This window comes from Dipteris shenzhenensis, chromosome 13 (genome assembly GCF_047967505.1).
Source record: "Dipteris shenzhenensis isolate YYH24624 ecotype China chromosome 13, Dip_SZ_1.0, whole genome shotgun sequence".
In the NCBI taxonomy this organism is placed as follows: Eukaryota; Viridiplantae; Streptophyta; class Polypodiopsida; order Gleicheniales; family Dipteridaceae; genus Dipteris; species Dipteris shenzhenensis.
Window position 1 is genome coordinate 33,206,546 of NC_141608.1, and position 72,089 is coordinate 33,278,634.

The 72,089-nt window shown below is 41.1% G+C and overlaps 1 protein-coding gene and 1 pseudogene across 1 annotated transcript; both read right to left on the reverse strand.

The window, feature by feature from the left end:
* Nucleotides 1-2,521: 2,521 nt before the first annotated feature.
* LOC147895315 (citrate synthase, mitochondrial pseudogene) lies at nt 2,522-4,460 on the reverse strand (annotated as a pseudogene).
* Nucleotides 4,461-21,685: 17,225 nt separating this feature from the next.
* Nucleotides 21,686-31,543, reverse strand: LOC147895316 (Polynucleotidyl transferase, ribonuclease H-like superfamily protein). Its single transcript, XM_087383628.1, has 8 exons — nt 31,279-31,543; nt 31,115-31,186; nt 30,626-30,749; nt 30,407-30,494; nt 23,661-23,798; nt 23,473-23,560; nt 22,333-22,456; nt 21,686-22,233 (listed from the first exon to the last, which is right to left on the reverse strand). The coding sequence occupies exons 1-8, from the start codon at nt 31,355-31,357 to the stop codon at nt 22,095-22,097; spliced, it is 852 nt and encodes a 283-aa protein (XP_087239754.1). The 5' UTR covers nt 31,358-31,543; the 3' UTR covers nt 21,686-22,094.
* Between the last annotated feature and the right edge of the window lie 40,546 nt (nt 31,544-72,089).

The window sequence follows — 72,089 nt, forward strand, 5'->3', positions numbered from 1 at the left end:
GCTCCTTAAGCCATTGCCCGCCCTAAACTTAATAGACAGCTCTTGGATGAGCTACATGGCTGCTGGCCTAAGTACAACGCTGAAGCTGCCCCCATTGAAACCACCACAATAGTGCCTTGGAACCATTGGCCAACCCCTCCTCCAATGCTTTCCACTTTATCCAAAGCAACTTCAAATGATGTCCTTAAACCTTATTCATCCAATGCTCCAGGCTCCTGCTAGGGAAGCCAACGAAAAGCTTACAAAGCAGTTCACAGAAGAACATTAACCAGCAGCTGCAACCTGCACAGAATGCCAGGATGTCTTCATAGATGATGTTCATCAGTATGGCCTCAACACCTTGCAAACCAATTTACGGTTCCATATCCCCATAAGCCGTCAATCACATTGCACTTTCTATGGAACGCCCAAACTGCATCACATTTTGGACATTGGACTAGCATTAAAGAACAAAATACAAATACATCTAGGTCGATCGATCGAATGTACCATAACTCATGCCATAAGAAATAAACCAACAAAGCAGTTTACAATTTAGACCACAAGGTAAACCATGACTTCACCATTGTTACCGGGGAGAAGCCATCATGACATCCCACTAACATCAACAGTGGCTAATGGTGGATGTATACCCTTGTATGAGCACATGCACACATTCCACTCCCACACACAAGCATCCATTTCCAAAGAAGAAATTTGTGGAGTTTCTGTTCAAATTCCACAGGTGAATAGCAACCTCAGTCTCACTGTAGCGGTTAGCTAAAGTAGAAGTAGTCCACATTCTCTGAATCCAAGCTACAAAGGCATAATTCATTCTTATTAGTCTCTGCTAAGAAAGCTTTGGGAAAATCCCACCTTGCGTGGGCCACTTAGGACATTTAAGTTCATCATATAACACCATGTGAGAATTGTTTCTATAGCGGTCTATCCTCCTCAAGCTTGAACAAACATGAAAACAATCCACAAATGGATGCCCTCCATGGATTCCTTACGAGAGTACACCCACCACAACACAAATTCAAGTCATTGAAGATATCACACCCAAAGTGGTGTTCATGTACAATGTATCAAAAGTTCAACGCATAATTGACATGAGTACTCTGCCAATCTGAGAATTGTTCCAAACCTTCAAATGTTTGAAGAAGGCTGGCATCGAGGTATTGCCAAGTAGTACCCTCTTCCCACTAACACACTCCTACTGGTTGGCATACAGTACATAATGTTTACATTTACAGCCTATGGAAAGCACGATTGATAATTTTTTGTCCAAGAAATGAGGTGCAAGAATAACCATTGACACTATTTGTAATGCAAGAAATATTGGCATTTGAAAGGATTAGTCATGGCACTTTTGGGATCAATAGTTAGTACACAAACAGAAGTTGTCAGATTGATTTTTGCCATGTAAAGAGGCGAAGCAGACCATCTACTACATATAGCTTACGTCAAATTCCAAGTCACTATTTTGTAGCCCTCGTCTTCCACAGCTTTTGCTATACATTTCTGAACATTTTCTTACGACAAGAATTCACTGTCATCACTGAATTTTTGCGACCAAATATTTATTGACACAGAACTTGGCACAAGGGTGATACTTTTGGAACAGTAATTTTTTATAGATGCAATGTAGAATCTTAAGAATTTTAAAAGTGGCTTGACAGCTAGATAGACGTTATGAGCCCTTGTCAGCCCTTCTCTAGGGCTAACTGAACACATGTACATGTGTTTGCACTGCAAAACTGCTGCTTCAAGCCTCTGCGAGCTATCTTCTACTGCCCCCATCCCTTGGCAGCCAAGCTCCTTAAGCCATTGCCCACCCTAAGCTTAATAGACGAGCTACATGGCTGCTCGCCTAAGTACAATGCTCAAGCTGTCCCCATATTGAAGCCACCACAATAGTACCTCCTTCAATGCTTCCCACTTCATCCAAAGCACAATTTAGCCTTGCTCACAGAGCAGCATGAGAGTGAGATTCAACGGTTGAAAGAAACATTGAAGGCTAGAACACATGAGCTCTTGCTTACCAGAATGTAGAGAACATTCTAGAGAAGCTACAAGGAGAGCAAGACTATGTGGGAGGACCATGCATGAGAACAGTGTTTGAGCTAGTCCAGTCAAGCAGTGCTTCTGATCATCAAGCGCCAAGTCTCGCTTTGATCGTCTTTGACCTTCAAGCACCGCTTTTGATGCTGAATTGTTGCTTTTGCCTCTAGCAATTGCTGAGGCCTGAAGCGATTACAGAGACGCTGTTCATCTGGAAACATTGTGTCAGCAATCCCTGGACAGGGGCAGAACACTTGCACATCTCGGAGCTTGAAGACAATAGTAGTATCCATAAGCATGGGTACGGAAGCAAGCAATATTAGCTGCAACACCTCATCCTTGATCTTTTTCAACGACAACAATGAACAAACACTTTGAAAACAGGTCCTGCTACTACGACTATCGGCTGGAGCAAGTGTTGTAGCAATGGAGTACAAACACTATGGGCTGGAGCAACAACATACCAAGGGAAAAGACCCAACCGGATCATTATGGTACAAACCAGGCACGGTTAAACCATATGATCTCCTGCTACAGCTCTAAATAGCTGCGCCACTCCTCCTGGATTACATATTCTTTATGAGAGAGGGGGAGAGAGTGTCTGTGAATTTTTAAGCAGCTGCCTGCTGCCCTCCATCCGGTAACCAAGGTCGATTCTCGATTGCAGAAAAATAGAAAACGCAGAGTGACCAATATATCGACCAGGTTGAACAAAGGCGATTGTTGAAATCATACAGATTATAAAATCAAGACGATTCACAATTTCTTGTCCTCGCTCTCAGATTGCCTGTTGCAGAAATCCTCAATCCAATCAAGGGTTACACTCCTGGGCCTTTCCATCGGAAGGCACAAAGCTCTATCCCAAATGAGTTGGGAAAGCGCACCGATTGATCGAGCCACGCCCAGAACAACAGGGAAAAACCGCTCCTCTGCCAACCCAAAGTGGTTGAAGACGATCCCGATGATGGCATCTACATTAGGCCAAGGGTTCCTTACTTTGCCCTGCTGTTTCATTATACGAGGCACAATCTCTCCGAGCTTGACGAGCAGCTGAAATTTAGGATCGTCAGGAAAATTGTTGAGACAGAATTCGTATAAACAAGTGTACCTGGGGTCTGTCTTCTTCAGTGTCGCGTGTCCAAACCCCGGGATGATCTTCCCAGCCTTAAGAGTCTTGCACACATAATCTTCAAGCTCTTGAACCGTTGCATTTTGCCCAACGTCGGCGAAGACCTTGTTCATCCACCGAAACGAGTCCTGGATGGCAACTCCATGAAGGGGACCTGCGCATCCATTCATCCCAGCTGCAAATGCACGGTATGGATCAGCGAGCGCACTTCCCACAAGTCGCACGGCATGGGCACTCACTGCTCCCCCCTCGTGGTCGCTGTGAATCACTAGGTACATTCTCATCATCTCGTACATCTTGGGATCGTCATGTCCTAACATGTGGCAGAAATTAGCAGCATAATCGAGAGTGGGATCCGGCGGAATCATCCGGCCATCTTTGCAAACCCTTCTGTAAATGAAGGCTGCGACTACGGAAACTTTTGCGATCAAATCCAAGCAATCCTCGAAGGCAGGCCGCCAGAGCTCGCTAGCAGGGAGCCCAGATTCGAAGGCATGCGCGAATCGGCTGTGGACCTGCAATGCCATGATTCCGGTGACGAGCTGAGTCATGGGGTGAGCGGAGGGAGGGAGGGCGGAGATGGAATCGAAAGCGAAACCGGGGACGAGGGAACGGGATCTGAGGTCGAGGGAGAGGCGAAGGCATTGGGCAGGGGAAGGGATGTGGGAGGTGAGGAGGAGCCAGAGGGCGGCTTCAGGGAGGGGGGGGGGGAGGGAGGAGAGGCAGTGGGGGATGGAGAAGCCTCTGTAGAGGATGCCATGGTCGGGATCGAGGAGGGAGATGTCCCAGAGGAGGCTGATGATGCCGCGAGCTCCGGCGAGGGTGTTGAGCACGGTGAAAGGAGGCAAGGGGGTGCTACCATGGTCGAGCTTGATGCGAGCGAGGCGATCCTTGACGGCAGGGATGAGGGAGGCGAGCTTCTGCTGCAGATGAAGCTCGCCATCATCGTCCCCAGCTGCAGCGGGAGCAGCAGGGGCAAGCTCCTCCATAGCTTCAAACGATGCTTCTGCTGCTGCTGCTTCTTCTTCAAAAGCTTGCTTTTGAACCACCATCGCCAGCTTCAGCTTCTGCTGCTGCTGCTGCTTCTTCTTCGTCTTCTTCTGCCTAAGCTCGCTGAGCTTGCTGTTTCTTGCTTCTTCTGTTTCTGCTCCTGCTGCTGCTGCAGCAAGCTTATTAGGAAGAGCTGTAGCAGCTCCGCACCATCCTCCCTGGCTAATAAAGGTCGCTGTTTTCAATCAATCTCACGAGCAGCAAACCCCATTGTCAGCATGGAAGATCAAAGCTTAGCTCATTCCGTTGATCATTCCGTTGATGATAGCCCAACTAAAAACAATGGAAACAACGTGCGTGCAGTTGGCAGTTTACGCCTGCCACGTCAGCACTGTGCCACTTGACACGTGGCACAGTGCTCGTCAGTTGTGGGCTGGCGGCCACATCCGTAGCGCGCCACTTGTCAGAGGTATCGAATGCCATGTTAGCTACCAGCCGCATCCGCAGCACGAGCGGTACGAACATGGGACACGAGGCGGTGGCACCGAGGAAGGCGCCAAGAGCGTTTAGACCAAGCGGCTAAAACGTGTGGGTGTGTACGTGCCGGTCCTGAGTTTAAGCCTCCTTGGTCACCCCGTATGGGGGCATTGTTGGCACTTTCAATTTTAGTACAACGCAAAAAAAAAACAAGGTGAATGATTTTTACCATTCAAAAGGCCTGCACGAGAAGAGCGAAGAGGTGTGTGGGTCGCAGGATTGACAAGGTCGGTCCACTGGGAGCAAGCTACAAATTGCCTGCAAAAGAATATTGCAGAAGATTCAGCCCTTTTTCTCTTGAATTTGAAGACAGACAACAGAGCATGCTCAAAATTGATGGTAGTTGAATGTCACAAAAGTATAGCATCTTGTTATGCAAATTTCGGGGTGCATGAAGTGCAATCAATTGCTCATAATGATCCACAGCAGGTCCGCACCAAAGCCACGCTTTGAATTCAATGCATGCATGAAGAATCTGTACTAGAAGAAAATTGTAACAAGTTTTCCATGCTTGCATAACCAAGCCATGATTTAGAGGAAGAAAACACTGGAATAAACGTACAGACATAGCAAATCCGAAGAAAAGTTCTCAATGAACTGGCTATGGCAAAAACTACTTGTATCGTGAACCAGAGAAAATGCTTGGCACAGAAGCGGAACATTATGTCTCCTCTTTGAAGATCGTTGAGGTTTTCTTTTCAATTGTGTTTATTAGTATTTTCTGAAGGTAGGTTAATGAAAAAATTGTATCTTAGAGATGGTGGCATGTATAGGTTAGAATAAATTAGCCTCTCATCATTTATTGTCGTGCCGATTGTTGTGATTCGACCCCCTACGTTTTGACACTGCTCACCAATAACTCTTTTCGGATCAACATGCATTACCCGGAGTGAGAATAATTCTCAACCACATGAAATCCTGGCGCAATCTATTGGGGGGAATTTTGTGTTCTTGTTTCTTGTAGGCATATGATATGGGAATCCATTACTTGTGTTGTTTGGTTAATGTCACGGATGTATTTTGGGAGCGATCTTGTGTCCAAGGATGTAACCAGTAATTTCCAGTTTTCATTTCTTTTTAAATTCATTTGGGCCAATGTTGTGCAGCTTGCTTTTTCATTGAACTTGTTCATTTGGTTCTTCACGTTATTCTCAACTTGGAAATTCTCATTTTGAAGTGATTCTAATAAGTATAAATTTTTTATTTCCTTGACACATGATAAAGCCGTGTATGCCAAGCCGTGTGCATGTCCTCCTTTTGGGGAAAATGCAAGCTATTGCAATGTTAGGCCTTGTGCTCGATGTATTGTTCTTGCTACTATTGGTCGGATACGGAATTGTTCTCCAGTAAGAATGCTTGATATATTTTATGGTCCTATTTGCACCTCTTTCGAAATTCTAAATATGGGTGTCCATTCTGGTTTAACATATTCTTTATAAATATTGACATTATCTCTTCGAGTTGTAATCCAATGTCTTTCAAAGGAAAAAGTATCCAACTATCTCCTTCCCTATGTGCGTTGATGTTGTCATGATATCAGCTCCATTCACCAGTCCGCCTTGCTGGTTGATATTCCCTGAACTTAACTCCACTAGCATACCTTCTTGTATTTCAATTTTGGTGTGTAGGCCATATGTGTCTTTCGGATCATCTAGTATTTTGCCCTTGTTGTATTTTGTTTGAGAGAAGTGATCTATTGCTACGAGCACGTGCTTTCGTCCTGTGCAAAAATCCATGACTTTGTCATTGTGTCTTTTCATTTGAGAATTTGTATAGTACAAGTGGGGCAAGGTGTGATCAAGTGGCATGGGCTGAAAGCACATTTGGTTCATGTAGTCTATCTCGTGACTTGTGTGCATCCATTTCCTAAAGGTATTTAGGGCCTCAATGAATCTGTTGTTACCACCACTTACAGATCTTCTTAAGAAGCAATCATTGTATCATTGGGGTGATAGACATTCGACAAAGGTTAAGCAATAGACTATACGTTATGATCGACAGGGACCAGACATGCTAGCTATAAATATGAACAACACAAGGCAAACTTATTCTCCTATGCCAACTCACGTGGCACGTCGTTAGTTATGCTGGACTTGTTTGCCATGGTTTCCATGGCAACTCTTATGTATATGGTTATGATGCATTTCAAAGCACCTCACCTATCTTTTTCAGCCAAGACTTCAACGACAAACCAATGTACGTGAGGTATGGAATGTTCATGGAAACCGCCACACGACACAACAGTGAGAAAAGGATACAGGGCGCTTACCCTTAGCGTATGCCTGAGAAGCCATAGCTTGGAAGCCTCTCTTCAATTATCTCTTTGAGATTTTGTGTATTCCATTTTTCCTCACCAGCGTGCCATCCTTCTAAGCTCCCTTCGTTTCCAGAAGGGCCACCAAAATGGAAATTCTTGTAGCAGGAAGGGAGGATTCAATGTAGCAAGTTGTTGAGCATGACACCACACTGCCTATACACGTATAGGAAGGTCGAAAAAACAAAGAGTTATGATTTTTTCCTATGCACATCTATTTGTTAAAGAAGAAGCATTCGTGATCAAATAGCTACTATTGAGCAGCTCGTACAAAGAGGTAGATCCCGCATTTACACTTTAAGTGACGGGTTTGAAAGATCCTAGGGACAAAGCCATTACACAATCAAGTGTGTGATGAAACATAGTCCAATTGAGGCTTGAACAACATCAATATGTGATAAGGATTTGGCCTGTGATAGGAGCGAAGATTGCAAAGGCAGCAAGAGAGAAAATACAGCATCCAGATTTGTGGCAAGAAGAATGCAGAGCATCGATGAATATTGTGATCAAAGAAATGAAGGAATGGGACGAGTGAAGAGAATGAGGAAACGGAGCTTGACAATGGACATGATGCCTGGTGTGAAATGCAACAAGCTCAAGTCCTCATGCTTCACCCACGCTATATGAACTCCGAGGGCCTTACCTTGCTTGCTAGCCAATGCATTCACCATAGTTTCCTTCCCAGCATCCAGAGAGGTGGCATTGTCAGCATAAGCATCAAATCTACTCTTGCCAATCTTATCTAGCACTACAAGAAACCAACCCACCGAATGCGCTCTTCAATAGACAAATCAAGAAAACAGAAACAGAATGCTTGAAAGTGGGAATGAAGAGTTAAGAAATGATAGGAGGCCAGCCTCTAGCAGACCTCTCCCAAAGTTCCCATGCTCTATCCATAGACTCCGTAGTGCCCTTAAAGTCCGCCATCTCTAGTATAGGTCAACCCCACCACAAGACAAAGAGCACCTCGAATACAAACTATGGATTTTGCCGCAATGCCTCTTCTTTATGACTTTTGAAACATCTCCTAGAATTGGCAAACAGCTCTTCGAATTGGAAATTCTCTAATTCAAAAACTACTATTACACAAGGCATCCGGCTTCGCCACAAGAAGATGCATGTACATGTGCCCACTAGCGAATGAAACAACACAAAAAATGTACGCTTGATTTTTAAAAATGAAACATGAATTTCACTTCTATTAGCATGGCTTAGTCTCACTAAGACAGGTGACCCTTCCAAGAGGGCCAGCGAAAAAGTTTTTGACTTCAAAGGCCTCCTTTTTATGTTTCTCACATTTAGTTTATAGAGTAGGCATGATGAAGACTATCATCTTTTTGGCCCTACAAGGGTCCTTAGGGGTGAAGGGGGTGTGTTGCATTAATCAAGTCCCATCCAATTTTTATGTGTCTGATTGGTCAACTTGACCAAGATTAGGCTTTGGTTTAGGGGGTGGTTACTTGTTTGAGTGTGCTTAGCATTTAGGGTTGTTCTCTTGGTAGGATCTTAACTGTGTTTGTCTGTTTTGGAGGGCAGGCCAAAAAGTTTTTGACTTCAAAGGCCTCCTTTATATGTTTCTCACATTTCGTTTTTGACTTCAAGTGCCCTTCCAAGAGGGCAAGCCAAAAAAATTTTGACTTCAAAGGCCTCCTTTATATGTTTCTCACATTTAGTTTATAGAGTAGGCTTGATGAAGACTATTCATCTTTTTGGCCCTACAAGGGTCCTTAGGGGTGAAGGGGGTGTGTCTATTGAAGGGCCGGAAAGGGGGAAGAAGAGCAAGAGGGAGAGAGTGTGAGAGAGAGAGACTCAAATGTGCGGGTGTGAAGTGATGAGCCACACCACAAACTCTTATGTTTTATTAGGATTAGGTTTTACCCTATGACTGTCTTAAGACAGTCATAGGTGTCATATCTTTAATAAAGGGGTGGCAATGTGCCTTTACCCCAACAACCTCCCACCTAAAGGCCAATGTGCCTAAAGGGGAGAAAATAATAAAAATTACAGCAATATACAGTTACTGTATACAAGACCATAAAATAAGAATGGTCTCATCCTAATCCCATGATGTGGCGGCAATGTGCAAACCGCTCTGTAGGCAAGCTCTTAGTGAGCAAATCTGCAGGATTATCATCAGTGTGCACTTTCACAAGCTCAAGTCGCTTGTCTTCCAGTACCTCTCTGATGAAATGATATTTCACATCAATGTGCTTGGTCTTTTGATGAAAGACCGGATTCTTTGCCAACATGATAGCACTCTGACTATCACAATGCAAAACTGGCATATCTCCTGTAATGCCCAAATCTCCCACCAGCCGAGTAAGCCATATTGCTTCCTTGCAAGCCTCAGTGGCTGCAACATATTCAGCTTCAGTAGTTGACAGTGCAACGCATTTCTGCAACTGAGACACCCATGATATAGCACCTCCTACAAATGTGAAAATATAACCGGTAGTAGACTTCCGGTTATCTGCATTCCCTGCATAGTCTAAATCTGTAAAACCATGCACCAATGCATCCTGCCTACCATAGCATATGCACAAGTCTTTGGTACCCTTGAGATACCTCAAGACACCTTTCACTGCTTCCCAGTGCCGCTTGCCTGGATTTGCCATATACCTGCTGATGACTCCCACCGCAAAAGCAATATCCGGACGAGTGGCAACCATGGCATACATCAAAGAACCAACTGCAGATGCATACGAAACTTTGGCCATTTCAGCCTTATCATCATCTGATCTGGGGCTGTCCTTACTGCTGAGTTTTAAATGTGGAGGCAACGGGGTACTAATAGACTTCCCCCCTTCCATTTTAAACCGCTGCAGTACTTTGTCAATGTACTCCTTCTGTGACAGAAACAAAAGTCCCTTGGACCTGTCACGAGTAATCCGCATGCCAAGAATATGATTTGCATCACCCAAGTCTTTCATGTCAAAAGACTTATGCAGTTGTTTCTTCAAAGCACTAATCTCATGCTGAGATTTACTGGCAATTAGCATGTTATCCACATATAGAATGAGTAGCATCAAACTGCCATCCTTTGCCCGTTTGGTGTACAAGCAGTGATCGGTCTCACACCTATGATACCCTTGGGACTGCATAAAGGCATCAAACTTCTTGTACCATTCTCTTGGTGCCTGCTTGAGTCCATACAAGCTCCTCTTGAGCTTACACACAAGCTGCTCTTTCCCTTTAACAGCATATCCCTCTGGTTGACTCATGTAGATCTCATCATGGAGATCTCCGTGAAGAAAAGCAGTCTTCACATCCATCTGACATAAATCCATGTCCTCATGAGCAACAAGAGCTAACACTGCTCTCAAAGTAGTCATCTTGACTACAGGGGAAAAGATCTCATCAAAGTCAATGCCCTTCTCCTGCTTAAATCCCTTGGCAACCAATCTGGCCTTATACCTTGGTAAAGCATTTGAATCCACTTTGACTTTGTAAACCCACTTGCATGGCAAAACCTTTCTGCCTGCAGGTAGCTGCACCAAGTCCCATGTATCATTTTGAAGTAGGGAGTCCATTTCTGACTGCATGGCTTTCTCCCACTTCTTTTTCTATGTTCTTCCCATAGCTTCCCTAAAGCTGGAAGGCTCACCACAATCTGTCAGCATGATAAAATCAGCCACATTATTGGCTCCTGGAACAAACCTGGCAGGAGGCCATTGTACACGGGTGCTCCTAACAAAATGTTCCGGATTAGGCTGCTGTCCAGCCTGTTCGTCATGACGTCCGTACGGTACGGCTCCTGTACGGCGTCCGTACGGCCGGTACGGATGGCCGTACCTATCGCTACAGGCGGTCGATGGGCGCGCGCTGCGCGCTCTGGCTATGCGCGGCCCGGTGCTGTGCGATGCACGCACTGGCTGCGGCTGCGCAGCTAGCAGCAGCTAGCTGCTACTGCAGCTTGAGCTGCGTGAGCAGCTGCTCTGCTCGCGCTGCCCCGCTGTGCTAGTGCGCGCTGCCGCCCTTTCTGCTGCTGTGCTCGCGCGCGCTGCTGCCCTACTTGCAGTTGCTGCTCTGCTCGCTGCTACCGCTGTGTTGAGGGCACGAGGCCCGAGGGGGTAGGGAGAGGTAGGCTGTTAGGCAGGAGTGGAGAGGGAGGGATAGGCTCTGATACCAGTTGAAGGGCCGGAAAGGGGGAAGAAGAGCAAGAGGGAGAGAGTGTGAGAGAGAGAGACTCAAATGTGCGGGTGTGAAGTGATGAGCCACACCACAAACTCTTATGTTTTATTAGGATTAGGTTTTACCCTATGATTGTCTTAAGACAGTCATAGGTGTCATATCTTTAATAAAGGGGTGGCAATGTGCCTTTACCCCAACATCTATTTGGTCAACTTGACCAAGATTAGTAGGCTTTGGTCTAGGGGGTGGTTAATGGTTGTTTAAGTGTGCTTAGCGTTTAGGGTTGTTCTCTTGGTAGGATCTTAACTGTGTTTGTCTGTTTTGGAGCTCAGCAAGTTGATGTGTGTATTGTGCAAGTGTTGTGGTGGCCTATGAGTTTTTTGCTTGTGTTTGAGATAGATGGGCTTCGCGAAGGAGCAGTAGAGAGGATCTGAGGAAATTGCAACATGTTCGCAGGGGAGGATAGACGACCCCGTGATGGTTTCTATTTGTAGAAAACGGCCTCATCAATAGAGGAAAATTTTGTGACAAAGGAAGATTGGATCTTTGTTTAGGAGTGTAGATACATTTGATCGTTGAAGAGAGCATCTATTCTTGGCTTGCTCTCTTGAAACGATCATAGAGTGAAGGGGGATTGTCTAGTAGATCGATATCTGATGTGATATGACATAGTTGCATATGTGGATTTTGTTTCTCTTGTGTGCGCTGGTGATTATAAAAGGGAGTGAGTTGGGCTTTCTATGAGGCATCAATGTGTTAGTATGTTTGCATATGCACTCCGTGATCATTGTCATTTAAATCCTGATATTAAAATGGAACATTCTAAAGGTTGCTCCTTTTTTGCTATTGTTTGTGTTTTGTTGTTTGTTTGCATGTATGTGTGGTTGTGGAGGTGTGGCATGTGTGCTTGTGGAGGTGGTCTTGCCCTTCTATTTGGATGCACGACTCTCCCATTGGGGTTGTTATTCCATTGCTATGGTGGGTTTCTTGTTGCGGTCTCTATTCTATTAATGTTGTGAAATTGTCATTTTTTGTAGTCCGTTTTTGGGTAGTGATACGGTTTAATTTTCTTAGAGAATGTAGTGACTGTAGTGACAGTTTCATGGGTTTTGAGGTTCGTTGGGTTTATTTGGGCTTTCTTGTACGAATTCAATACTTCATTCAGCTTTTAGAGTACGCACAAGCTACCCGTTGTTTGGTCTGTTATTCTTGCATATCTTAGTTGCATTATCATTCACTTAAAAAATCACGAATCTAAGTGTCAAAACCTAAAAATTTTAGTTTGCATTCCTTCCGTTTGTCTAGTTTGGTAGATGAAGGATTGCCTTCAAGTCTACTCATTCTTGACCCTTCAACCGATAAATTCTGAAACGTAAATACAATTCAAACACATACAATAGCACCAGAAATCGAATATGCACGAAAACTCATGAAAGACAAGAGGCAATCACTGGGTACAATCTCCCCCCTCGAGGTGTGTGGCTCGTGATCCCACACCAAGAGTATTTATAATATTTCAATAAGCACATGAGCCATAGATACAAAGTCACGTATTCATCGCTTAATCATCCCTTTTCCCGGACTTTTCTCTTGAGCATCGTTTTACCTTACTTTTCTCTGTGTCACTCCTTTTCTCATGTACTCATCCAAATTTAGATGTCAAAAGTGGAAGGCTTTTAAGCACTCTCCCTTATCCAAAATATAATGACCCTTGGCCATTTAATACATCACATAGCACTAGCACAAAACCATGGCATTTAGCCTTTATTCCCTTGAGCGTGTTTACTCCCATCCATCCATGTCATCCCATGTACTCAATAAACCAATCCACCATTAGTAAAAAACTTAGCACAATGATATACATCATATGATTAGCCAATCATGCTAAGTAATGGTCTTTACAAACGACAATCCATTAATGTGAGTATTTCTAAATGGCATCACCCATGACACTTATTAATGGCACACGTTTAGTTAGGTGTCCCTGACTAAACCCAAGTATTAAATAGAACCCCCACCACATCCAGTAGATCCTATAAATACTTTATGTCATTTTTGAACAAGAGCTTTGAGAAATACTTTCTCGTAACATTCCCTCTTGCTTAAGGTGCAACTGACCTCAATTGTGATTCCATTTATATGAGTTAAGGATATCAGGATGGTCTCAGAAAAACTGCTTAGGGAACCACTGTGCATTCTCTTTTGGATGATTTTTTAACTTCAATAGATAGGAGTTATAAGTCTTTCCTTTGCACGTTGTTCTTTGCTGCTCATATAGAATACAATCACGCTCAAGAACTTCAACTTCATCCACAATCAAAGGTGTCTCTTCGTATACAGGATGCGTTGGTAATTCTCCTTTAAAAGGTTTCAAGAGACGAATGTGAAATCACGCTCAAGAACTTCAACTTCATCCACAATCAAAGGTGGCTCTTCGTATATAGGATGCATTGGTTATTCTCCTTTAAAAGGTTTCAAGAGACAAATGTGAAAGGCGTTATGAATCTTCCAATGATTTGGCAAGTCCAAACGATAAGTCAAATCATTTACTTTAGCGATAACCTTGAAAGGTCCATAAAACCTTGGTGCTAATTTCACTGCAGGGCATTTATCGACACTCTTTAAATGCCTCTTTTCAATTCATAAAAGGACAACATCTCCTTCCTTATACATCATATGTTGTCTTTTCTTATTTGCTTGCTTAGTATATTTCTCTTAAGCTCTTTTAATGGCTTCAGTCACTTCTCTCATGATCTGATCATAGTCTCTTGTAAAATCATCTGCCACTTCTATCTTTTGACTAATCCTTGTGATAGGAGATCGGCAATAACTTTCCATAAATTATTTCGAATGGAGCTCATCCTGTAGCAAAATGGATTGTATTGTTATAAGCAAATTGCAATAAATGCAAATACTTATCCCAATTTCTACCTTGAGCATCAGCATATATCCGCTGCATATCTAAGATAGTATTGTTGGTTACCTCCGTTTGCCCATTTGCTTCAGGATGGAAAGCTGAAGTAAAATCCACCTTGGTGCCAAGATTTTCAAATAGAGTCCTCCAAAAGGCACTACAAAACTTGGAGTCTCGATCTGAAACTATAATCTTTGGTAATCCATGATGTGGAAAAACGTACTTCAAAAACATGTGTGCTTGTGGTGCAAATAATGTCTTTTTGCAAGGCAAGAAATATGCTTGCTTGCTAAAGCAGTCCACGATAGTCCAAATCAAGTTATCCTGATTAAAAGTCAAAGGAAATCCAGTGATAAAATCCATAGATATTTGTTCCCAAGACTGTGAAGGAATAGGCAAAGGCATTAATAGTCCTGGCGTTTTTCCCTTGAAACTTTTAATCTTTTGGCAAATCAAACACTCAGCAACATACTTAGATATGTCTTTCTTCATTAAAGGCCAATGAAATTCTTTGACAATACTTTGATAAGTTGCAGTCACCCCTCGATGTCCCACATAAGGAGGTTGATGCATTTCCTCCATTACTTGTAATCTAAATGGACTAGTGACGCACAGCCTTTTGTCATAAAAGAGATATCCATCATTCATTGAATAGCTAGATATAGGACTCCAATTGTTTTGTTCAAGCTTAGTCCATATATCGGAGAAATCAGAGTCATCGTGATAAGAATTCTTCATTGCCTCAAATGGTTGTATTTCAATTACTGAGATGTTGTTGATTTTTGGTCTTCGACTTAATGCATCTGCAACCATATTTTCTTTTCCAAGCTGATATTGAATCATTGGCTGAAAACTTTGAATAAAAGAATCCCATTTGATATGTCTATCTGAAATCAATGGTTGCATCAAGATGTGTTTAATGCTTTGTTGATCAGTCTTGATCAAGAATTCTAAGCCCACTAAATAATGCTTCCAAATCCTTAGGGCATGTACAACTGCTATCAATTCTTTGTCATAGGTGCTATAATTGAACTCTGCCGGCTTAAGCTTTCTACACTCCCAAAAAAAAAAATTTTAACTTAGAGGAGCCACTAAGAAATTTCTCTTTTCTTTATATGGATCAATCGTGAGTTCCAAATCTTTCACTTCATTTAAGCAATTATATCTAGTTCTAGTAAAAGCAGCTTTAACCTTGTACTGTGTTGGTGAAACCTTAAGATTCATTGCTTTTACTAATTGTTTAGAAATGAAATCATGTGTACTTCCATCATCGTGTAAAATAACAATTTCTTTCTCATTTATTTTTCCCTTTATTTTAAGCAATGCATAAGGAGAAAACTTACCTGATTTACCTGAGTCAGAAGTGTTACCCTCTTGTTTGACTTCATTGATCACGTTAATCTTTGCGGTTGATGCCTTCTTCATTTCTGGACAATTATTTGCACAATGTCCCTCTTTGTGATAGTTGAAACAAGTTCCCTTCTTCAAGTCGATCTTCTTTTCTTCTTTTGATTTGTCGCGATCCTTTGAAGATGTAGTCGATGGCGTAAAGCGAGAATATGGCTTGAACTTAAACTTCTTGTCCCTCTTATGAAAAAGAACAAAAGGTTACTCTTTTCTCCGTCTTTGGGTATCCGGATCTTTATCTCACAACTTGTAGCAAGTGATATGGCCGAACTCAAGAATGACGATGAAACTTGTTGATCTCGGCTTTTATTTTAGCCCTAAGACCAGATACAAATTTTCTCTTTTGCTCTTTCTCAAAAAATCCTATCTATGGTTTGAAGTTGAATGAGAGATTGCCAAAATCTCTCAACATATAAAGCAACATTCTCTTTTTCAAGTTGATGCAGATTATCCCATTGTTGACGGACTTTTGACTTGAATTGTGTCGGAAGAAAGTCTTTCTTTAATCTTTTCTTCAATTCCTTCCAAGTAGTCGGTCGTCTTTTACTATTTTTGACCACATTCCACCATAGTGCCGCATTGTCAATAAGATGGTTAACAGCACATTTAATTTTGTCTTTTTCAGGAAACCGTTCACCCTGGAAATAATCATCATGCTGACTAATCCATGCTAAAACAATTTTTACATCTTTCTTCCCATCATATTTTTTAAAAGTAAAAGATTTCCCAGTAATTTTATTTTCCTTTTTCTCTCTCAATGCAGATTTAACAACTCTATGAATCACTCCCTCAGAATCAGATTCCAATGAACTCTCATCTCTTGCATCTCTTTCTTTTCTTGCTCTTAGATCTCTCAAGCTTTTTTTCTAACTTCTCTCGTTGATCTCTCTCTTGCAAAAGTTGAAGGTGAAGTGCATAAATTTGCTCTTGAATTGTAGGAGATGGTGGAAGATGCTGTGCCATTTTGTGGAAGCAAATAACTCTTACACTCAATAAAAAATGAAATTTTCTCAGTCATTATACTTATCTCTTGTGCACTCGCCACCCAAGTTGAGAGTGTCTGCACGCGTTGCCAATCGTCTTCACCAAGATCCGCAATACCAATTTTATGATGCTATCAGTATGTGAGAAAACCTTCTCGATGCTTAGTGACAAGAGCTTTACAACTTGTGGATGTTGCCGATGAATATGACGTTGCTGGAGTAGAAGAGCCTCCAAGAATCAGCTTGAGGAGAGCTACCCATATGCTCGAGATATGAGAGAAATAGCGCGGAAATAAGAGGGGTAGAAAAGGAGTAGAGGGCTCTAATAAGTTATGGAGAGATGTTGATAACTTATCAAGCAATTCCCTTCCTCTTATTATTCAAAAACTGTTCTTATCTTCTTCTTCAACGTTTTCACCTTGATGAGCATTTTCGAACCTGCTGATGTGCTCAGAATTAGCCCGAACGAACTGGGGGAATGGATACAATTTTTTTCTTCTCCCGAACCGCTGCTGCTTGGTGGGAGATGCTTGGAAGAGGCTTGGAAGGGCTTTTGTAATGGAGAAGAGGATGGAGAGGAATGGCGTTCTTACGAGGAGAGAGATTGCCCGTCCGTCGTGCGACAAAACAAAGATAGAGAAGAAGCTTTCTTCTTTTCTTTTTTCATAAAGAAGACTTTGATTAAATTCTTAAGGCCCCTCCTAAAAATTTACTCACAATTTTACCACTCTCTCCCAAGTACTTTTGGATCTCTCCTTTCAAAATCTCAGCCAACAGATCCTTCAGCTCTCTTCCCAACAATCCCTTGGGGAAGTACCTCTCAAACTCAGTCCTCGTGGAGCATAGCAAGAGCTCTCATACCACTGAAACGTAAATACAATATAAACACATACAATAGCACCAAAAATCAAATATGCACGGAAACTCATGAAAGACAAGAGGCAATCACTGGGTACAATCTCCCCCCTCGAGATGTGTGGCTTGTGATCCCACACCAAGAGTATTTATAATATTTCAATAAGCACATGAGCCATAGATACAAAGTCATGTATTCATCTCTTGATCATCCCTTTTCTCAGACTTTTCTCTTGAGCATCCTTTTACCTTACTTTTCTCTATGTCACTCCTTTTCTCACGTACTCATCCAAATTTACATGTCAAAAGTAGAAGGCTTTTAAGCACTCTCCTTTATCCAAAATATAATGACCCTTGGCTATTTAATATATCACATAGCACTAGCACAAAACCATAGCCTTTATTCCCTCGAGCGTGTTTACCCCCACCCATCCATGTCATCCCCTATACTCAATAAACCAATCCACCATTAGTAAAATACTTAGTGCAATAATATACATCATATGATTAGCCAATCATGCTAAGTAATGGTCTTTACAAACGACAATCCATTAATGTGAGTATTTCTAAATGGCATCACCCATGATACTTATTAATGGCACACGTTTAGTTAGGCGTCCCTGACTAAACCCAAGTATTAAATAGAACCCCCGCCACATCTGGTGCAATCCTATAAATACTTTGTCTTTTTTGAACAAGAGCTTTGAGAAATACTTTCTCGTAACAAATTATTTTGTCAGAGACAAAGGACGAGTCCTAGAACCTAGCACCCCTTTCTTAATAAGTAACCCTTCTTTTTTGTCAGCTCCATGGATTTTCGTGTAGGTTGTCACTCTTGCTAATATAGGTAGTCATTTAGATGACAATAGCTCCTCCTAATCAACGAAATGTGTCGTTATGTCCAATTATTTCATTCAAGTATAAAGGTGGGATTGAAGCACACAAAAGATGGAGCTTCAAACACCTAAGATGATTCCTTGGACTCTACCCCCCAAAGATCGCCATAGTAGGAATCCAGAGGTACAACAGAAATAGGCCATCGAAAATCCACCATTTCAGCATGTAGCAACGTTTCAAGGACCAACATCACCATTGTCATGCTAAGACCCCACATATTATCCATAGTGACCTATTCCAATACCAATTTCTTATTTAAAAGTGCATGTGTGTGATCACCAAAAATGTAGCGTGCTCTGCTTAAGTATTTTATACACAATTATTGCAAAGGAAATACAGAATCCATAGTCTCACTCGCGATGATTGAAATGTGTTTGTTTGTATCCAGTAAGCGCAAGTGTGCTAGCCAACTACAAAGAAGTTGTAGAAAACAACGAAGGAACGGAGAATATCCCTCGTGAAACTCTTCTCAACATGCAAGGCATTGGTACCAACAGATTACAAACCTGTCAACTCTAACGCATTGCAAACATGTCAATTCTAATGCACTCCCCATGTTGAATATAAAAGGCTCATCAGAATATATTGATCACCGCTTCACTTTCAAAGGCAAGGTTGTTGCCAAGTATGGTACATTCAAGGCCAGAGATGCAACTTGCGCAACATATATGCAACTTCATCTCCGATAGTGATTGCTATGAGGCCATAACTTTGCATGCCCTTCACACCTATGTTTTCTAGCTAAGGGACAGTTTCAAAGAAAGCCACCGACGAAGGAAAAACATCTTCTATATCTTTGTGTATGGATACAACCACTAGTGTTTTGAGAGGAGAGCCTTTCGACAACACTTCCAGATAAAGCAATAAGTGTGTATGTGCCATGGGTCACACAGCAAATGCAAACTGGGGGAGTACCTTTCACTTTCGTCATGGAACTATTGCCTTTGTGGTTGTCAAGGTTGACCTTGATGTCCCTTCATCTGAGCAAATCATCATAGCAAATGGCCCTAACCCCAAAGACCGTGCAATAGTAAGCCCCACCTCCCTTTTGAGTGTACCCTTGGAAGAGTCATATGTTTCTTGTAATCATAATTTGCTGCTTATAGCTCTCGTTTGTAGCAAATCGATGACACAATGTCTCACGTTTGATCTAAGAGTTCATTGATGAGGGTGTTATGATGTATGTGGCTAAAAATATCTCATACACGTGTGCCCGACATACGATGATACTCTGACTTTACTATTCTCACAATAGTTCCAAAGAGAGGCTCCGTGATACACTACAGGATGCTTTTGCATGTCAAGTATCTGATCTCAATTATGACCAGAAGGTGTGATGGTGTAAATCATGACTCTTATCAAGATCAATAGCACAACAGGACAACTCATCTTGTTCCATGACTTCAACTAAGTAGAGTGTTGTTATTCATCCATCCGAACTCCAAGTCCTTGGTTTCAAATATGGTCATGAATACTTAAACACCATGTGTTTGTTTCGCGTAGGTACATTGGATCCTGGACTGTGTCAAGAAGATAGGTCACCAATTGATTTCGTGGAACATGTGCACCAACAGTAGCAAGTTGATTGACTATATTCTTGAATGACTGAATGAGTTGTCATAGGAGCTCCAACTTTGTACAGAGTGCTCAAAAGATTACGAAGATAAAGAATCTCTATGATAGATTTTTTCTCAAAAGTAGCAACATTGAGTCTAAAGAGCAAATTGTTGCCTCTTGTTAAATAAAATATTTTAAATTAAGATCAAATTATTAACTCTTGTTAAATAATTAAAAAATAGTGTATTTTAAATTAAGATCAAATTATTGCCTCTTGTTAAATAATTAAAAAATAGTACATATTAAATTAAAGGCCTTAATTTGCTTGGAATAAATTATGCCATTTATCAAACCAAATAAAATAATCTCATTTTACTTCGCCTATATTAATAAGTATACTTAGAAAATGAAGATCAAGTGGTTATTATGTTGTATCACTACATTTTATTATGTAGGCCATTGTTACAATTGGATGCTATCAAAAGAGTAGTCTTTAGAAACTCTTTATAATTGGACGCTATCAAATAGTAGTCTTTAGAAACTCTTGAAAAGACATTGTTAGGCTCTAAAACAAATGATCAACATTCAAAACAATGAGAGTAATAAGGATAAGATTTATTTATAAAGGCAAAAAGCATGTCTCAAAATAACTTACAAGGGCATGTATTGATATACATACATACACACATACATACATACATATATACTTGATGGAACTACACAACTAGGAATGATATGGACCAATATGGCCTAAGAAGATGAAGTCACCCCGTAATTTTAATATGCATGATTCCCATAACCTGGTGAAGCAACTAGAGCAAGCAAGCTTTGAAGGAAAGCATGAAGGAGTAGCTACACGGGAGAAGCACTATACTGATCAGTCTAGCGTGAGCTTATGAGCAAACAAGGAGACTAACCTGGTGCGAATTGATTGCTTAGGTGGTAAGTTAAAGGAATACACGTTATACAAGTAATTGCATGAGCTACTTGAAAAACAGGGGGATGTACCCACAAACTGGAATGGGAGCCTAATCTTTTTGTAGACATCGTAGACGGGACAATCACAGCAACCTGAGTGCCCAGTGATGCTATAGCCTTGCCGACATACAAGATCTCCCTACTCCAATCGGACTTACTAAATTTGCTAGAAGAGGCCAACGGCATCGAATAGAAGAGGGCTGAGAACATGACAAGGTTCCACTCGTAACTTCTTTACATGGAGCGTTTGTTGACTACTTGAACTCCTTCAAGGACGGTCTAGTTGTATTATAGATGTAGCCACTCATCAACTCGGTCTTCCCGAGATCTGCTGCAAGAATGGACATCAAGCTATTCAAATGGACATATCACAAAGGTGGCATCAGATGCTGTGATATTTGGAACATGAAAACCAGTGCTAGCTGACTACACTGGTAGAACCCTGTATAATGAGGTGGTAGAAGGGATGTCTCAACATTGCTACCGATACTACACTCAACCCCACGGCCTAGACAAGATCATAGTTGAATCACCCTTCACCTGATTGCCAGGAGGCTCCCCCCTGAGTGATATCCTCATATTTGTGAAGACTTATGTTTATACACTCCTTGTAGCAGACTTGTGCATAACCAGAGAGTTTCTTAAATCTAAATCCTCAATGAATAATCCACCCATGTGCTAGCCTAGTCTCATAAAATATGCACTGATGCTTGCATTAAATATCAAGAGCTCCCAAATCCTTAACCTTAGTAAGTGCAAAGTCCTGAAACAAGAGACATCCACACAAAGTAATAATGTGCATGAAAATAAAGAACAAAAATAGCATCCATGGACCATACTATATACCAGACGAGGAAAACCAAAATCTATAAAGATAAAGTTAGATTTGCATTTCTAGGAAAACCATTTCTTGAGCATCATTTTCAATACTTGAACAGGATGCTGTAAAAAGAGTGCTGCTCAAAGAATTGACATTCTCCTTTTGGAAGAATCCTTGGTCTTAGTCAACGAACACACGATGTCAACAATAGATAAGCGATAGCATGATCACACAGACAAAAAGAAAGGCATGTGATTGTAAAATATGCACCAGTAATTCATAAGCGAGCTATATTGAGAGCTCTCTTCTGGGAATGCAAATCAGAAGGAGACCTTATTATCTACTGTAACTAAGCATCTTGGCAAAAAGTATGAATTCATCCTTTGAATGATCTTTCTCATGATCTGCTTTACAGCAGAGAATTGAACTAGCTTCCCTGCTAGCCTCTCTCTAAAACTGTAAGGTGCCCCAACTCTGGCTGACCAAAAAGCGCCTATCCTTATCTTTACAAGCACATCTATGAATCATCATAGACAACTTCATAGCCGGGTAGTAACCTGCTGAAGTTTCCTCGTACAGAAAAAAGAATGCCGACCAACAGCATTAGACTCAGTATGTACGGTCCGAGAATTAGATTTGGGCTTGCATTCATCATCCTTGTCATCTAGGTCTGTTTCCCTGCATGGCCAATTCAAGAAGTAAAATGACTAATCATAATAGGGCATTCATTTACCAGAATCAGTTTGGGCCACAATTCAGAACTGTAAAAAAGCTAACCAATGGACTTCTATTCCATCCTTCGCGATTATGGACTTGCAGGTTGCCCAGCTGAATCGCACAAGTGTTGGGAACCCAAAAATATTGTTTGTATGTTTTTGCAGCCATTCCTTTGTCACAGGATCTGAAAATCCAGTACACAAAACAAAAATTAGGACGTCCTCCAATGAACAATTATAATGCATTATTCTAGTGCTATACACTAGAGAGGTCCCGCTTGAAGTCCAGCTAGCTCCCTTCTGCCACCCTCAGCCTATACCTAGATGAGTCCTCCGCTCAGCCACCCTCAGCCTGGCCAACCTCCTCCCTTCTGCTTCTCTTCCTTCTGCCTGTGTCCCCAGCCCCTTCTGCTCACCCTCTCTCTTTGCCAGGGGCGAGAACAGCAGCCCATCAGCTGCTGTGGTTCCGCACATCTCTCTCTCTCTCTCTCTCTCTCTCTCTCTCTCAAAGTTCTTCTGTAGGGGCCTTTCCAGTCGCAGGCCAACCAAGGAAAGGGGTACTCAAGCAAACTTTGAGTCTGCAGGAACAAATCAAGAACCTCCAAAGGGAGAACTGAGAGCTAAAAACGCAGATGGACCGTGTACACTAGAGACCCAGCTAAAGAAGCAATCTAGCCAAGATCGCATTCAAGAAGCTGTACACCAGTGTATGAGTGATCCACCTTTGCATGCTATTTCCAAGCTTGATGATTTGATTTCGAATGAGGTCAAAACAAAACTCGATAAACATGCGGATTTAGCATTTAAGGAGGAAAAAGCTAGGGATACCTCGGGGCTCCTTGGGCTGCTTGAGAGCATATCTTAAATAACTGACCCCTGTATACAATTCAGTGTCTAGTTTGCATATGAAGTGAGAACCTACTTAATAAGGGACAGGCTGATTATTGTGCTTTTGCACAGTGGCCTGATCCGAATTTTGTACAGTGGCAATGATAGGCGCTCTGGATACCTGGTGCATGCTGGGTGACACACACACACCACAGATACAAATGTGATTTGTAAAGTTGCAATGATCGGCACTCTGGTTACCTGGCAAGCACCAGACCACATACAGCCTTCACAACATGCAAGCAAGCATTCGAGCGCATGTGCACACACATCCCCACCAGTAACACCATAAGAAGTCAGCCATTAACACTACCTGCTGGGTAGCCAGAACCAAAGTCCCTGCTGACCTCCCTGCCTGTCTCCTCAATAATCCAATGCCTTAATGCCTTATCCCTCGTAACCTGATGATTAAGAACCAGAAAAGCAGAAGTCGCTATCTGCAAAACTCCAAAGTTGCATGCCAAGCCTGCTCAAATACATAGCAACAAGATGAGCAATAACCTTAGCAACAATGCTTGCAGCACTAACTATTGGAAAGAGACTGTCCGCTTTCTTGGCCACTTTAAATGTAATCCCAGGAAATCGCTTTGTGAGTTCAGCTTCATATTTGTCAGCATCACCTACCGTGTCCACATACACCTGCATAAAGAAGGACGGTTCGGATCAGTCAGGTTCCCTTTGGAGCTTATATTCAAGTCCCAATTTGCTCCAAAGCAACAGTCAAAGTTCTCTTTCCTTCGAAAATACGAATACTATCACAACCCATAGACAAAGCCTTGAAATCTATGAAGCTAACATAAATCATTTTGTTCCCAAGGCAATCAGAGTCAGGCTGATGAAAGCACAAATACCAAAGCTCAATTATCATTTATTTTGCCCCTCCCACCTCATGTACAATTTTTATCGTTGCTGCTTCTTACAGTAAGAGATTGTGCATGCTGGATATTCTAGAAAATGTTACCAATGGCAAGGCACTGAACCAAGAGGACCTTATCAAAAGCCTTCTGAAAGTCCACAAAAGAGATAAAGTACAATCTGCCCAAGTGCCCAAGTGATAACTCCGAGAGCTAGAGTGGTCCTCAATACCCTGTCTACTCACTTCCAAGCTATGCACTCAGCTTCAGCCTCTGAATCTCCAGCCTCTCCTCCCGCTTCCCCCTCGCTTTCATCTCTCCTTGTTTGGGCTGTGAACAGAAACCCATAAGCTGCTGCTCATCCGTGCTTCGCCCTGCCTCTCCTTTTCTTCCACACTTCAGATCTTCCCGTTCCTTCCGCCCCTGTTTTCTTCCTTCTACCTGGATTCTCAGGCGGATCCTAGCCCCCCTCCCATTATCGTCTTCTTCTCTACTCCTTCCTAACTTGCTCAGTGTGCTGGCAGCCCATTTTTGGGTTTGCTGGGCACCACCCAGTTCACAGTCCCCCTGTGGGCTTTCTTCTACCTTCACCTCCCTTCCCTCCATTTCTGCCCGAAACCCCCCCCTCCCCCCCCCTTTTTTCCTTCCAACCTTTTCTCTCCCGTTTCCCCGCCCCCGCCTTTTAGCTCACATTCCAGCCCCTCCTCCCTTTCTACTACCCTTTTGAGTCTGGCCAGAGGAGCTCAAATGGAAGTATCCCCCATCCCACCTCCCTTTCCAATTCGTTTTCACCTAAGGAAAAGAAGCAGGTCATGCATGACAAACGCTCCATGATAGAGCAATCATTGGGCATCTGGTGGGTCTTACATGCACTAGACGACAGATTGAGGGTTTGTGCATTGCCCTGGCACAAGGCAGGGCACTTATGAAGCAACAAAAGCAATCTCAACCCCAACCCCTAGCGACACAAGGCACCTCACAGGTTCCCCCAGGTATGGTTTGGATGCCGGCCTAAAATTGGAAAAAGTAACAGTGCGCCCCAACAAAACAAGGAGCAGAACTAGACAACGGAAGCAAGAAGGACAGCAATTTGGGGTGCTTATGGAGATGAACCCCACTCAATAGGGACCGAGCAAGGAACATGTTCGGGAGGCCTCTGTAGAAAGCTCCATTCCATATGTGCAAGAGGGCCACAAGCACCAGACCTCATTGCATCGCAAGCATTTGAAAAATCTAGAGTTCGAGAGAAAAGCTAGGAGGGATGTCCTTTCTCCCATGTCTTTTGTAGAGCGAGGCATGTGGGCACATTTCATTTTTCCTATTCAAGGACACGATGCTTGGAGGAAGCCTAAGTTGACCAAGACTCAAGGAGCTTACGTTTTCCATTGGCAAGCAATGCCTATGACGAGCTCTTGGAGAGATTGGACCAGTTTTATCTTGGCAATTGGGCCTTTCATAAAGGAGGGTCCACCAAGATTTCGGTACATATGCCAATGTCAGATCAATTCCACACTCTATTACATGTAGAGCCAACATGCCAAGTGCTCCCCCACAGAGTTATGAGGATTCCAAATGCTATATAGTAAGAGGAGGTACAACAAGGCCATAGTGTTATGTCCACGTTTGAACATAATGTGGCAAGAGTTATGAAAGTCAAGTTAATCTAGGGTCATGTAACCTAACCCTGAGACAGTTAGGGCATGACGTATCTTTAGTACAGTTAGGATAGTCTTATGACCTAAAGCCTATATAACAATTAACCTCAACTCATTTGGGGTAATCTTAGGAGTGGATCCTCCTAAGGATACCCAACTAGGATGGAGCCCATCCAAGCCTACGATTCCCTAATAACATTGCTACATTGATGGGGCTACATGGTATGGGACGCATAGTCTTACCTAGGAGATCATTGATCCGGGGTTTGCCGACCTCTAGCTCAGAGGTGATCTTGCATAGATCTACCTTTGGGTGGTGACACCACCATGTGTGTCCTTGTGCATGTACACTAATATATGGTGGTGTTGCAAGTAGCTCATGGATTCCTTCTTTGGTCTTCCAAACTACAGATACGAATTTGGAAGTAGAGCTCATGTGTGCTCCTTCTAGGTTGAGAAATGGTGCGTGGTCTACAACGTAAATTTCAAACTGTGAATTTCTTTTTTATGTTTAGGGGAAAACTTTGTTGTTGAGGAGGATAGACAATCGTGAACTCAGTTTCCATTTTTGTCCTTCAAGTGCTGAATTTCAAGGTTGTAAGGAGGATTTGCAAGCTAACAAATTGTTGTGTTATGTTCTTCGTGTAACTGTGATATAGCAATTTGCAAACTTTTGTCTGGTAGCACAACGCCTAGGAAGTATAAGCAATATATATATATATATATATATATATATAGAGAGAGAGAGAGAGAGAGATGCTTGCGATGGCCCATTTTTGCTGTTTTTGGATTATTTTCAGGCTGTTACGGCAGCAACTAGGCTATCCATTTTTGGTTGCTGCAAACTGTGTGGAGCAGCACCTGGCTGTCTGTACAATTTTGATGAGGCAGCGTTAGGCTCCAGCAAGTTGTAGTTTGCTAGACTCATGCACACGCATGTAGAGGTAGAGGCTAACTAAGTTTGTAGCTTTGTGAGGCTGTTTTAAAGCAAGAACTGTGTCTGGTAAGACACCTTGAGACTACGCAACAACAAGTTCTCTTGCTATAGCAAACACAATGGCATGCCAAACTTCACTTGTGATTTATTCAAGCGAAAAGGAGCGTGCAACAGAGTATGTCTACTCTTGGTTGCGTACTTTGAAGGCACATTTTGCCATCACCAACTATTTTGACAATCTCCGCGCTGCCCTTGTACAAATGTATCTTCAAGGAAAAGCTTTTCCTGGCAGTGGATTTGAAGGAAAAGCCCTCCATTCCTATGACCTACAACAAGTTTTGTGAGGCCTTCACAAAAGAATTCCCTCTTAAGCCCAATAATTCTCGGAATCTTCAAACCCTAAATAAGGGTGGGAAGCCTTGGATTCCTTCATCCAAGAAATCAAGGAGATCACAACTAAATTCCCTGAGTTCAGCTGGCAAAACTCTTTGTCTCTTCTTCATTTGTAATCTATCGAAAGACTATCAAAATGAGATCAGGCGAAATAAGTTCGAGACACTCAATCAGGCACTCCACTTTGTGAAGTTTTGTGACAACACCCTCTCACACAAGGATTCAAGACCTTCGCCAACCAGTAAAAGAGGAAGGCCTTAACAGAAGAACACCCAAAAGAACTGATGAGCTGGCAACGCCAACTCCAAGCCTAATAAGGCTAAGCAAACTTTGAGACCACTTGCAAAGAAGCCTCGTGCCAATTCGCCAACACAGGCTGATGCTTGGGTGAAGGGACTCAGCTTTACGAGCGGCAAGCCTGGTTACTTGTCGAATGCATGCCCTGTTAACTCTCAAATAATCATCTTCACATTGATATTCATAATGTCTTTTCTTCCTATTCAATTTTAAGTACTGCCATTTCAATGTTAGTGTGTTTAGACCCCATGATTTCATTTCCATGGTAGGTTGGATCAAGGTGTTAGAAAATGAAATCCCACCAAAGGGTATCTCAAGTGGAAGACCGATAGATGGACCCAGAAATTACACGCGGAAGTGTTTCACTATGGAACCAAGCTTCATAAACATGTGTGCTTCACAACCATTCATGTGCGTGCAGGCCAACAAATAGACTTTGCATCAAGACAAATATAGAAGCAACACTTGTATATTTCCGCCCATCCACGTTCTCCTGAATGTAGGCCCAAGGTAGGTCCCTCTGCTGCTCGTGTCTGCTGTCTTAGGGCTGCTCCAAGCAATGATTAAACGAGGCCCAAAGGCCTCCCTTTTATAGGGCTTAAGCCCCTCCCCCTACTGGCCGACTTGCTGCCCCCTACCAGCCGACTCAGCAGCCTGCCAATCGACTGCAGGGTTTGGGCGTTTATAAATGTCTCCCTGGGCTCTCTTTGTAGGTCCTGCCTGGCCACGTGGCATCCAGCCACTGGCCTAGGCAGTTCCAGCCTTCATTCTAAGCCCCAATCCTGCTCATAGGGTCCCAAAACCTTTGCTGAACTGGTTTCCCTGTGCGTTTCTGTCCTCTCCATGTTTGGACAGCATCTAGAACCTTCTCTGTCAGATCTGCCCTCCATGGTGGATCTCCTCCACAAGATACTTGTCCTCTCTCTCTACTGCCCACATGGCAGCCGATGTGCTGCCAATGTGGCAGCCCCATGCCTATTACTATTCTATGGTCCACCCTCCCGATGTTAAAATCGACCAACAGAGGGTGCGTACAATGGAAGACTCATAGAATAGCCCAGGAGCTCTTACAGTGTGTGTGGGGAGTGGAATCACAAACTTCTTAAACGTATGTGCATCGACATCTTTGCTGCTAAACCACACAGCAAAATCAAACAAACCCAACCTTCTGTAGACTAAAGCTCCGTACGCACCTGACTGAACCTGAGTCACCCTCCTTGCAAGGACACTATCCTCCAGTCGTGGAAGTTGATTCCCAAGACCCTCTGAATCAGGGTCATCCTTCAGCAAGGTCCCTGCCATCAAGCTCCCACACATGTGAGCCTCGTACTTGAGCTCTGATACCATGTTAAAAGTCGACCAGCAGAGGGTACGCACAGTCGAAGACTGATAGAATAGCCCAGAAGCTCACACAGTGTGTGTGGGGAGTGGAATCACAAACTTCTTAAACTTATGTGCATCACATAGATGTGCAGACTCATCAATAGACAATGAACCAGCCAGATATAGAAGCTACCAAAAGAATATATATTTCCATCCAAAGCTATAGACACAATACAAAAGAGAGAGAGATCCAAAGTCCCACCAGAGTGTGGTCCTTTGATCTTACCACGTACTTCTACTATCTGCCGGATATCTCTAGACTTGAGCCGCATGCTCCACCTTGAGCATATGTAGACTCTATGTCCAAAACTCAACATCTTACTGCCGTGGTAGACAGCCTAGGTCTCAGCCAATGTAGAGCAGCACTCCTGATCCTCCTTGACCTTCCTGAAGTAGGCCCAAGTATAGGTCTACTGGTGCTACTTACTGCTCCTAGGAGGCTGCACTGCTTGATGTATTATGAGACCCAGGGCCTCTCCTTTTATAGGCCCAAGGCCTGCCCCAAAAAACCGACCAGCAGCCTAAATCTGGCCGACCCAAATAGGCCCACCAGGCTGCTGCAAAACGGCCCACAAAACTAGGGCTTTGGCCCTCACTTCAAGGGCAGATGCCCTCCTATATATGCAGGGTCCAGCCCCCCTCTGCCTTGCCATTTTCTAGGCATGGTAGGCTGGCTGGAACCAGCCCTATACCTGGCCGACCAGGCTGCTAGTAACCCCTGCCATGTTGCACCTCTACTAGGCCCTTCTCTAGTGCCGTACAGATCCGTACATCCTGCAAATGTCAGCACCATGTCATTGCCTCCTATTCTGGGTCCCTTGTGCTGGCTACTGCTTCGCCTTTTGCTGCTGCAGATCCATCCCAACACCAGGTACCTTCCATGTTCTTTGATGTGAGGTGCGGTCCATGTGGTAGCCCCCTCTCTTCCTGTTCTCTTGGGCACATCCTGCCCTAGGTATCCCTCCCCCATGCTCTCCTCGTATGGGGGCTTACAGATGGGGAGGTGACCTTTCCAACACCCGATGCACTCCTCATATGGGAGCTCACAAGTGGGGAGCTGACCAACCCTATTCCAACACAAGGGGCATCCAATTCATGTTTTATTTAATCACGGGGGAACTCATAACTCATAGCCACTGCTATGCACATGGTGCTTCCAAGACTTGTGAAGAGGTGGTCCTAAATCTTAATGTGGAGATCCAAGACCACTAGGAGCTATCATTCCATGTTATAAGATGGGACAAGTCTGACATTTGTTGTGGTTCTACAGCCAGAGCTCTCTTGTGATTGTTGGTTATTTGAGCCGCGTTAAGTCACTTTCAATGTTATGAAAAGCTTCTTGCCCTTTGTGGCAACATTTCTGTTTTGCTTTGGAGACATTTCATTTATTGCAAAAATGGATAAATGTGATTGTTTCTCGTGTGAATTGTTTTTTGATAATGGTTTGTTGCAATATTCGGATAAGGAGACAATTCTCTCGTGCAATAATGATGAAAATGATGTTGTGAGGAAAAACAACCTTTCATGCTCTTTTTGAGATGTATACTTAGATGCCAAAGTAACAAAGCCAAGACTTAGTGATGGAAATTCAATAAATCATATGCTCCAAAATAACAACGTGCCTCCCAAAAATCAAGTTGCAGTTATGTGACAACACCTCTCTTAAAAAGTAGTTTACAAGTAAATATGCTACTAAAAACATTCATGCTGAAAGAAAAAGTGAGATACCTCGGTCAGCAAGATACCCCAACCTAACACCTTAGCAATGAGCCCCATTGCAGATTTGTATGATATCATATTAAGGTTTGTTTTGTCCCTGCACGCATTCAAAATCAAACTTAGTACTACGGCAGTTTACAATTTTAGCACATAATTACCTGTTTTTTAAACAGCCGTGTCAAACAGAAAAATTAAGAGAGATAAGCAGAGATTCTGAATCTTACGAACTTTGCAAGCATTAAGGAAGAGAGAACCCTGGGATCAATCACATCCACAGCCCAGCCCATAGACACGTCAGATTTGATGTTCTCAAAAAGCTCATCTCTTTTAGACTCCTTCAGTGTCTTGGAATCTGCAAAAGGAGATACAAAATGGGCATTAGCAATATAAACTATCTTGCCAACTCCTACACGGATGCATTCTGTGGAACCTTCGTCATTATGAAAAGTGTAATTCCCAAATAAAGCAGTTATAGAGCAAACTTCAACGGGTTTTTTTCCGTACATTTTTTCAACGGCATATATATGTAGAAAAATCCCCTGGACACTTCTACTATAGAGAACAGCTTTAAGGCCCAGCAGAAGCAATCGTTATACAATCCGCAAATACCAGAGCACCCAAAAAAAAAACGATCCAATATTCAAGCAATATCTTAAATTTTGGTTTCCATCCAGCTGATAGAGAAACCGATCACAGATCAATATAAGTCTGATTTACCTGCGAACTCAAGGGTCGCCAGCTCCGATTGGTAAGAAACGGGGCAATACGCACACGCATAAACCATTGGACCTGTAACAAAAGAATGTCGCGTAATTCAAAGCAATGATTCAACAAGCCAATGGGCGACTTTGAAGGCAGGGACAAGGAGAAGGAGAAGATACCAAGGACAGGGCCGCGGCCAGCTTCATCGATGCCCATAAGGCAGGGTTGGCAAGCCCAAGAGGGAAGGGATTCCGCCATGGCTGCTTGCAATCGTTAGACCATGAATGATTGAGTGTATGCCTTTGGAACAACACAAAATGGATCTTATCCAATTTCCCGCCAAAAAAGATACTCCCTTGCCACGTGTCACAAGCCTTGCTCACTTGACAGATGATGCGTGGCACGCCAGCACAACACGTGAGCACATCGATGTTCTCAGAAACAGAACTTGGGGTTCCAAATTTTCGGAGGTTTTCGTAGCAGATTTTTAAGCGCAAATGTGAGTTGCCTTAAAATTCAGTTAGCAGATTTTGTAGAATTGAGAAAGTTTCCTTTCAAAAGTGACAATGAAAATGTTGGAGTGTACCGATAGCTTGGTATGAGTAAATTTTATTTGTGAAGAGAAGCAAGGACTACAGAAAAGGTGCATTCTTTGAAAGGCAGATACACAAAAGTCATCCAAAAAAATAGCAAAATAGTCATTGACGTGAGGCAAAATGTCAATGAGTCACTTCTTACCCCAAAAGGCATCACATGATAGAAACATGACCCAATACTTGATCAAGGATACTATCACTATATTATATCACAAGGGTCAAGCATCATGTAAGCATTGAGATCTATGTAATCAACCTGATCACTAAAATGTATCAACAATAATCATGTTAGCATTAAGCTTTATGTAATCAACACAATCTCAAATTTTTAATACCTTTTTACATTGTAAGGATTGGGAACACTTGTAGACACTAGGACTCTCTCCCTCAACCACATCAACTACATGACACAAAAGTATGGAAGGCCAAGCTGCCAAACTATATCTCTATCATTATTATCGTCATCATTGTTATAGTACCCCAAGATATCTTAGCACCCTAGCTTAAGCTCTGACCTTGGCAATCAAGTCGCAAGCCATCCATGGGCATATTGTATGCTATTCCTTCAACACCAAAAGTATTATTACAAATCCCAACCTTGACCCCATCAACTTGGAAGAGTATGAAAAATAAGAGCATAAATTTTAGTGCTAAGTTTACACATTTTGGTCCATCTCTTAACTCATGAAAGCTCTCAAGACGTGGCAACATGCATTATGAAAGCATGAAATATCCTTCAAATCTTTTCTATATCAATCCCAAATTAGTTATTGGTTCAAAAAAGTGAAATATCCAAAACTAATAGAATGGCACATTGGCACAAAGTAAATTATGAGTCTAACAAGGAGAGAATGGATCAAATGCTGCACATTGGTACAAAAGAAATTGATTCTCTATACCGGGTCTCCACTTGTGATTGCATTATTTGGCTTGCCTTTGTTGGGGAGTGGTGGGAGAGAATAGATGCATAATGACTCAAGATATGAGAACACAAGATGAAGCCAAAATGGTGTTCTATTCATTGTGAGAGAGGTAACTCTCTTTTATAGAGTGTGTGGGAGGTTGGCCTAAATCACAGGAACCTCTCCTACATCAAAGGAGATCACTCCTATATCATAGGCATCTCCTTAAGAGGGGGCCTCGCATTACATCATCACTTATGTCATGGTCCAGACACCTCACTACACACACATACACACACGTGACTACTGCTACTAGATGCACACATGCACCTTAGAGCAAGCCCTTGATCACAAATATCCCAACAACCTTATGGCTTTTCGCTCATCTCTATAGCTCAGCTCAACATAACACATGAAGGACCCTTTAATAAGCATCAACATATACCTGAAGGACCATGCACCAAATGGAAGCATGAAGAAAGTTTGAAGTAGGCTCCCACCATTGAAGAATGGTGTGATGGTCTAGATGGCTCCTTCAGGACAAGATGTGGTACCTAGATGGCTACCTCTCTTCATTCTTCTCATCTATGTTGCCCTTGTAGCACTTGCCAACATACCATTTGTAATCGGCCATGATGGCCTATTCAATGGACCCAATGGATAGTCCTATATGTTCTAGATCTAATGTTTTCAACAATACAGATCCCCTTCTCCATGATGAATGTCAAAAATTCATTCCTTATGTTACTAGCATTTTAATATATGCATAACACATGCACACACACACACACGCACACGCACGCGCACACACACACATGCACATGCACACGAGCATGCACACGCACATGCACACACATATCATGGGCATTCTGTAGCCTATCTTGGGGCATGTTAATTGATGTTGACAAAGATCTTGCTTAACTATGGCACCACATCCATCTCATTCCCATCTGCCATGGCTAGACACTAAGAGATTCCACATCATGTTTAGGAGAGTTCAAGGATTTAAACCTTAGACAAAGTAAATTTCACAACTAATTTAAGTTGAGAGGAACATCCATAACACATTGTATTGTACCATGAGATACCTTATTTTAAGGAATATGAACCAAGACCAAGTAGCTTATCACAAGAGCAAACATTGGAAGATAATGACTCACCTAAACAAATGATGAAGGCACCTGTCATGGCAACAGCTTTCAAAAGCCAATGTGAGAGATGTGGAGTTTTGGCGGCCATGGTTTGCCTTCTTTGGCCATACACATCAACAAATTAGACTTCAAATGACACCCAAACATGTGTTATGAGGCCTAAAATATTAGGAAATCCCAAAAGGAAAAATGGCATGCTATCCAGTTTGATGATGTGCAAAATAGCACTTGCAACAATGGTTTTATATCGCATTCACACTACTACCATGAGCTCCTATTTCAACACTTACTAAGTTTCTCAATGCGGCAGCCTTTCATCGGTATTAGAGCCATAAAGATTAACACCCATATTTCTATCAATATTAGCATCGATAATAGCGTCATCTGCTAGAAATAGCATCTATATTTATGCCTAGGGCACCAACTCAATATGTATCATGTTACTGCCCTCATCCAAAATCTAGGGTATGGGGGGACAAGGTCCATATATAATATGCATGGATTTCCTACAAAAGTTTTAATTATGCAAGGGAAAAATATGACAATCCTCCAGCCCTCCCTACCGCAAAGCACAAAAAATATGAAACATTTTAAGATTTGTACATATTTTACATAATATTTGAGACCCAAGGGGAGGGGGGGAAGAAGGGGGAGAGGGGAGGGGGGGCTTTAGAATGAGGGCATTAACAAAATATAAAAACCCAACTCCTTTCAAAATCATGTAACTTTTTCATGTGTTACCCAAATTTCAAGGTGTAAATACATATTTGAAGCTCTTTTAGTGTAGAACACAATCATGCTAATTTGATTAACTTTTACTCATGGCATATAGTTAAATTCATTTCATACTCAAATTTTCATAGGTATTCTTACTAAAGGGAGTTGGTGCCCGAGGTATTTACGTCGAAAATGCCTCTAGAATAAAACACAGCGTCAAAAAAGCATCAATATTCTGACATGCCAAAATTTGGGTAGTGTGGGATTCCAACCTATCCAAACCTTGCAAAAATTAAATCAAATTCAAATGTTTTCACAAACTAAAATCAATGTTCTTCTTTGTTCTTTAATCAATCGCAGTGTCACTAGAGCACCACTGGAGTCTTCATTGCGAGATTGATGCTCATCCTCTCGATCATCCGTGGCCAGGAACCATTTTTGGAGGGTTTCTCAAATACTAATTTTGGAGGGTCTCTCGATCATCTTTGTTCTTAGATGCTCATCCTCCAAAAATAGTATCTGAGAAACCCTCCAAGGAACTCGTACTATATTCACTTTCCAAAACTCTAGTAGAATGGGTATTGGAAGTGCTACAAACCGCCACTGGTTGTCTACTCAATCGAGTTGAAAGACCACCTAAAACCAAAATCCATGATATCTTCATGCAAGCTTTAATGAAGTTGAATGGGAAATGATATCCATATAAGAAAATGCTTACTTGGTCGCTGCAAAACTCTAGTAGAATGGGTATTGGAAGTGCTACAAACCGCCACTAGTTGTCCACTCAATCGGGTTGAAAGACCACGTAAAACCAAAATCCACGATATCTTCACGCAAGCTTTAATGAAGTTGAATGGGAAATGATATCCATATAAGAAAATGCTTACTTGGTCGCTGTGCATGGGTAGCACGAGTGTATCAATATGGTCATCCCAACTTTTTGTTAAGTCAATGGCAAACCCCCACTAGGATCCTTCCTGGTTGTAGCTTGAGCACCTCTATAGACGACTTTGAACCATTTCACCTCAAATATAAATACTTGGAATTTCCTAAAATTCGCTTGCAAAATATATTGTATGGTTCCAACATAATCTGTTTTGCCTACGATGATTTGTAAACCTCACACTAGCTCTACTCTCTTGCGAAAAATTGGTCATGACTCCTCGATCAATGTGCTAAGCTTTACATCAATTTTCTCTACTCCATAGTGATTTTTGCCATACGCCCACGTTGCATTGAATGAATGGTACTACAGAGGTAATGGATTCTTGTTAGTTTATACCAAAAGTGTATAGACAATTGTAAAATAAAAGCAGGATGATTACATACCTTTAGATTGTAACCTTGTGCAAATTCCTCCTCCCTATATGTCACAATCTCCCCTCTTTGACTAGCAGATTCATGAGTGTCTTCTAACCAATTAATGGTGCATTTAGCTGGCATTGTTGATAACTATGAGGGATGCTTCCTACCTCTATTGGCCCTTCGCCATGCTTTTCTATCGTCCTCTTTTTTAGCTCTTTCTTCTTCATATTGTTTGATCCATTTCTCCATAATTATAAATATAAAAGGTGCTCACTTTTTGTTGCAAGGTGATACTAGTTGTTTTCTACTTTCCCTTCCCTTGTCCGATCTCTCCTACTACGCATGGGTCATCACTATCATCCCAAAGTCGAGGCATGTCTAGCATGAGTTGTACAAGAAAATCCATAATATAAAACATTGACTCTTGCACAAACCAGCCTTCTACCATGCTTCCCTATGGTCTAGCCTTTTGTCTTACATACCCTTTCAACACCATAAACCGCTCCAAGAAAAAACATCCATCGACTATGCAAAATGCATGCATATGCCACGTCATCTTCCATGTGCATGAGTAGATGCAATTGGATGTCCATGATACTTGTTGGAAACGCCTTTGCAATCAAACATCCTTCAATTGCATATTTGGAATGGATGATTTCTTGATCTCTTTTGATGATATCCACCTGGATTTACATGTCAGTAGCAATGGAACTTGCTTTTGCAATGACAAGGAAAACTAGACATGCATTTTCAGACCCTTTGACATACCTTACAAATACATTGAGCTTGTTGATGGTCTCTAATGCATGAGTACTTCATCCCCACAAAACAATTGGAAGTACATACTATAGAAACAATGATGTGTCAATCAAATTGAAATAAGAGTTCAAAAATGGGTTGAACTCAAGTGGAAGTAATGTTACTTGAATAATTTTAGGTGAGTTTAAGGTTTTTGCAAAGTATCATGGCCATCAAGTCCCATTTGCATGCTTAGAATACCCCTGAGGCATTGATGCATGTGAAAAAGTAATATGAACCCTCTAAAAAATGTTGTTCTCCTACACCAAATGCAATAAAAGCCTAGTAAGGATCTTTGTACCATCATGAATTAGAGGCATGTTAGCTTTCATCCAGTTTTGTCCATGGATGCTGAACATGGCCATGGAAAATTGCCATCATGGGCCCATAAGGTCCCGGTGCCATTAGATAGGGATATAGATCTAAAACAATGCTCATAGGTTCAAAATTCATAATCCCTTTCAGGTTATCATCTTTTGAAATCTATCAAGAAGTGGATTAGAGACAAGCATGAAAATTTTGAGCCCAAATAGAAAAAGGTGGCAAAATTAGTGTATTTGATTTTTAAGGCTTTTTTTGATGCGTTAATATCGACACTTTCTTGGACACTAATTTTGATGCTAATCTCGATGCTGTGGGAGCTAAAACCATAGTCTTGAATCATGTTGCTATCATTCATCTCTCCCAACCCTCCACAATCTTCAACCACCTCTAGACCTTGCAAGCCCCTCTCCACAACTTTGGAGCACCCTCAAAACTTGCAAGCACCTCTCCTTTGAATCTGTGTACCAAGTATGTTGTTTTTGTTTTGTTTTGTAAGGTTTTTCTTTCCTTTCCCCTTCTCCCTTTCCTTCCCTTTTCCTTTCCCTTTCCTTCTTGTACTTCCCTTTCCCTTTCCCTTCCCTTCCCTTTCCCTTTCCCTTTCAATTTTGCTTTCCTTCCCTTCCCTTCCCTTCGCTTTCCCATTCTTTCCTTTCCTTCCCTTTCCCTTTCCCTTCCCTTCCCCTTTCCTTTTTAACCTTTTCCCTTCCCTTCCCTTTTTTTCCCTTTCCCTTTCCCTTTCCCTTCCCCTTTCCTTTCTCTTCTCTTTTCTCCCTTTCCTTTTCCCCCTTCTCCCTTCTCTTTTCTCCTTTCCCTTCTCCGTTCCAATTTCTTCTTTCTTCTATTTCCTCCAATCCTTCTCTTTAGTTTTTCTCTTGTCCTTCTTCTTCCCTTCTCTTTTTCCCTTTCCATTTGCAATGCCTTAAGCATTTGCAAATGAGATGGGGTAGGTTGTTTGCATTATTTTCTTAGTTCTACATGAAGTTTCATGCTTAAAGCTTTAAAGTTTTAAAGCAATAAGCATATGCTTCATATGCTCAAAGCTTTAAAACTTTGTGCATATGCATAAGATTTAAAATCTCTATGCATATGTTTTTTGGATACAGGCTTGAAGTAAATGCGTAAAGCTTTAACGCTTATGCATATGCTCTAGAACATCGCACATGATATTTCTTCTCGTTGTAAACTTGACCGCTAGAGAACAATGAGAACAAAATTTTGTGCATTTTCTCTTGGGCAAAACTTCCAAGGAACACAATGCTAAAGTGGTCGGAGCCTTTGCCATTGTGCTCCTTTGAATTTTCACTCAACACACAAGTTTCCTTCTTGCTATAAACCTTGGACTCTATGCTTCTTTTCCCCTTCATAGTAAGGGGAGGATGTTTCCTTGTTTACATAGAATGCATTTTAAAATTTAAATATAATGTACCATTTGATTTTCTGAAGGATGACTAGCGGAGGATCGAGTAGAGGTGGTCATAAGAGGCCCTCCAATATTACTACCTTGGGTAGTAGTAGCGAGAAAGCTCACGAACTACTCGCACAACTATCTCTTGATGATAGAGCTAGACGGCTGCTGCAAGAGTTTGAGGAGGAGAGATAGTGAGTGCTGGGTCTGCTGGCCTTCATAGAGATCTCCCAAGCTACCCCCAATGGAGCTAGGGAGAGAGAGAGTAAGTGCCAACGTAGATGCTTTGGCTTAAGTATAGCCAATGTTACTGGGGGGAGTCAAGCTAACTCCCAAACTTCCACCACCCTCCCCTATGAGGTTGATAGGGAGTTCGAAATAATGGATTCTAGAGGTATTCGGGTTATAAGCCAAATGCATGGGTTGGTCTCCTGTGAATTCTAGAGGGTGGTAGTGGATTTCCACAAGCAATCATAGACGAAAAGAGATTATGTCATTCAAACATTGAAGGAGGAGTTCCCAATGATGTTTGAGGGCTTGAGTTCGACAAACATTGGATGTTAATAAGGATGGCTACTGTGCTCAAGTCGTGGAGATACCAAATTCATAGGAAGGCAAAGGCCACAGGGAATCAAAGCATGCTTGGGTCCACCTAAAAGATTGAAAGATTGTGAAAAAGGAATTAAAGGATCCACAGAAGTATGATTAGCAGAGGAAGGTGGCAGCTTTGAGTAAGCATAAAGTGGGCCAATCGGGCTCGGGCAGGAAGGCCCGATTTTATGCTTTTTTTGTAAGTACCTATTGTTTCACTCTTTTAATATGTAATTTTGGAATGTAGCATTGTTGGTCTTTTCCCAAAAGTTGAAAGAGTGAGATCTTGACTCATCAAAATGCACTTATTCACACTGAGGGAGGTAAGGGCACTGAAAGTTCCTTGCATTTGGTTAGCTCCTCCTTTCTGTGAGGTGAGAATAAAGAATGCATGAAAACCTAGATGTGACACTTGAACATCCCCATCTAGTGTCCAAGTGCAGAATCCACACTGATGCTGTCACCTTCACCCCGCGTTGCATTGCAAAATCATCAACTTAAATAACATCTTGAAAGTTGTGATAATTGGATCAGTAATCTATTTTTGAAATCATTAAAATAAAATATTAAATTATCAATATTAACAAAATGTCATTATCTTATAGTTTGGTCTGCACCTCTTTCGTCATAACCCTTCGCACAAATATTGATGTAGCATTTGCTCTCATCAATGTTCGTAGGTGGTGCCGATGTAATGTTAGGAAATGAAAATGGGACAGGAGTGTATGGATGAGGAGCACATATATGTGTATGATAATAGGGCCAAGCAAATCTTGTCTTGCAGCCATTCTTCTTATCTTTAATTCACAAGTAAGGTATGGATGGTTAGACCCGAGCATTTTGTCCCTCTTTCAGTAAGAGTTTTGATGCATTTTAAACTATACATTCATGCTTGTGCTTCCAATTTGTTGCTTCAAATTCAAGAATGGATCAATGTCTCGAGTTACTCCAAACACTACTTCCCAAAAGAAAGACAATTCCTGACTCAAGAAAGGATGCAAAGAAAATGATGGCATCATTAGGAATGGATTACAAGTTAGTTCATGCATGTCCTAATGATTGCATCCTTTATAGAGGAACATATGGTCACTCTATAACTTGTCCACAATGCGGTGTATCTTGATACCGACAAGACACAGAAGGACAAAAGATTTTGAGAAAGGCAATGCGACACATGCTGATCTTAACACGCATCGTGCACTTGTTTTGTTGTGGATCCTTAGCTAGGCTTATGGATTGGCATTCTCGCAACCACTCAACGAATGAAACTACAGATGGAAAGGCAAGGAGACACTTAGAGAAGAAGCGGACAGAGTATGGGCTTGGGCCTCATAATTTGCATCTTGGGATGGCTATGGATGGTGTTAATCCCTTTGGACATCAATCCACATCATGGTCCACGTGGCCAGTAGTACTCACAATATGCAATATTTTTCCTTCGATGACTATAAAGAATATTTGCATGGTCAAGAAGTCATATTTCCTTGTTTTCGACAATGCATCACGCATGTGTGGGGGAAAAATTCCTTAGTGGTCTTCAAAGCATTCATATGGGACCTGATGATACTTTGTGTGGGCTTAAAAATCACCTACTTTAAGGCTCTTGCAAAGCATCATGCCCATAGGATACTATTTGCATGGTCAAGAAGCGATATTTTCATGTTTTTGACCATGCATCATGCATAGGCGTACAAAAAAATACCTCGGTCGACTTCTAAGTATGCAAACAGGACCCGATGGCCTTGATACTTTTTATAGGCCTTAAAATCATCTAATTAAGTCTCATACAAATTATTATGTCCATTGGGTACCATTTGCATGCTCAAGAAGTGACCATGCATCACGCATGGGCGTACAAAAAAAATACCTCGGTGGTCTTCTAAGCATGCAAATGGGACCCGATGGCCATGATACTTTTCATGGGCCCTAAACTCACCTACTTTAAGTCTTGTGAAAATTATCATTCTCATTAGGTACCATTTTCATGGTCAAGAAGCCATCTTTCCATGTTTTGACCATGCATCTCACATGTGTGGGGGGAAAATGCCTCGGTGGTCTTCTAAGCATGTAAATGGAACCTGATCGCCATGATAATTTGCATGGGTCTTAAACTCACCTACCTTAAGACCCGTGCAAAGTATCATGCACATAGGGTACTATTTCATTGTCAAGAGCCATATTTCCATGTTTTTGACCATGCATCACGCATGGGCGTACAAAAAAATGCCTCGGTGGTCTTCTAAGCATGCAAATGGGACTCGATGGCCATGATACTTTGCACGGCCCTTAAAATAACAATTTTTTAGAACTTGTGAAAACTATTATGCCTATCTAGTAACCATTTCCACGGTCAAGAAGCCATATTTTCATGTTTTTGACCATGCATCATGCATGGGCTTACAAAAAAATGCCTTGGTGGCCTTCTAGGCATGCAAATGGGACCCGATGGACATGATAATTTGCACAGGCATTAAATAACCTACTTTAAGGCCTACGCAATGTATCATTCCCATCGGTTACCATTGCAATGGTCAAGGAAGCCATATGTCCACGATTTTTACCATGCATCACGCAGGGGTGTACAAAAATATGCCTCAATGGTCTTCTAAGCATACATATGGGACCCGATGGCCATGATACTTTGCACAAGTTGCAAAGTATCATGCCCATCAAGTACCATTTGCATAGTCAAGGATCCATATTACCATGTTTTTGGCCATGCATCATGCATGGGCATATAAAAAAATGCTAAGTGGTCTTCTAAGCATGAAAATGGGACCGATGGCCATGATCTTTGCACAAGCCTTAAACTCACATAGCATTGTGAATAATTGTAGCAAATAGAATTCATTTTTTGCATGTTTTGTCATCATGTATGGATTATGCAATAACCTTTTGTTGTAATGAGCAATGTAGCCTTTGTAGATGTCTTCAAGCTCACCAGAATCCAAAGAAGAGACTAGAGGAGCAAATCTTTATCAACAAGCCTTGTGTGATTGTGCATGATACAGAGGACAAATAAGGAGAGTATGCACCATATCAATAGCACACATAAAGAATTATGGTCACTTCCAATTTTTACTTGAGATGCAATTGTACGATGAGCTAGAAGTCTCCTTTTCCCTTGTTCATGAGTGAATTCTTTGTCTTCTCATGTGACTTTGTCGAGTCAATTAACTAAATTATTTTCATGTAGGGAGATGAAATTATTCCGGGAATTGTGAGAGCACACACATTGCATAATCATCCTCCCGAGTTGATGTGGACCCAAGGTTATCAAAACACTCTAAAGGAATCGAGAGCCTGAAAAGCAATATAATGAATGCATTGAGAAGAGGAGGATGCACTAAAGGAAAATGAAATATAGGACATGATAAACACTACTTTGATGCTCCTTCACCCTAGAATGAAAGAGAAGAGATGTGGAACATAGGATAGCATGAGTCCTAAAGAGGAGAGCTTGCAACATGAAGCAAGCACCATGTTGTATGAAGTACAGAAGCTCTGATGAACTTGCACGTAGAGAGAGGGGAATTTGTGCCCTTGCTCAATGTAAGTCCTTACTACATCCATTTTTTTTCAAATGCTTGAATTGAATAACTAAAAGATATACTAACCTCTAACACTTGTGCCACATCTGACTGAATAGGAGGATGGAGACAAGTATTTGAATGATTCCCACCAAGAGGAAGGAGAAAGTGGAGGTGGCAAAGGAGAGGATGGTGACAATAGCAATGAACATGAAAATGCTGGGAGCGGTGGCTTGCACTGCGATGTAGACTAATTTCTTGTATATAGGATGTATAGGGAAATTTTGACCTCAAACAATGTAATAGGAAAATTTTGTACTGAAGAAATGCACACAATACAATAGAATGACCACTACTGTGTAATACATACCTTTATAGAAAAGGGTAGATTAGCAAGCCCTAATCTTCCCTTTAAAAATTTTGATCACAAAAAATAGCATCGATACTAGCATCGGAATAGCTTCGGAATGTTTTAACAGCATCAATATTAGCATCCATATTAGCATAAAAATCTATTTTCCAATGTCAATAATAGCTTTCATATTATGGTCAAAAATATATCTAGAAAATTATTGACAAGCATCAAAAATACCGTCGATATTACCGTTTCTATTAGCATTGGAAAGGCCATGTATTGACATATTTTGTGACCATAACATCAATGGTTTCCGTTTGACACTAATATCGACTCTAACTACGATGCTTTCCTGCGTTGGGAAAAAAATTTCATCAAAAAAGCGTTAAAAATGAGGTAAATAGTTGTAGTGTCAAGAAGAAATTTTTGTTATAATTTAGTTTCATATTCAATATTGGATTAGTTTAGACGTCAAGTTTTTTGCCAAATTTTGTGAGCAACACATAGGTTATGGATCGAGCAAGTTACCCCATTTGCAATATATTCCCTGAACCTCACAAAAAATGGTTATACCTTATCATGATTGGCTCAAATGGTTATACCTGATCATGATTGGCTCAATACATTGACATGAATGTGATGATGAATTGAAAACCAGCAAGGCATGGGAGATCTAAATTGGTGGCTTTGATAGCTACCACCTATACTAGCTACTAGGGCCACTAGGCTACTTCAAATCATATACATGTCTAAATGTGGTGATGAATTGAAAACCAAAAAGGCATGGGAAATCTGAATTGGTGGCTTTGACAGCTACCACTTGTACTAGCTACTTGGGCCACTAGGCTACTTCAAATTATATGCATGCCCACATAGCCCAATGGTCCATAGAAATTTTGGGTAATGTAAGCTAAGGCCACTATAGACTTAACTTAGGCAACAAGCCACCGTGTTGGTATAAATAATATCTTGGCATAAAGGTGATGATGAATCAAAATCAAGTGAGGCATGGGAGATTTGAATTGGTGGTTCCAAATTTACTTGGTCCATAGAAGGGTAATGTAAGCTAAGGCCACTATAGACTTAACTTAGGCAACAAGCCACCGTGTTGGTATAAATAATATCTTGGCATAAAGGTGATGATGAATCAAAATCAAGTGAGGCATGGGAGATTTGAATTGGTGGCTCCAAATTTACTTTGGTAATGGAGAATTAGATAAACTGTATGCATGCTTGCATGTGAAAGGACATGGCTTGAAATATGATGATGACAAGGATTCTATATTGATTGCTTTGATTGCTTGTAATGGATGCATTTATATCAAAGGATAATGCACAAGGATTCCAAGTAATGCAACTTAAGGCCACGGTAGTGCTTGACTTGCATGGCAAACCATCATGGTACTTGACTTGGGCCACTAGGATCCTTGGAATTACAAAATGAGAGAGAAATATATGGCTCAAATTATGATGATAATGATGAGAATTCCACATGGATTGTATGTAATTCATGCAAGCTTGATGGTATACAAGGGATTCCTCATGGCTTACAATTTAATACACAATAATGATTTATATGAGAGGTCTACAAACTACACCTGTGATGGGAACTAGCCCATTAGGTACCTAACTGGGACTCGTCATGCAATTCAAATACTTTTTTTGCCACCCTTTCCTTCAACTCCATAGTCCTCTCCACCCTAGCCTTCAAGCTCCACCATCTTTGCAATAATATAAGTATCAAAATTTAAACCCTTGCACTTATAAGTTATATGTATGTTGTAGGCTCAATTACTTTTATTTTGTTTTTTAGGTGCATGCTCTTCTCCTAGTTCCTCAAATCCAAAACCCACATAAACCCCTATCATATCCACAAGTATGCTCAAGGTGGTGGCTCTGCATTGCCATGATGTTTGTATGGCAATAATCCTTGCCTACAATGGTAGGGGTTTTTAATATACAGCATGAACATCTTGCATGTATATAAATCAAACCATCTTAGCATATTTTTAATAATCTTGGATGGATCTCCTACCAATGTGGATGAACAAGTTAGGAGATCTATGGCAAATTTCCTTTAAATTGCTTGTTGAGAATATATAAACCAAAAGAAAAAAACCGAATATATACCCCCCAATCAAAAAGTCCCTTCAATCCATAGGGTCTCTTATTTGTTTTGTGTACCCTTAGTTATAGTTGTACATATACAATTTATGTATGTTGGGTTTTGCCTATTTTCACAATGGAGTTTTACAACCATTAACTATTGTGTTACAAAAATTGATGCAAACAGGATGCAAAAACAAATGTAGGATAAGGTTATTAGAGAGAGAGAGAGAGAGAGAGATGATAAGATATGGTTGTATTAAACTTGTCTTGAGACCCTTGAGGATCTATGGGTTCTGGTGATCACTATCAACAATTGGTGATCTTTTACACACACAAACACACAGATGGTAAGATATGGTTGTATTAAACTTCTCTCAAGACCCTTGAGGATCTATGGGATTGGTGATCACTATCAACAAATGGTGATCTTTTACATCCAATGAAATAAATTAACTTAGACTGCTATGTAGTTAGCATTTGATGAGCTAGCTTTTTTGCTAGTCCAAGTATCTTGTTGCGATGTCCCAAAACTTATTTTAGATAACTTCCTAGTTTTGTAGCTCCCTGCTTTAATAGATTTATCAGATTGCCTTTATTGCCATCATATATTTCTTTATTGTGTGGATAGGCCTGGCATCTAAGGAGTATAGTGTTATGTTGGTAAATGGAGACACACTTGCATGCAATACTAGCTCATATACTTTGGAATCATCACAAAGGATAGAGAGAAAGGGAATTCGGGTAGAAGATAGTGCACTCTTTATCGAAAGCCACAAACTAAAATCACTCAACACAATCACTTATAGATGTTGATCCCTACGGGTCTTGTTGCATCTATTCACAAGATGTTGTATCACACTATTCTCAAGGCTGATCACAAAGCGTTGCTCCAAACACTCAGAGCTATAAAGACAAGCTTCACAGTGCTCTCACATAGACTGAACTACTTTGAACAAATCTGAATACATAGATGTCCATGGAGAGGTACTTGAGGTCATGTAGAGTTGAAGAAGAGCTACTAGTAGCAGCCCATAACCAATCTCAAGTCACGCTGCTTTGAACAAATTTAAATACATAGATGTCGATGGAGAGGTACTTGAGGTCATGTAGAGTTGAAGAAGAGTCGCTAGTAGCCCATAACCAATCTCAAGTCACGCTGCTCCCTCCAAACATCATAGACACTTGCTCACGGAGCCCAAAGATTTTGGGCAAATTCAAGCTGAGAGCCATCTGCTGAGGACCACGAGAGAGTCTCAAGGGTGGTAGAAGCCACTATGTAATACATTGCATGGAATAGTGCCACATGGCACTTACTTTTTAACCCATCTATCAACCTTAGCACCACCCCTTGTAGGTTTACCACTAACAAATACCAACATGCTGGACATTTTCCACCTCCCTGTGGGGTAGATTTTGCATAGTCTTTCTTCCCATGGGACTCTAGGTCTTGCCCACCTTCTCCACCTCTAGATCATGTGAGCTAGTATTCAATTTGCATATTAGATGCCTTTTAGACATTGATATACCTTTCTCGAGGTATTTTTGCATCTCGCAATTGTCCATTGGATTAATTTCCTATTGTAGAACTGCATTTTTGCCCTTAGGTCTTGTCATAATTTTTGTAGCATCTTCTGTGTCACTAACTCCTTGATCACACATGCTAACTCTGGTATAGCAGTAGCTATTATACCCCATTATTATATTTGAGAGAGAGAGAGAGAGTGAGAGTGAGAGTGAGAGTGAGAGTGAGAGTGAGAGTGAGAGAGAGAGTCTAGAAAGGAGCAAGGAGGGCCGAGCCTGCAATCAAGGAGCTAAACAAGGAGTCCTTGAGATGTAATCTGAAGGAAAGGAGTCTTTGAGATGTTATCTATGTAATCTGTGTGTAATCTATTGAATTATTAATCTTCTCTAGAGTTTACTTGGGCAATGTTTTCTCAGCTATGTGACTAGATATTGTCCTTTGATCCACTCCAAGGACCATAATGTGAGACAAAAGATTTTGATTTGACAAGTAATGTGAGATGAAAGATTTCGATTAGATCACTAATGTGAGACTGAAAGATTTCGATTAGTCAACTAATGTGAGACAAAAGATTTTGATTAGACAACTTATGTGAGACGAAAGATTTCGATTACACAACTAACATGAGACTGAAGAATGAGAAGGTCAAGCTCAATGAACTCAAAGATTTTGATTACCAAATTAGCATGAGACTGAAGATTGAAAAGGTCGGGCTCAATGAACTCGCTTCTTATTTAAGTGTAGTGCAGACACAACTAAGAGCCCATTATGAAATCTAGCCCCAAAACTCTGTACACCGATCCACCTACACCAAATATATGGCATACCCAAAAAACTTTGGAATACTTTTGTTCTATTTGAAAATGATGTTGTATGAATCTTTCTGTCACACCCATCCTAGACCAAATGTTCTAGGACCAAATGGTCTAGGATGGATTTACAATGGAAGTAGCCACTTTTTCTCCCATCCTGAACCATGGCCTTTAGACCCTGGCAACCAGATTCTAGAATGGGTTCCCATTTTTTAGGGATTCCAAAACATGGGAGGATGACAGGTGTCCTTGTCCCCATGTGGTCCCCACCTCCAACATGGTGGGATGGGAATAAGATAAAAATATGCATGGGACCACCTTTTCCCATTCCCATCCTATTCCTTCCCATGTGCTAAGCCCCTTAGAGCCTCCACCCATGGTGGACGGGATGCCCACTCAAGCCTTTTTATCTTGTGGAGAATCCTCTTATAAGAGAGGACACTCCACATGTACCATGATCACAACCACTCCACATGTACCATGATCACCCATGGTGGATGGGTCACGGGATGCCTACTCAAGCCTTTTCATCTTATGGAGATCGTCTTTTAAGAGAGGACACTCCCCATGTACCATGATTACAACCACCTGGACCCACTCAAGCCTTGCTATATTGGTGTGAATCCTCTAAAAGAAAGGACAATCCATGGACAACCAAAATTACCCACTTGCATCATTGATTGGGCTTCATTTTTTAGAAGTCCCTAGAAACCTTGATCGAAACATTACCAACCATAGCCGAGCCCTAGAAACCTTTGTTGTGAGATCGAGAAGAAATCATTCAAGACAAGCTTATCCACATGAATTAATAAGCAGATGCGCCAAATCTCCCCCCAAGCTTGGGGAGCATCGCACCCTTCGAAGAATGTCACCCTTTTAATTACCTCCGATGCGGCAAGTAGCTCGATCACCGCATAATGAGTAGAATTGAAATCAAAGTCCTCCCAGTGTATCACTAGTTCTTCACCTTGAATCATCCATGGTGTATCATCCCACCCATCGTCTCCTTGAACAATGCATTGTACATTCAGTTGTTGAAGATCGACATGAAGATCAAGAAAGAGATCTCGCCAATTAGTAGTTGTAATGAGCGGAGGACCGAGCACCAAATCCTTGAACTCGTCGAGAAGTGACATAAATATCCACCCTTCTCCTGTGGCGTGCGTCCAAGGAGTGAACTTGAAAAAGTTCAGAATCTATGATCTAGTATCAGATATGAATAGAGCACATGAAATGAAGTACTTTTGTTTTTTACAACAAGAGGGAACTCCCTACGGTTAGAGAGTTATAGTTCATGAGATTTCACCATATAAGCAATATCATTACACTCTCATCACTTCCTATTTGCTGCCCCATTGGTAAGTCTCCCTTTTCTTAATGGGGAGGTCTTGGGTTCAATTCCCACTCCTTAATAAAAGGAAAGGAGAGGAGAGGAGAGGAGAGAAGAGAAAGAGAAAGATAAGGACAAGAAGAAGAATAGGATAGGAGCGCAAGATCTTTTGTAGGAGCCCAAAAAGTCTGTCGTGATCTGTCCGCGACACACAGGTGCACCAGCTGCAACCAGGGGGCGTGCGGGTGTTGCAAATGCGCAAGAGCAGTTCTGCAGGCGCGGTCGACCAAAAGACGCATGGCGTCGCATAGAAGATGTGTAGGAACCGCATGCGGAATGTGTAGAAACTGAGAAGTTTTACAGCCGCAGAGATGGAGAACTGCAGGCAGAAGACACGTAGATTGGAAGTGCAAAAGCAGAGAACCACACACTAAAGGTCTTGCAGAACTACACTTAGTCATAGGAGTAACGAATTTTATGCCACTAGCCGTGGAGATTTCGATCCCAGCAACCACACCAATTCTATTATCTAGAAAAGAAATCAAGGCATGAGGCTAGACACTAGGCATGGCGACGCTCGAGGGCCATGGAGGAGAGGGAATGTGAGGGGAGAAGCATTAACATGGGTGGGGAAAAGGGATTAATAGGGGTGGGAATGAAGAGGGAGACCATGGCACAAAGAGGAAGGGAGAGGGGGAAGAGGAGCATGTACATGATGGGAGGTGGAATGTAGAGATGGAGACATCAAGGGAAGAGAAGAGAGTCATGCTTTATTTGAAAGGAAGGATGGGGGAAATCAAGGTAATAGCATAATGGCTTGACAAGAATGAGCGTGTTCCATCAAGGAATAGCCCCATCCTTTTATAGCCAAGAGAGGGGGTCTCTCCCAATAAATGCATCCTCCCACATGCATGGTGTGTGTGGAAAAGTCTCCCATGTGGGCTAGGCGGTTATGCACTCTCAATTGTGTGCGACAAACCTTGGCCTCATTTTTCCACATATATCAACCCCCATATCCCAAGTCTAAGATACTCCCCTAGTCTCTTCCCAATTTTATAATACATTCAATCATCTAGGAGGACAAGTAGAGGGTTGGCACAAGGAATCTCGCCACCTCATCCTACTTTCCCCATTATTTAACTTGCATTCTTGGACTATCTACACCCCCCCCACATGGGCCTATCCTACATGGAGGGAATAATCCAATATAATATCCATATCCACCTATTTTATATTACTTCTCCCATGGTCCTTGGTCCATGTCTCACTAAATGCAGGCATGGGACTGCCTAGGTGGAGGGGTGGCACATGGAGGAACCATGCCACCTTAACATTTTATAATATAACTACCATGGATTATGTACAACACACCTTATGGGTCCTCTTATGTGGAAGGGTGGCACATGGTCATGCCCTACCACCTCAACCCTGGGCCCTATGCACACCATATTTTATTATACTATTGCCACACATACAAGCACACACATATATTTATGCCTTTTACCTTGGTCAAATTTATCCATAACACCACCAGCGCGATAGTTTGCTTCTATTATTACAAGATGAATGGATGTGTAGGATGTGTGGATTTGTTATGGGAAAGTAGTGCGGTGGTTATTGGGATATACTAAAAACAAGCATGGGATGAAATTTGATGGTTAACAAAACGATAAACAGTCTAAAGGGGATTGTTTTAGTATAGCACTATGCAATAAATTTTCGGATAGCACGGTAGTAATGTACGGATACTTTGTTTACTATATGTTGAATGCGCGCCTATGGAGAGGTTGGCTATAAGCTATGTTACAACATCATGGGCATCATTGAGCTTTTCTTGAGGGCATGCTAATTGATGTTTAAATAGAGCTTACTTAATAATAACACCGCATCCATCATGTTCACCCTTGCCATGGCTAGACCCAAAGAAATTCCACATCATGTCTAGACCGATCAGGGATTTGAACCTTGAGACGAAGTAGAATTCATGGGCTAATTTAAATTGAGAGGCAACACCATCTGACCACACCCAATGTTGTTTTATATTTTCTATATGGGGATTTTCCTTTTTCAGGCATTCCCAATGCAATAGAAAAGCATGTTGCATAAATAAGGCGTCATGTTCCCTATCATTTGAAATGTAGAAATGGTACGTGCGTTGCATTGACGTGGACTCTTGTGAGTTAGCAAAACAGTAGATTGGCATAAGGCATGGAATAATCAAGCAAATGACTGTGCGTGATATGCACAAGAATTGTTATCTGCTTGTTGTATCAGTGAGTACTTTGTATCTCATCTTATTCTTGAAATGAATAATTTTCAGCAAAATTCATGATAGATACAATAGTGTCACCGGGAAAATTGGCAAGGCACGTCCTGAACTGCTTATCTTGCCAGCTGGTCGTGAAATTGTGAAGCACATATTTTGGGATGGATTGAACCACGGGACCTATAAGCTCCTTTGGCTGGGTGCTCTTATATGACAGTAGCCATCTCTTTTTATCAGATCCCAACATTGACATTTTCAAATCTTCTCCATTTTAGAGCAACATGGTTGTCTTCCCTCATTTCATTCGGACAGACATTGAATGTCTTCTTCTTCAGCTTCAAACTACAATGCTTGCATGTGCCGTGAATGCATTCAATCCTATGCCACTCACGGTCTCCATTTGGACAAACCACTGGCTCCCACAGAGACCTTGGGCTACAAAACATGTTCTCCTTTGCAACACACGATGAGGATCCAGGTGGCCTACAGAATGCGTATTCATTAGGGAGGCATGGGGATCGATCCCCATGGAGCAATGCTCCAACACGACTAGATCTCAAGTCATTCATAGCTTGCTAGGCCAGGTCAAAATCTATGTGTGTTTTGCAACAACAAACATTCCTATCTTTGAGCTTCCTGATGTACCACGGCTTACAATGCTCAAAGCTCCTCTGCCTAATTGAAATGTCCGAATTCTGATCCATAAACTTGAGATACAACTCCGTCTGCTAACCCAACATGCGGGAACAATAGAACAGTGAGCCCCCTTTTTGCTACTACTAAAAGAAGACAAAACATAGTCTAATTAAAGTATATAATGAAGCAAAACAATTTTCAACCACCGTGCTGGTTTAGGATAGTCACAATTTCAATCATCGGGCTAGTTTAGGACATGTTTAGGACAGTCACAATTTCAACCACTCGGATGGGGTTTAGGACACTGTCACAATTTTAACCAACCGGGTTGGTTTAGTCTGACGGTCTCAACTTCACATATCAGATAATTACAAGTATATTGCTTTTCATTTTCACCATTAAAAAATAACAATATATTGCTTTTCATTTAAAAATTTTCACAATTTCAATCACAATTTAACAGTGGTATATGACCCGAATAGCAAGAAATTAAATTTAACAAATTTAAATACTAAGAAACACAATAATTTCAACCACCGGACTGGTCAATAACTAATGTCTGTTTAACCACGTTGGTTCAAGACAATCACATAACTAGTGATTGAGCTGAAGCAGCCACGGTTGCATGATGTTCCAACCACCAGGCTGGTTTAGTAAAATAACAATATATTGCTGTTAATTTTTGCTCAACCATGCCACCGGGCTAGACAATAACTAATGTCTGTTGAACCACGCTGGTTCAAGACAAGCACATAACTGGCGATTGAGTTGAGCTAGCCTACAATTGCATAATGTTCCAACCACCAAGCTGGTTTGGTTTAAGAAATAAAACAAGTAAATTATCCCAAAGCTCAATCACAAACAACCACCGGGCTGGTTTAGGCAACACTGACCTATATTGTATCTAGCATGTGTATGATGTGCTCCTTAAACACTTTGCGTCCCGTCCGCTTCTTACAGATGTCCTTTTTATTTGAAGAAACTCTCGTATTTTTGTGCCAAAACGTCATCACTGTAGCAATGACTTCCGCACTTAGGTTGTCTCTCCTTTTCTTGCGTTCTATTGAAGCCCACAAACTTCTCGGATTGGGATGATCGTGCATTGCTTCTGCCCTACATTCAACTGCTGGAGCCACATTGGTCCTTATGATTGATAACATCTTTGACATTGTGTGCCCAAGCCGTTTCTCCTTTGTTTCAGGGGACACCAACATAGCTAATGTCGCCCTCTTTGCAGCTAGTTGATCTAAGCTGTGCACCACTTTCACTTTCTGTGGGCCATTTCTCCGGTTAGAGAGCATCGCTTCTTGGGTGTGCATCTCTCGAGGTGTTGGTAGGGTTGTTATTCTACAAACTTTAGGGTGCAAGCTAAAGCTTGTGAAGACTCGAAACTGGTAATCACCTGAATGGCTTGATGTTGCTGCCTCAAATGCTCCCACCAATCATGACACCACAACTTGTGTTCTTCGCTCTGATGGCAATGATTGAATGTGTGCATTTGCAACTGCTTCTTGCTGCTACTCTGCAAGGGAGTCTTCTTTCTTCTCGTTGTTTCTCCCTTCAAAGATGTTGCAAAAGTGTCTTCCGTTGTTTATTCGATACCGTACCAGTGCTTTCCTCGACCGGCACTCTTCCTTGTGCGCTGATCTAGTTTTTCAGCTTTCCTATCTTGCAGCCTTTGTCTGCTTCTCTTGCAAGCCATGGTGAGCTGCATGTTGCCATTGATTCCATGGCCACGATCAGTTTAGAATATACCCAGAGAACCTAGCTGATGAGGCAAGAAAATAATAGAAGACAACTTACATGAAAGAAGAAAATGGCAAACCAAAGTCTGCGCAAGGTCACATCGAGGTGCGTGCGAGTTGCAGGGCGTTTACAAGGTGGGAGCAGGTTGCAGGTACTTAATCTTCCAAGATTTGATGGGCGGGAGATGTGAAAATTTAAAATTTATATGGGAGTAGTAAAGTTTTAGCCATCGGTTTTTCTCCCTCCAGTGATGCATGTCAGCAGAATTGGATATCCCAAACAAGTACGATGTGGCCTAATATGCTTCAAAACACAAATAGGCCAAAGGGCATACTATCGGGTTTGATGCTGTGTATTATTAAATGCAATGACTCTTTGGCATGCTTATGATCCATATAGCAAGCAAGTGCATGGAAAAATAAACAATTCAAAATTGTAGATAGTGTTGGATTTATTAAAATATATTTTCACATGCACAAATTGCACTTTTCCAACTTCTTCCATTTTAGGGTAAATCTAGATACCAATACCAACAACTATCAATGTTTTAAGACTACCATGCAATAGTCCCATTAGTTTGGATTCCAAATTTTCAATCCATTTTGGTTTTCAACAAATCAAAAAAAAGTTATGGAGCATGCCCTCAAATGGGTATGCATCACTTTAGCACAAAATTGGAGGTCCGTTAACCCATGTCAAATGTTCTCATTTAGGTGTGTCCTTGGGTTGAGGAGAAGCTCACGTAGTGTACTTTTGAATGATTACTTAATTGCATGTATATATAGAACAAAATTTTGATGTTTTTGAATAAATTGCTATATCCTATAGTCTTCAGGATGCATGCATCACATGCAACATAGCACTTGCAATGCTTTAACCGTCTCATTCCCAAATCCTTATTCCATAATTTTTTTCTCTCATGTTCATGTTTGGAATGTGTACTACAACTTGAAGACAAAGTTTGCCGAATTCCATTGAACAATGCATAAGTTATGGGTCATGCAAGATACCTATATACAGAAAAGTCCCTGAACCTCACCAAAAATGGCTACACCCAAGCAAACAATGACCCAAAAGTAGTTGATTGGCTAAAGAAGAGTTATGCTTTGATGGGAGAAACACTCCATTAGGAACTAATATAGTGCCACAATGGGGCAAACAAGTGTCAAGCAATAATATCACCTTAGTGGGGTTGACTCAGGCCATAGCTAGTCGATGTGTGCCATCATGGCTTGTATGAAAACTTGATTCTTACAATAGGACCACCGTAACTTTTGACTTGGACTATTGGGCTAGTAGGTGTCTATCATGGTTGCAATAGTCACCACATGTAATGGTTGATGTGGCCATCACAATTTTGGACATAGGCCATTGGACACCCATCATGATGGTTGACATGGGTCACCAAAAAAGTTAATGTGTGCTACCATGGCAATAATCACCATCTGCATTTGTTGATGTGGCCATCGTAGTAGTTGGACATGAGCATCGGAGTTAATTCTCATTATTAAGTGGTTGACATTGCTAGTTTGAGCCTACACCATGCCACATGTCTACTCAAGGACCTTAACTATGGTTGCAAGTAGTGCACTTGCATAGTGCCATATTTTTTGCATTAGGAATTAGCACAATGGTTGCAGAAGCATAACTATAGCCTCCATCTGGCATTGACATAGTAGTGTTGTGCAATTAAGAGAGATGACAGTTGGTAAAATATCAAAGCCTGGGGAGTTTGAAAATTAATGACCTCCAATGTGATAATCATCACAACGTTAAAAAATGCTAACGAATGCATGGACTGTTATGGCACATCATTGTGAGCCTACCACTGATTTTGTAATCCTATCTAACAATGCACATCGCAATGTGCTAGCTACACTTGATCATGCTTCAATGACTTAGAGGATGGGTTGAGTTTGGAATGTCCTAGCGAGTAAATTGGAGGTAGATAACCTTCACAACTTCTAGCCATGTGGAAAGGGAGGGAGGGGAGGAGTGATTGATATGAGGGCAAGCACAAGGATCAGAGGGCGCGGTGAGGTGATACAAGGTAAGGCAAAGGGGAAGTGAGTGTAATGACAAGTGAGGGAGAGAGAATTAAATGGGAGTAAGGGAGAGTGACTCAAGGTGAATAAGAAACTAGTTCCTTAAAGACAATTACAAAGCCCCCCTTCCTATTACAAAGCCCCCCTTCAAACCTCCTCTCCCCTCTTGGTGCCTCCCCAAGCCAAAAGTATTCCTGTAGAGCTTTTGTTGAGTAGGGGACATAGTCTTAACATTTTCATCCAAAATACAAAATATAAAGATATGGAAAGCTTAAATACAACGAAAGCTTAAATACAACATATATTTAGATATATGTAAGGATTCCAATAACTATTATTATGGAGATAGAGATATAGAGCTTCATCCAAAATACAAATGTAAAGATATGGAAAGCTTCACAAACATGTACAAAGCTTTAGATATGCAGATATCTGTAAGGATTCGAAGAACTATTATTATACAGATAGAGATAGATATATTAAGCACAAGCACGTAGATTGACGATGGGCTATTTGGGTTATCTCAATACCATGCAAGTTGATACTGCCAAAATCTTGCAGCACCATCGAACCAATATATTCCCTCGCGAGCTACGATCCACAGGCAGTCGCTGCTGCATCTATTGAAATCCCTCGTGAAATCATAAGCATTGAAATGGGCGGTCGTCCCGTTCCACTGTACGTCGCAGTAAAATAGTGTGTTCAACAGAACACTGGGAGAGAAGCTCCAGTCGAATTCTTGTCCATCTGGCACCTGCTGAGCGCCCAAATCCGTGTCTCCCGACTGACAGTGCAAATCCATCACCCGCCCCGTCCCAATTCGGGCTAAAACGTGAGTCGTTATTTTCGCTTCTGTGTAGCAGCAAACTAGCGCCAGCAGAAGCAGCTGACATATTGTCAACGTGCAGCAAGACAATTCCTTCATTGTTCACGGTGCTATAGAGCTCTCAAGTAAGACTTGTTCAGGCGGTTCTCCCTCCTTCACGAGCAACAGTAGGATAATTAAGTAGAAGTCCGAATCCTAGGTTGAGACGATCAAACAGCTCTACAGGATCGAACAGCAATTTGAACATATGTTGCAGAGCTTTCAAGACTGAGGATGTTTCCGTAGCCAACTCCAGGAATTCACGGGCGTTTACAATACATCGTCGTCGCTGCAACTGGCCAGAAAGGTAATACTGACCTCGAAGAGTGTGGATCGTCAAGAAGCCATGGTGAGGAGACGAGCATTAGTCTCCTCCCACTGATTACTGCTTTTGGCTGCTGAAAATCATCAGAGAAAACATGTGAACGTGCGGAGGTTTACTGGGAGGCTGGCGGAGCTTTGCAAGTTCTTTCGTTTGTTCTCATCCGTAATTTGAAAGAATACACTCAACCAAATTTAAATATTTAAATTGCCGACGATAATACATATGTTTTTGTCATTTTATAAAAAAAACAAGCTGAATTTCATTCAAGTGGCCTGCCCAAAGTTTTTGAAGTATAGATAAGCGAGTGGTCAAACCAGTAGATGTAATTTGTTCCTCCGTTATGAGTGAAGTCTCTTTTAATTGTCCAGCTAATTTGATCCAATAATGTTCCTTGTATAGTTGTTAGTGTGTGTATTAATTGTGCGAGATTGTTTTGGTCCATGAAATATTCAAATTTAGATGTGCTTGTTATATGAATGTTGAGGTCTATGTTGAAGTCACCGAGAACGTATCTTTTGATGTTTTCTGGTATTGTGGATAATATACTTGCAATTGTTGATTGAAGGAGTAATGTTTTTGTTTTTGGAGATTTGTAAACATTAATTATAGCCATTTTTTGTTTGTTATTATCCTCGTGGATTGTTAGCAAGCTTCTCGATTCCGTTTTGATTGTGTTGTTGAGAGTGTAAAAGGTTGATGTTTTTTGTGTAAAATGTTATAAATCCAGATTTACCATTCCCACAAATGACATTGAAACCTAAGAGGTTGATTTACATGTGTTTCTTGTACACATAGAAACATTGAACTCAAGATGCTTTTGCAATGCAAGATGTCTGTTTTGTACCTGTGGAAGGCCCTCGTCTTTAGCTATTATATGTTATTGCATGTTTTTGTATCCATTGAGAGGTCAATTTGCTTTGTTTTCCAAGTGTAATCCGATTGCAACCATGTGATTTCTTGAAGAACGTTATCATCTATCTTAATGTGCTTGGATTCAATGTTAAACAAGTACAAGTTGGCAGGGTCCCTTATCCTAGAGAGTGCGGTGTACACTAGTCCATGTGATTTGATACTTGATGGGTCGAAAGCCAATTTGTCCATTGATAGGCCTTGCGCTCTGTGTATTGTTCTTGCTGCAACAGCTGGTTGCACATGGACCTGAGTTCTTGTTATGGTTTTTAGGCTATTTTTTCCAATTTGGAATTCTTTTGTGACAAAAAGAATTGGGGTCCAGTTCGTCGGTATACAAGTGTATTTTATGTGCATGTGTTTGGGTGCCAATGTTGTTGTCGTTGAATTCAATCCACAGTATACTGTTAAATTTTTTGTTAATATTAGTCCCTTTAAATGCTCCATTTGCTCCATTTACCAAACCATCTTCTGTATCTAGGTTCCCAGAGCGAATCTCTACTAGCATCCCTTCTTTTAGATTTAGCTCTTCTATGTAATCCCAGTAGTAATCTTTGGGTTGCTTGGAATTTTTATGCCTATCCTTGGCTGCATTGGTGTAGAAAAGGTGTGGTACATTTTGTTTCTGTAGTGGTTGTCATTTGTAGTTTGTGTTGAGGTATTCAATGTCATCGCTTGTGTGCTTTCCCACTCAAATTATGTTTAATATTTGTAGGTAGCATGAATTTTTTGACGCGTAGGTTTAGTGAGCTCATAATATTTGAAATTGTTTCTCCATACAAACGATATATTGTTGTGTTTGTGGGCTTATCAGAGAAAATCCATGCGTCTTTTGTTGGGCTTGCTTGGCACAACTCTCCACATAAGAGTACGTCAATTCCTCCCAATGGTTGTAGGTGATTGTGTTCAATCTTGTGCATATGCATGTTCATGGCTATGAATGTGTTTTGACCAATTAGCGATACTTCGTCAAACACGATCAGCTCCACGTTCTTATATAGTGATGATAGTTGTTGCAACTTGTCTGAAGACAAGCTAGTGTAAGCAGATGTTAGAAGAGGCAAGTGCAATGCATAATGGATTGTGGCACCTCCTATGATGAATGCTGCTCTGCCTGTGTATGCTAGTAGAAGAACTCTTGGAAGATCAATGTCTGATGTTTGTTTGTGGTTGTAATGTCGAAGAAGGGCTTGAATAATAAGAAGCAATGTGAATGTCCTTGCATACCTATGAGGAGCAAGTTTATGTGTTTATTGTTATCTATTCACTTCTTTAGCATCAAATCTTCTAGTAGTAGCCTTTGTTGTTGTGTGAGCTGCCTAAGTTTGTGGTGGAACTCTTCATTGGGCATTGTTTTGTACGTAAAGCTCGCTGGTGATGTATTTTCTCTTTTTTTCTATTGTATATTAAGATCAGTATAGTGAGATCGAGGCATTCATGTGGCTCTGCGTGTTCTGAGTCGCTTTGACAAAGTAGTGACTGCCGCATACTGGCTTGTTTTGGTAGGTTCCTCAACCAACAGGTGGTTATATTTTTCTTTATTTTCTTCTACTATGTCTTCATTTGCTTTGTAATTATCATGCCATGTTGGAAATGTATTGTCAAGGACATGTTCCTTTATAATGAATGGCAAGTATAGCAAGCATAGTTCCCGATAATGGTTTTCTAGGTCTTTTGCAATATTGTAATTGTTGAACCTCGTTACCTTTGGACGTTTTCTTTTGTGTAATCCTTTTTTCTCGTTAGTGTAGTTTGCTATGTAATCAACTAGACATACATGCTGCATGTTGTTGCTGTGAGTGCAATATTTCTGTACTTGGTCTCGAAGAAAATATTTGTACCCTTTGGATCCATTGCCTTGAGCTGGTGGCATCTCTTTAGCAAAAGCGTTCTATCTTCGGCAGTGCTCGTGTTAATGTATGCGAAGTTTCTCATGCTACTTGTTTTAAAGGTAGAGAAAGTGCAATGTACAAAGCCTGTTGTGCACTAATGTGTTGTGTGTTAAGAATGGCATTTCCTACTTTACGTACTCTTTCTAATGCCGGAGCATTGATAGCTAAGCATGTTGTCATTGCTTCTTTGATTGCACTGGTTGTTTCCTTGTCTGCTTTGGTTATGTAAGATGTACAGTATGCAGCTGCGCCACGTGAGTGGTTGCCTTTGAAGCATTAGCATTAGTTGTGAGACTCTTGCTCGGAAACAGTAAATGTATTCATCATTTGTCAAGCCCACCTTTCCCAATAAGCTATCAAAGTCCATTGTCATTATGAAGGGTCTTCTAAGGCCTTCTCAATGCTTTTTACCTTTTTCTTTATCGACAACCCTACTCATGTAGTTATGTGTGTACTCTAATTTCCTTTTAATTGCAAGTGCTACTATTGAGTCATCTGGGAAGTACTATTTGTGCCGTATTCACATCAGCAAAAATGTTAATAATGCTCCCACGTAACTTGTATTGTCCATCGTATGAAAGCTCTCTTATTTGGGCAAATGGAATCCGTATTGCTACTAGCCTAGCTTCAATTTCATTAATTTGCATGTGTACGTTGTTTGATTTGGGAGCTGCATATGTGCTTGAGAAAGTATGAGTACCTTGTTTTGCTTTAGTTGTCTTGCACATAGTGAGCAAATTCTTCCTTCAGAGAGATAGCTATGTTGGTTGTTGATAAAATGTTGCTCTATAAGGATAGTAAATTGTTTAGTAGTCGTTCGAACATAAGCAATCCACAACAGACACATGGAAACCAAGGGCTTGGCTGCTTTGTATTCTTCTTCAAATCGAGAACTCCCTCTTCTTCTAACATTCTTTCGTGATTGGGCTAGGTACTGACTGTTGAGATATGGTGCCATGAGCACATAATTAGAGGCTAAGGTATGGTATAGGAAAGAATCAAAGTAGCCACCCTAGGATGTGGACTACATGATGTGGAGATGTGGATTGAGGATATCCACAAGGAAACATGTGGATGAGAGGATCCCACATGGTTTGACTATTCTAAAGGCTCCCTCTATATAAGAGGCCTATCATGTATTCTTGATAAAACACACTTGCAATAGATTGCGTGTTTCATACTTCCTGTCTCTCTCCCCATGGCATTCCATACTTGGTTTGATCCTCCATGATCTTTATGCTCATTAAGTGATAGATTAGGCTAGTGCAATTCACACTTTGTCATGGTATCAGAGCATAGGTTTAGCTCTCCTAGTGTAGCTCATCAGTAGTTCACTATGATTGCTCCCATTCCTAGATTAGTTTTAGAATGAAAGATTAGTTTTAGATCTCTAGAGTTCTTCATTTAGAGAGTTTAGTTCATTGTGAGCTTGAGTGTTCCTTATTCCGTGAGAGCGAGAGACTCCCTTGAGTATTTTCTTTGAGAGATATATTGTGTGTGTGACAGTTTCTTAAAGTGAGTTCTTTTGCCATTTGGAAACTCCATCACTTGGAGGCATTTCATGGGCCGAGGCTTTGACAGTCATTAAGGCCTCTACAACCGGTTGGTCGTCTGCCATAGTTCCCCAACCTGAATGGATTAATGCCGAGAGCTCTGCGAGACGCAAAAGGAGTCAATACTTACAGAGAGCAAGGTCAAAAATGGGAGCTGGGTAGCACAACAACAACAAGGGCTGAGCTACTAGGAGGAGCGAATGTCTAAGGCAAGCAAGCCTCCATCAACGAACCCCTGATGAACACCAGCTTCAGCCAAGCCTTCACCAACAAGATGACCACAGACAGCTGCTGCCTGTGACCTCTTACCCGCTTTGGCTCCAAGCACCCTCACGACCCTCTACAAGGCACCACAACGCCAAGCCTCACCTTCCAACGCCTCCTCCACATAGGCTAGCAGCATCTATAGCCCTCAGCGCCTCCTTGCTCTCCTCCTTCTATTCAATCAAACAGATGATCCTCCATGAAGCCCTCCCTGACCCAATAACATTCTTGTAGGCTACTGACTGCAAATTCCTCCTATTTCCACGCTATAATGTTGCACTTGTGCCAGCGCCAGCTTTCGCTTGACATGCTGAGCGATATCTGGGAGGCAACGAGGGCGTCGAGAGGGGGGTGCCAGTGGAAGTGCCACCAAAACTGGTGGAGGAAGCATCATATTTTAGCACCTTAAATGACACATTAAATGTTGTTGAGAAAAAATGCAGGATCTGAAATAACAACTTTGAATTCACTACACTTTCAACTAATTGAAGAACATTTGCACTGGGCAATGGTTGATTGCTATGATAGTTTACTAACAGCCTGTACCATGCATATGACCGATTTTGTTCATTGCAAATGCTAGTGTAAAGTAAATCAAAAAGCTGATCAAAGAAACACTGTGGAAAGAAAAAAGCAATGCAAAGAAGAACGTTTGTATTCGAGGGATACTTCAGCTTAAACTCATTAAGTTCGATCATGTCGTACTCTTGTAAGTGTGTGTGTTCTCATGATCCATTTCAAAAATATTTCTAGACTGTGAGTACAATGACAAAAGTCAAATGCAAACTCTTGCAGAGCAAAGGGACTATGCCTTCAATCTTAATAAAGCCAGGCTTTCATTTTCATTTTCATGTTCAGATGAAGCTTGTGGAAAAAGTATTCACTACACTAGGGCAGGCCCATTGAATATAATGGAGGAGGCGGCAAAAATTTACACAATGTCACCATCCTTACAATGTGTGGTTCAGTCAGGTTGTTTGTGAAATCTTAAGGAATTTTATGTGAAGTTTGATCATGCAGCAAAGCGAAAGCTTTATTTGACCAGCAAAGTAGTCTCTTTCTCATCCACCAAATTCAGATTTGTTGTCTTCAATCTCAATCATCCCACTCTTTCATTCTAAAGTTCGTATTCAGATGAAATTTGTTGTTGCAACCAAAGTGAAAGAATCTAATAAAGCTTTATTGGTGGAGTCAATATTAGTATCAAGGGAGAGCTAAAGGAGTTAGAGCAGGAGGGAGAGATAAAGGTAGAGGAGTTAGTGGCGTGGTGACAAAGAGAGCAACAACAGCATTAAAAAGAACAGTATTGTATCAGGTTGGGTTTTGCTCATTCATCAATATGATTCTCAGAGAGATTGTAGACTAGAATCTGTGCAGAGAAAGCGATGACAAAAAGAGGGAGGAAGAGAGCACTTTGTAGGAGCATGATTGTGCTCCTAGCAAAAGCTAATGTCTGGTGCAGCCTTGCTAATGATTCAATGCCCTGTATGGGCTGGTTGCCAAATTCACAATCCAATGTTGTTCATGGGAAGGCAACAATTATCCACATATTTATATGTTCAAACTGCACCAAGGGAGAGGTAGACGAGTTAGAGGAGGAGGGAGAGATAGAGCTACAATAGTTAGAGGAGGAGTGAGAGATAGAGTAGCAACAACATTAAAAAAAAGAGCAACGTATGATCTAGGGCTTTGTTCATTCATCAGCATAATTTTCAAAGAGAGGGCAGCCTGGAATTTGTGTAGAGATAGCAGTGAGAAAGAGAGTACCTTGCAGGAGGATGATTTTGCCCCGAACAAAAGCTAATGTCTACTGGAGGCCTGGCAAATGATCCATTGCCTTGTACATTCTTTTGTATGGTTTCATTCAAGGCTCCGTGTTTAAGAATAATGCACTCAAAACACAAGTGAAATTGTGGACTGAGTGTGAGAATCAGTTAGAGAGAATATAGGAAGTGCTGGAATAGTGAGTTTATGGTCTTATGATGTTATACATCGGTTACTGTGGCAGGTTGGGTTAGTATATCAAGACACGTTCCTAAGAGCAAGGATGGCATGCAGGATGCAACAAAGGGAAAAGGTGCAGAAGGAATAGGCTTGGGAGCAAATCAAAATTCTATGTGGGAGAAGATTGGATCCTCAAACCCAACCCAAAACCAAAATGACAATTGGAACCTTCCCCTCTAAAACAGGTTTATGCCAGAATATTGTGGTCAAGGGGAATAAACCAGGAGGAGATATCTAAGATAAAGGGGGAGCTTTTTATGCTCTAACTGGGGTCAAACTGGAGTGTGAGGTGGAGCCTATTGAAACAGATTTTAGAAAAGCAAGTGAGTAGACTTAAATATTCCTTTTGAATATTTTTAGATAAGGAAAATAATGAATTAAATCCAAAAAATAGCAAAATGATGATTAGGCCAGGTGTCACCAAAACAAGATTTGAGAAATTTGTCACAAGATAGTGATAACTCATCTTGCTTTCCTTTAGGATTTTACACAAATAAATGTACAATCTCCAGCGTACTGTGAAAGCAGTGCACAAATTATATGCAAAACTTACTTTCTTGACTTGGTGGAGAACAATTTGAGGATCAATCTTACGTCCCACCAAATGCAAAAAGCCTGTTGGAATAAATAGAGAAAGGGACTTCATTGCTGAGATAATCTGATTACCCTTATACACATTAAATATTTTCCAATACACAAGATGACTTTGGAACCACCAATACATGGAAAGCTGAGTGCTGCTCCACTGGTGCAATCGATAAAAGAAGCTAATGATTCTTAGATTTCAATAGGACTTTTCTTTATGAGAGCTACCTATGCTTGCTTGATTTGCAAATTTTTGTTTGCATAAACCTTAGTGTGACCCTTAGGTTTTCTATAATCTCCGCCAACAAGTAGGATTTGTTCTGAATCTTTTTAAAGACCATCATCTTATGGAGCTTCTAGATCGAGTGCAAAGTAACAGCTCGGATTAGCTGCTGCCAGACACCCCCAATAGCATTAAGCCTGCCTTTGTCCCCCAACAGAGCATTCTTCCTTGTAAATTAAAAAACGATATCTGCATTACAAAACCCCTGACGTATTCACCTCCAAAGCAGTCACTATATTGTATTCCCACAACAAATGGTAATGTGTCTCTTTCTTGAATCCGCATAATAAGAATAGAGGGGAAACATTCGGGTTCCAGGAGCTTTTCATAATCACTTTCCAGTGAAGAATATTTCATCCAACTAAAGGGGTAGCTGTCCATGTCCACAGAATTCTGAGTTTCCAAATCATTGCCTTGTCATGTGGGGCATAAGATGCCCACACTTTTTGAACTTCAGTAAGCAACCACATCTCTCCCTGCCTCGAGATCAGCAATCAAGCATCTATGCAATGGCTTAGTGCAAAACCTCTAAAATCATCCACATGTTTTAATACATCAATGGTTGGCCAACCACTCTTCACCTTGTCCAAGATTGCTTGCATATATCTGCGTTCAACTTGTGATAAAGAAAAATGATTTGCAACTGTTTCTATGGGGAGCCAATTACATCTACCCGAATCCCACATATCAAACTACGTACAAATGGGCTAGCTTTGAATGGATAGGAGCTATCATTGATAGCCCAATTAGATAACATGGACTCCTTCCAAGTGAGGCATCTCCCACCAAAGATCGTGATCCGATCCAGTGGACTTGCTTGAATTTCATCTTCTAAATCTGTGCCATTTTTCTCAATATCTCAAACTAAGGAATTTTAACTTGAAATTCAAAAAAACTAGATCATGCCAAGTTCTAAACAATAAGTATAAAGCACTTAAACCTTTTCTTAAAGGCCTCAATATGCAACCCTATCCGTGCACCTGCATATACAAGCTGTGAGAGGAGACCAAGAGTGAGCAAAGTTATTCAGCAAAGTGTTGATCTACTGAGACTCTTACGCTTTGCTATTAAATCCTGCAGATTGGATCAACAAATGAGGTAAGGACCTATGCTGAGTCCATGGAAAAGGCCACCATATGCAGCTGTATCTACTGCTCTCTCCTGTTGCTGCCAGATACAGGCTGCGAGAGGAGACCAAGAGTGAGCTCTATTACAAGATGCTAAGAGGTGAGAAACCCTCACATGGAGCAACAATTATTTAAAGTCCACAACTTGTTGGGTACTATAAACTCCATGTACTAGAGTATCTGTTTCCATCTCTTCTTCATTTTTTGAGTTTTCCATGTTCTACAAGTGTCTACTCTCATTTTCTTGTATGGTTTGTAAATCTTGTTTCTATTGTGCCTGAGATATCTTAACTTGGACTTTGTTATCCTCATATAATGGTGTTTGCAATATTTCATTCAAAAATCTCATTTTTAATGTTGGCCTCACAAGCCCACTAATGTAGCTATGATTGTACTCCATCTTCCTTTTGACCATAACTAGAACAATGGCATTGTCTAAAATGAATCTAGGCAATGCAAACTAGGCTCTATCAACATCTCCAAACACTTTGACCACACGTCCTCATAAGTGGTGTTCCCATTCCTATGTCAGCTCTCTAATTTGTGCAAAAGGAATTTTGATTGAGATAAGACAAGCCTCAATTGCATTGAGTCTACTTGCGAATTCCATGTTCTTGATGTTGTCATGTTGCTAGTTGAGAAGATAGGTAATATTCCTTTTTTTTTGTTGTAAGTATGACTGGCATGAGGCTTTTTCTAGTAAGTGGCATTGTGGTATCAAAATTTTAGGAGCTTCCTTGCTGATGGGTTGACTCATTTTGGTTTTGATGAGAAGGACAACGTGCCACAACAAATGTAAGGAAAGCTTGGGGAGTCTTGAATTTTGTTTGAGTACACTAGTTGTGGTGACTTCTTCTTACTCAATTTTCCTTGCCTTGCTCTCTTTTGTTTCCCTAACTATTCATTAGCTTCTACTCATGGCTCTCGTGTGTTAATTCTGGATGTTGTCTATAGTATGATGACTTGTAGTTGTGCATTGAATGTTAATTGACCTTAAATGGTTTCTCTTTGCATATTTTTTTTATTGTTTCTTCTATTGTGTATCCATAATTTGGATATTGTGTATTGTACATCAAGGCAACCTTCATTTTAGAAACATTATATAATTCTTGTAGCGTTGCTTGAAGTTGTTCTCCATGGATTGTGCTCCAGGTTCCGTATGTCCATCTACTACGTTTTTTAAAGAATGGGCTAACATACCCTAGCCCTTTGACCTTATCCATGAGCTCTTGGCTAGGCTATATATGATGCCCATGTGGTAACCTTATATGCTACCCACATGGTAGACACTTTTTCTTCTCTTTCTCAACCATTGTTGCTAACAGGTTGGCCCATGAGGCTATCCTAAATCTAATCTAAGGAGGAGTTCTATGTTATGACTAGGTGGTAGCCAATCTAGTATGCCCATGTGGTAGCAAATCAGTTGCCCACATGGAAGCCCTAATGCAACCTCTTTCTCCCATCCTATGCTACATTTAATCCTCTCACATGTCAACCTCATATGGGAGCTCACAAGTGGGAGAAGATCCTATATTCCAACACCTCCTCTCATTGAACCACACTTATTGTACACCTACATGTCAGTGTAGACACTCCATTATGTCCATTAGAAAAGCTATATGTGGAAAAATTCAAAGGCATCTATGAGTTTGTATATGCGATTCCAGCCCTGCTCCATAAGGTTTCGGTCCAAACATGTGAGCCATGCTAAAATGCAAGCTCTATGCATGCTAGCTCCATCGATCTCGACCATAAACATGTTATATTTTTTACTCGTGAATAGATCCACCCAGTTATCCCCCTCATAAATTGAGAGCACTCTAAATTTTAAAAACCACCAAGTCTCCTAGGTCCAGTTGACCAATCTATGAATTCATACAACCCATAGACGGATCCATAAAACACCACTAATTTGTACACGTGCTCCTTTTGCCCTTTTGACCCCCAATATCCAACTAGTCCACTACTTGGTTCTTCCAACATAATGTAATTGAGTAGCCATGGTGAAGCCTTTAGATCACTTATATTGGTCAGCACCCCAAACTCCTCAAAGTTTTCATCCCCGTCCTCTAAGGCAATCTTTAGGAGGAACCAAAAGCCTCCTCAACAAGAACACCCCCTCTATCTATAGGATAGGATTTCACCCTCCATTCTCCTAGCAATTAAGAACTCTTACACAAAAAGTCACCCCAAAGTGAATTTCTAAAGTCTATACTAAAATAAATCGACAACACACACCATAGAGACTCTGGTTTTTGCTTGTTATTGAAGCAAGTTACAGGTATCCACCATCCTTCAAGTATGTATTTTTGAACTACCCTTGACAACATCAAAGTGCATGTCTTCATCTTTTCTGGTGGTATGGGCCTCAGCCTCCAGTCCACTCGCTTAGCAAGATTTGCCATCCTCCACCCAAAATTCCAAGTTCATGGACCATTGCTAAATGTCGATCATGAACGCAATCACACTTGAGAGCCCAATTCTTCAAAAGTAACTAGACTTGTTTGTTCTCCACTTGTGAGAGTTATTATCAACTCTCAATAGCTCCTTGGAAGCTTATTGATCCTAATCATTTGTAATTGGCTATTTTTTCCTTTTGACCAAATATTGCTAGTTGATCATGAAAATCTTCACTTTGACACTGAAGTCATGTGTCAATTCTCCTTCCTCCATGATCAGGGTAAGCAAACAATATTGGAGGGTGATGATCCTCCTTGTATTTTTGGTTTCATAGAGATCCGTTAAGATCTCCATGCTTCCCATAAAATCTTTACTGATGGATATGGGGAACTATGATAGTTGTAGTCATCTCTACGATTTTGGAGAGTGCGACTACGTCCTTTTGTTTCTACTCCCACACTAGATCTGGGTCTGCTTGAATTGTAATCTACCTCAAAGCGTCCATCACATCAATAGGTACAACGTCCAATTGTGTTTTTATCATATTTTCACCTTCGATATCTCCCACACCATGCTCTAATCCTTTACATTCCACAATTGGTAACTCATTCCATCCATTTTTCTAGTGTCACCAAAGTTTGGTATGATTGAGCTCGTCGCCATGAAAAGGGGATTTGAAGTATATTCCTACACTAATCTAATATGTAAACAACAGCATGCAAGAGGCTCCATATGATCAAATTGCATACCTACCACCTACCCATAAGCATCTGGACCAACATATATGTGTCCAGTTTTTTATTAGTGAGGGATTTAGTCACAAAGAAATAAAGTAGAGTCCCATTAAAAAATGCAACCAGTGTGTGTGTGTGTGCACGCATGTGTGCGTGTGTGCAAGAAGTGGATTCCGCTTGTCTGTATTTCAAACAAGTAGCTAGGTGAGATGAAAATGTATCAATCACACAAGATTCTATTGACTTAGTTCACTAGGTCCAAAACTGTCATATCTACACATCAACAGCAAACCATTGTGGGGCCCAAGTGTTAATCCAAGATGGGACAAGATGCAATATATGTCTACTTTTTTGTAAAAGAATTACATTGTAAAAATTTCCAACATGGGGGACAAATGTGATGGACACCTAATTTTGTGAAAAAGAATCGCATTCTATTGAATCCCTATCATGGACATTGGATCTATCATGCATGCAATAAAAGAGGAGCATGTCATAATATTGTGAATTTAAATATTTCTTGAAAATGCATTAAAAACAAGAATACATTATAAATAGAGGAAAATACACATGAGAAAAGCAAACACAGGTAATTGTTTGCTCAATTTCCCCCAAAACTAAATAGTGGGACAAAATATAGGCAAGACTTTAGCAATCCATATATTTAGAGAAGCAAAAAAAGAGAGAGAAAACCTTAGTGGCCTTAAGATTTTGGTCCTCATTTATCCTTGCTAAGAAATATATTATGCCTTATGCTTGTTGTGCGAGAGGTTTCATGTCATATTGCTTTTGGTCACAGTGGCTACTTCTAGCTTTGGTGCTGCTATCAAAGGAACGTGAGGCTCCTTTCTAGGATGAATGTCTTGATATTTTATAGTGCTCCCATTGTCCAAGAACTAAATTTTGAGAAATTTAAACATTTGGAAGGCCAAATTTTCCCTGTTTTTCTTGTCATGGGTTGTAAGAGGCAAGACTTGCTCGACATCTAGTTTACAAGAGGTAGCGCAACACAAGGTGGTACGGGATTGGTTGATTTTAGACATTTATTTGTTTTTCCAACTATAAAATCTTAAAATTTTGAGCAACTAATGTTGTGAATCATTCGTTATTTTCATGCAAACAATAGAGCACGTCAACTATGATAGTCCAACAGCAAAATATTCCCATCATTTCATAAATTCACACTGTCAATAACCTCTCGTATTTTGCAACCCTCATAGGCAACCTTTGAAATCATGGGTGCGTCTCTCACATGGTTGGCCAAACATTGGTTAGCAGGCAAGGCATGTGGATGTAGTGACTGCTAGACATTAAAAGGTTGCCAAAGGGTGAAGCGGGCACCTCTTTGTCTGCAAAGTGTTTTCATTAGCATCCTATTAATGTCATCTTAGTCCCAAGAAGATATATGGTACAAAGCTAAAACATTGCTAGACATTAACAAGTTGAATGGTATTCATCAGGCTTGCCTAGAAGAAAATGTTTGAATGTCTTTAAGGGGTCTATGTGAATAGACTTAAGACAATGAGGTGGAGGTATGTAAGATGTGAAGATAGTTTGTGATGTTGATCTTCTCCCTTGTAATGAAAAATAGAAATTCATGTTTATTTGGTATCTAAGCCAAGGTGAGTGAGAAAGGCCATGAAGCTAGGAAACTTGAAGCTACAAGGATGAACAACTAGATCCATTGGCAAAAAATTTGATGGACTTAAAAAAAACAAGTGGTGCAAGAAGCTTGCCAATGAGGGTGACAAAATGATAGTCTAAAGATCGAATGAAGATGCTAAAGAGTAGTCAAACCTTGGAATTGAAGAGGTTCTAAGAGATCAACAGTGAAAACAAGTTGAAGAACACTTTGTTAGTCGAGCTGACTAGCAAGGGCAACGCATCTGAAGCAAGTAGCTTTGAGCTTTTTATTTACCTCATGTTTTGGTACCCATTATCGATTTGAGCATGATCCATGCACTATGCACTCATTCGGTGACTTGAGATCAGATGGACTTGAGAAGTTTACATGATAGATGAACTATTGGAAAACTTCAAAGGTTGAAAAGCTTACGTGATGACACCCAAATGATTCCCACCATCAACTTTGTCTTCAAAAAAGATAGCACCTAGAGGATGGCATGGGCAGGAAGAGCGACATCATCAATGATGACAGGTTGAGGGCTTCTGATTATTTTGGATCCAAGAATCCCAAACTAGAGCAAATTGTAACACGGATGGCTTGAAGGAAGAGGGAAGAGATCAATACTTTATAGAAACCAAGATTTTGGGAGCAAACTCGATACAAAGGATGAGAACAAGGCAGCTAATAAAGATTGCAATCGAAGTGCAAGACCTTGGCCTCACAAAGCCATTTTCATCAAGCCGCAGCTATTCACGCCCCACTCGTTGATTTCCTCTACAAACTACCCTTTATACCTTGGCAGAGGGGATAATTTTATTTACTGATGAATGCTCATTTGCAGAGTCCATTAGGGGACTGTGTATGTTGTTAATGCCTATGAAAATTTGCAAAAGTGGTTGAGTAAATGCCAAATTATATCAAAAAGAGAAGTCATGCCTTGTTACAAAGGATAGTGAATGCTACTTGGCTACTTGGATCCTTGATGTCCAGAAGCAAATCTAAAATCACTTGCCAAGGTTGTTGCCCAATCCCATTGGTAATCAAGTGAGGGATTCATACTTATCTTCTCTCAATCATTTTATTTTAGTCTTCTTTGCAAAGGATTGGCATAGCTCCCACGGTGGAAGATTTTGCCTTGGGTGTAGAAATTGCAAGTCCAAATAGTAAATCTTAGAAGTGCAAAGGCTGGGACAAGGAAGGGCTTGATACCAAAGCTTAGATGCTCGGTTGGTGAAGTTTAAATGCAATTATACACTTGCTCAAGTTGACATTGGCCAAGATATATATGAAGAGGGACTCCTTGTATCCCAATATCTCTGTCTCTATTATCATCCCCATCATTACCTTTTGGTCCTGTGGTATGTATTCTCTGGGTAATTTCCATTTGCTATGGATATCCATAGTTTATTTTGTCGTCCCCAGGTATAATTGATGGCATATGATAATTCCATAAGGTAACTTTTTATCTAGATATATTAATGGTTGGTAATAATATTACATGATTAATTTATAATCATGTCATGGTGTCCCAATTCAACCATCTCTCTCCATAGTTACAAATCTCATATTAACGTATAAATATAACGTTGCAGGATGCACGTAAGGGTGTGAATACCCATTATAGGAGGTACTTGATGCCTTAATGATGCCTAAAAGTGGACTGTTGGATGCCAAAAATTGGTGCTCTAATATATGCATTTACAGAAAGTGGGAAATGCTATGGTTGCATTGGCAAATGCATGATTTGATGCCTAAAAGTGGACTTTTGGATGCCCAAAATTGGTGCTCTTGAATGCCCAAAAATAGAGCAAGGTTAAGCACTTCTGGTAAAGGGCAAATTTCAGTTTTGGATGCAATATGCCTCAAACAAAGTGAGTGGAAATTGGTGTGCCAAAAATTCACAAAAAAGCCATTGTTTTGGGTTGTTGTTGAATTGCATTTGGAAGCAATTATATGCATAAAGCTTGGGAATCGAGATGGCTGAAACCTCTCAAGTTACGCAAATCGTGGGTGAGGAACTCCCAAAGGCAACTATAATGTTCATCTATCGCATGGAAAATTTCCTCATGGGCAAAGGATTATGGGGTTTGATTATGGCAGAAGATGAATGCCCTAGATTGCCATGGTAGAAACCAACGGAGGAAGAAAAATTAGCATACAATACTTGGGTTGAGAAGTCTAGGAAGGCGTTGCATTGGATATCAATATGCATTTCAGAAACTTTCATTGCAGATTGAGGATAAGCTACGTGGTCAAGTTGCGAGAAAAGTTGTTACGGAAAT

What these genes read in the sequence shown, in the direction of transcription:
- LOC147895316 (XM_087383628.1), bottom strand. Translation starts at nt 31,357, where the DNA reads ATGGCGGAATCCCTTCCCTCTTGGGCTTGCCAACCCTGCCTTATGGGC. An exon ending in TGGCCGCGGCCCTGTCCTTG is followed by an intron (nt 31,187 to 31,278) that starts GTATCTTCTCCT and finishes CTTTTGTTACAG; the next exon opens with GTCCAATGGTTTATGCGTGT. An exon ending in TGGTTCTGGCTACCCAGCAG is followed by an intron (nt 22,457 to 23,472) that starts GTAGTGTTAATG and finishes CTGGATTTTCAG; the next exon opens with ATCCTGTGACAAAGGAATGG.